This window comes from Capra hircus, chromosome 21 (genome assembly GCF_001704415.2).
Source record: "Capra hircus breed San Clemente chromosome 21, ASM170441v1, whole genome shotgun sequence".
Lineage (NCBI taxonomy): Eukaryota > Metazoa > Chordata > Mammalia > Artiodactyla > Bovidae > Capra > Capra hircus.
In genome coordinates this window covers 44,259,747-44,328,490 of record NC_030828.1, presented here as the reverse complement: position 1 = coordinate 44,328,490, position 68,744 = coordinate 44,259,747, and the positions used below count along the sequence as shown (strand labels likewise).

At 41.5% G+C, this 68,744-nt stretch overlaps 1 protein-coding gene across 1 annotated transcript; it reads left to right on the top strand.

The window, feature by feature from the left end:
- SPTSSA (serine palmitoyltransferase small subunit A) lies at positions 8,526 to 28,021 on the top strand. The gene is made up of 2 exons (XM_018066501.1): positions 8,526 to 8,745; positions 26,885 to 28,021. Exons 1-2 carry the CDS (start codon positions 8,529 to 8,531, stop codon positions 26,986 to 26,988), a joined length of 321 nt encoding a protein of 106 aa, XP_017921990.1. The 5' UTR covers positions 8,526 to 8,528; the 3' UTR covers positions 26,989 to 28,021.

Below are 68,744 nucleotides of genomic sequence, written 5' to 3'. Positions count from 1 at the left end.
GAATAAGCCCCTTGCTTCCTGCTGCTCATTTCCTAGGAAACCACAGATGCGCTGGCATCTGGACTTCCTGTTGGTTGATGCCTGGGTTCCTGATCTACTAAGGCCACTGCATCCTCTCCTTGGCATTCCTAGTGCCAAGAAAGATGGGAGTGTTAGAAATCAGTCTTTGATGCCTAGTGCATAGGAAGAATTCCATAAGGATTTGCTAAACGTATGTATGAATGAAAAAATGTCATGGTTAAATCAGCTTTCTTGTAGTTTCTTTCTGTTGGATCAAATTACTTGCCATATTTAAACCAATCAGTAAAGCGTATTTGCCTTTACATATAACATTGCTGAAACTGAAAGTTGCTCAGTTGTGTCTGACTCTTTGCAACCCCATGGACTGTACAGTCCATGGAATTCTCCCTGGCCAGACTACTGGAGTGGGTAGCTGTTCCCTTCTCCAGGGGATCTTTCTGACCCAGGGATTGAACCCAGGTCTACTGCTTTGCAGGCAGATTCTTTACCACTGAGCCACCAGGTCCTGGGGGAAACCCCAAAGTGGATCCTACCCCATTTGGAAGCAAATGCATTTGCTAAACTCTGTTCTTATTCCATGGAAACAATCCATTTGAAGAAATTGTGTATGAAGTGTTGATAGTCATTCTATTATGAATGTGAACTTTCTGCTTTGTGCTGCTCTGTATTTGCTGCAGTGAAAACGCACAGGAATTGTACCAAGCCCTTGCTGTGCCTTGAAACATTGTGTAACATGTTTGGAGGGTTTTCCTTAGTTTATACTCACTCATTGACTAGCCTTGCTCGACCCCTTTCCTCTCCGCACCAAGCCACCAGACCAGCACTTTCTCTACCCTCAGAACCAGCTCTCACCTTTACTGACCCCAGAGCCTCTGCTTCTCATCCTCTCATTTTCTTTCTCCTTCATGCACAGATGATAACCTCATTGCTCCTGGCACAGCTCAGCCACTAGAGGCTCTGCTCAGCCCTTGAGGAGGGGCTTGGGTCCAGAACATGGAGGTTACTATGGCTACTGGTCCAGAAATATGGTGAAAACCTAGCGGGCAGGATGAATCCCACATTTCCTTGCCCTGTGTGGCTCTAGGTGACCTGCCCTGCCACGCCTACAGCCCCTACTGCAGTTTTAAACGAAATTGTAACATTCTTTCCATGGGACACAGGGGCATGTTTCTCACTAGATGATAAACTTTAAGGGCAGAGGTCACATTGCATCAGTCTTTCTGTAACCCAGCATTGGCACAGCTGCCATATTATGGATGGTCAGTGAATGGATTGGTGAACTACTGAGTCATTTCAACTGAAAAGATGATTTAAATGAAAACTTTCAGGATGCAAACAACTTTCTTGAAAATTCTCTTCTCTTCTCTTGCCATTCTGTTCTCATAGGCTGCAAGTATTTTCAGAATGAAAAGTTTTCAAGCAGAAGTAGGCAATGGTAGTTGATAAGGAAAGTTTGGATGGCCAGCTCATCATCATGATAAGAGTGAGACTGTGTGCAGATCCTACCAAAGGAGGCAAATCGAAGATACCTGAGACTGAGACAGGGACTTTGCTGGTGGTCCGGCGGGGAGTCCTCCAAGCTTCCACTGCAGAGGGCAGGAAATCACTCCTTGATCGGGGAACTAGCATCCTGCATGCTGCACAGCTCCACCCCCACCCCTCCAAGAAAAGAGAAAAAATGATGCTTGGTAGAATGATTCCATATTACTCTTAGGGAGAGAAGGTGGGGGTGGGGTGGGGAGAAGACAAGGGTATTAAAACTGGTACATAGTTTCTGGCCTGGAGATCAAAGTACCTCAATACCACTTAGTCCTGCTGTGTCCACACTGATGTTTCTGGAAGCCAGATATGGAGGTTAGCTTGGCCCATGTTGCTGTTAGTACTACCTCCCTAGGGTACCAATTCCCACCTTCCCATTCTGCTCTGACATTTCTTTCTTCCAGACTCATTCCTGCACCGAGCCCTCCTTGCCAACCCTCTCTTGGGCCAGGTTCTCCTTTCCCATATAAACAAAGTCTACTGTTGACCTCATCGTGAGCACTCCACCTCTCTTCTGCCCTCTGTGGAAGAGCCCATCTCCCCTCTACTGGAAGCAGAGCAGGTTGGCCTTCTTGGCCTTCTTACTGCTTCCTAAGAGAGACCACATGCCACTGGGCTTTGCTCCCTCCATTCCACTTCTCTCTGGAGCTTTCTCTGCACTCCCTGAAGCTTTCTCTGCACTCCCTGAAGTCTCTGGTGCTTGGTCTCCAGTTCTTTCCTTTCTGCCCTTAGTCCTGCCACCATCCTGGACTTCATGCGTCCACTTCAACTTTCATGTGCCCAGTCCTGCTGACTCCATTGGTAATGACAGTCCCTTCCTTCCCCTCCACCCTACTCTGGCTGCCTGTCCCACGGTTATAGCTCATGCCTGTCCTTGCTTTGTCTGGCCCGTCTCTATGATCTCAAGCTTTGGCAGGATATTCGGCAGGATGTCTCCTCCGGGACAGAAGCTCTCCCACCGTGTACTCCTATAGTTCCCAAGCTTGCACAGCTCTTGACAATTGCATTTTTACTATTCTGCATTTACTTCCATCTCTGATCCAATTCTCACAGCCCTTACGCCAATGATTCTCTTCCCACCAACCTTCTTGATTCCTTGTCTCTCCCTTGTACTCAGTCAGCCAGACTCCACCCTGGAGCAAGACTCCCAATTCATCCTCTCTGGTTCCATCCATGGGTCCTGTGGCTTGATGCTGAAACTGATGTGCTTTTTCTGTCCGATGATTCCTCCGCAGCTTTAGGAAATTTCTCCCATTCCCCCTTTTCCTTTTCCAACTGTTTACCTCAATGTCTTGCTCACTGTCTACAGAAGCCTTACTTTAAGGCTTTAAGAAGTCCTTTCTGCCTGATTGAGACTGAGGTTGTCAAGTAGAGAGTTCCTTAACTTACTCTTCCATGTTCATGTCCATCTGGTTCCCTTTTTCCCCTCTTAGGAAGTTCAGTTCAGTCCAGTCACTCAGTCGTGTCCAACTCTTTGCCACCCCACGAATCGCAGCACACCAGGCCTCACTGTCCATCACCAACTCCCGGAGTTCACTCAGACTCACGTCCATCAAGTCAGTGATGCCATCCAGCCATCTCATCCTCTGTCGTCCCCTTCTCCTCCTGCCCCCAATCCCTCCCAGCATCAGTCTTTTCCAATGAGTCAACTCTTTGCATGAGGTGGCCAAAGTACTGGAGTTTCAGCTTTAGCATCATTCTTTCCAAAGAAATCCCAGGGCTGATCTCCTTCAGAATGGACTGGTTGGATCTCCTTGCAGTCCAAGGGACTCTCAAGAGTCTTCTCCAACACCACAGTTCAAAAGCATCAATTCTTCGGTGCTCAGCTTTCTTCACAGTCCAACTCTCACATCCATACATGACCACTGGAAAAACCATAGCCTTGACTAGATGGACCTTTGTTGACAAAGTAATGTCTCTGCTTTTCAATATGCTATCTAGGTTGGTCATCAATTTTCTTCCAAGGAATAAGCATCTTTTAATTTCATGGCTGCAGTCACCATCTGCAGTGATTTTGGACCCCCAAAAAATAAAATCTGCCACTGTTTCCACTGTTTCCCCATCTATTTGCCATGAAGTGATGGGACCAGATGCCATGATCTTCGTTTTCTGAAAGTTGAGCTTTAAGCCAACTTTTTCACTCTCCACTTTCACTTTCATCAAGAGGCTTTTTAGTTCCTCTTCACTTTCTGCCATAAGGGTGGTGTCATCTGCATATCTGAGGTTATTGATATTTCTCCCGGCAGTCTTGATTCCAGCTTGTGTTTCTTCCAGTCCAGCGTTTCGCATGATGTACTCTGCATATAAGTTAAATAAGCAGGGTGACAATATACAGCCTTGACGTACTCCTTTTCCTATTTGGAATCAGTCTGTTGTTCCATGTCCAGTTCTAACTGTTGCTTCCTGACATACATATAGGTTTCTCAAGAGGCAGGTCAGGTGGTCTGGTATTCCCAGCTCTCTCATAATTTTCCACAGTTTATTGTGATCCACACAGTCAAAGGCTTTGGCATAGTCAATGAAGCAGAAATAGATATTTTTCTGGAACTCTCTTGCTTTTTCCATGATCCAGCAGATGTTGGCAATTTGATCTCTGGTTCCTCTGCCTTTTCTAAAACCAGCTTGAACATCAGGAAGTTCATGGTTCAGGTATTGCTGAAGCCTGGCTTGGAGAAATTTGAGCCTTACTTTACTAGTATGTGAGATGAGTGCAATTGTGCGGTAGTTTGAGCATTCTTTGGCATTGCCTTTCTTTGGGATTAGAATGAAAACTGACCTTTCCAGTCCTGTGGCCACTGCTGAGTTTTCCAAATTTGCTGGCATATTGAGTGCAGCACTTTCAAAGCATCATCTTTCAGGATTTGAAATAGCTCCACTGGAATTCCATCACCTCCACTAGCTTTGTTCATAGTGATGCTTTCTAAGGCCCACATGACTTCATATTCCAGGATGTCTGGGTCTAGGTGAGTGATCACACCATCATGATTATCTTGGTCATGAAGATCTTTTTTGTACAGTTCTTCTGTGTATTCTTGCCACCTCTTCTTAATATATTCTGCTTCTGTTAGGTCCGTACCATTTCTGTCCTTTATCGAGCCCATCTTTGCATGAAATGTTCCCTTGGTATCTCTAATTTTCTTGAAGAGATCTCTAGTCTTTCCCATTCTGTTGTTTTCCTCTATTTCTTTGCATTGATCGCTGGGGAAGGCTTTCTTATCTCTCCTTGCTATTCTTTGGAACTCTGCACTCAGATGCTTATATCTTTCCTTTTCTTTTGCTTTTTGCTTCTCTTTCTTTTCGCAGCTATTTGTAAGGCCTCCCCAGACAACCATTTTGCTTTTTTGCATTTCTTTTCCATGGGGATGGTCTTGATCCCTGTCTCCTGTACAGTGTCACGAACCTCAGTGCATAGTTCATCAGGCACTCTACCTATCAGATCTAGTCCTTTAAATCTATTTCTCACTTCCACTGTATAATCATAAGGGATTTGATTTAGGTCATACCTGAATGGTCTAGTGGCTTTCCTTACTTTCTTCAATTTACGTCTGAATTTGGCAATAAGGAGTTCATGATCTGAGCCACAGTCAGCTCCTGGTCTTGTTTTTGTTGACTGAATAGAGCTTCTCCATCTTTGGCTGCAAAGAATATAATCAGTCTGATTTCGGTGTTGACCATCTGGTGATGTCCATGTGTAGACTCTTCTCTTGTGTTGTTGGAAGACGGTATATGCTATGACCAGTGCATTTTTTTTGGCAAAACTCTTTTGGTCTTTGCCCTGCTTCATTCCTCATTCCAAGGCCAAATTTGCCGGTTACTCCAGGTGTTTCTTGACTTCCTACTTTTGCATTCCAGTCCCCTATAATGAAAAGGACATCTTTTTTGGGTGTTAGCTCTGAAAGGTCTTGCAGGTCTTCATAGAACTGTTCAACTTCAGCTTCTTTAGCATTACTGCTTGGGGCATAGACTTGGATTACTGTGATATTGAATGGTTTGCTTTGGAAATGAACAGAGATTACTCTGTTGTTTTTGAGATTGCATCCAAATACTGCATTTCAGACTCTTTTGTTGACTGTGATGTCTACTCCATTTCTTCTAAGGGATTCCTGCCCGCAGTAGTAGATATAATGGTCATCTGAGTTAAATTCACCCATTCCAGTCCATTTTAGTTCACTGATTCCTAGAATGTCAATGTTCATTCTTGCCATCTCATGTCTGACCACTTCTAATTTGCCTTGATTCATGGACCTGACATTCCAGGTTCCTATGCAATATTGCTCTTTACAGCATCAGACCTTGCTTTTATCTTTTTCCTCCTAGGAAAAGAGCTACCAATTCCTGTTTACTAAGGCTTTAGATTTGTGCCCCCCTCCCTGCCCCCACCATTCCACCATTTTCACTTGTATCTTTACTCTAAGCTCATAAACTTGCTCACACTTTCCCATCTGAAAATCAAACTAAACTAAAAACCCTCATCATCCTCTCTGTCCTTCCTGCAAAGATAAGTCTGATCGGATCTCTTCTTTTGTTGCCTCTCATTCCCTCTCTAATCTGGTTTCTGCCCTTATCACTCCACAATGAATGACTCATCAGTTGAGCCCCATGTGGGCAAAACAAATTGGCAAGTCCCTTCCTCTTTTTCTTGTCCTCCCTGAACTATTTGATCTGCTCGTTGTCCCTTCCTCCTTTGGCTTTGCCTATTTGTCTAGTCCTCTTTGCGTCAAATCTGTTAGCTCCTTCTGAGTTCCCTTTATTGGCTCCCTTTGGACTTTCATCTCCTAAATGCAGAGTTGCTGCAGTCTGCTCTTCCCACTCTGATTGCTTTCCCTGGCTGCCCCATCTGCAGTTATGGCTTCAATTACCAGCACGTACTGAAAATCCACATGCCTCTATCTTCTGTTTAGGCTTCTCTACTGAGTTCTGGACCCATGTGCCCAACTGCCCCCTGTATACCTCCCTTTAAGTGTCTCTCAGGTACCTCAGATTCAGCCTCTTCCTAACAGCATTCATATCTTTTCAGCCAGACTTTTCCTCTTGGACTCTTTGTGAATATTGTCATCCAGGATCCCAGCCTCTTTTCACCACTTCTAGTCAGTTGTCAACTGTACAGAGATGGGGTGGAGGAGGGGGAGTTATGTTCACTGGAATCCTGGGGAAGCTGGGGCTGCTCTCCTGAAGAGATGCAGTGGACTGGGGAGCTACATAAAGTGGGGAGGACCACATGGTAGGAATGGCACTTAGAGACCTGGCATTGGGAAGGGTAGCTATGAGTGATGATGCTTCCAACTTTGTGTAAACTTAACCAAGCATCACCAAGGGCTGAGATATTTGGAGTTCTTAAAGAGAAAGGAACAGAGTTTGCCTGCCCAAACAGATCTGAAGGGATAGCTCAGGATGAGAGAGAGAGAAGCCCAACACAGGAAGATTCAGAAGTGGGAGAGACAAGAGTACGCAGATCTCTCAAGGATAAGGAGGCCCCAAATGAGTGTGGTTTATAGTATATTTTTGCAGTTTCGACCTCTTAAGGTCTCCAACTGGATCTTCTTTTCCTCCAGTCTACTGCTAATACCCATGTCTTATCCCCAAAGCAAATCTTACTAAGCTACTGGTTCTTTTAACTTTTGGAAAGCAAGTTAAAAATTCTTTAGCTCCTCAGACAAGGTCTTTAAGGTTATAGTCCCTGGTTACTATCTACCTCTTGCTGCTATCTACACTATTTTCCTTTTCTTTTCAGCCTTTCTTTTCCTTCTTTCCAGGGAAGTTCTCCCAGCTCTTTAAAAGCACCAGGCATTCATATAGGGGATCCATAGTCCAGTGTCTGTAATATCCACTCCACCCCATTCATCCTCCCATTTCTACTTTTCCTTTAATACTCAACTCAAGCACCATTTCCCCAAAGGCTTTTACAATCCCAGTGTGATTTTTCCTGGGCTATCATAGCATCCTACACAAAACATAAAAATACCCTTTACCACATCTCACTGTAATCAATCAACCTGCTTCTCTTCCCTGGTAGTTACTGGGTACTTCATGAAGGCAGATCTCAGTCTATCTGGCTTTCTATATCCACTATTTAGCTCTTGAACAGTGCTTGAGATTTCTAAATAAATAATTGTCAACGATCAAAGCTTTAAAGTGTAGCAGAAAGCTACTTAACCTATTAATATAAACCTTTTAACATTTAAATAGCAGACCATTTAATAGTATCATTTCACATGTTAATTGTGCATCTTCGTTCCTGAAGGTGTGTGTGACGTCGGGGCCCATTTGTCAGTGGGGAAATCTGAACATTTAAGAGCGCATCTCCAGGAAATATCTGCCCCACCGACGGATCTCAAGCAATCTGACATCTGCAGAACCAACAAGATCAGAGTCCTTCTCCTGGCCCTGACCTACAGGGCACCTACAGCTACTAAGAGAGGTGGACAGACACTTCTTCACAGATGCCTTTCATGACTTCCTTGAGTGGAGGATGTTCGCCTCCACACTCTTTCGGAGCGTCTTATTTTCTCCCTCTGCACGGATCACAGCTTTAATTGCATTGGTGTGATGAATGCCTGTCTCCCTCTCTAGACAGTAAACTGCGCGAGTTAAGCACCCTAATAAGTTCCTATTCAACTTGTAATGCCCGAGCCCATTAGGACGCCTAAGGCGTCACTGCTATGCCACAGTTACTTCTGCGACCGGCGTTTCTGGGCCCTAGTGGGGGCGCCCGCCCCGGCGCTCAAGCCGGCGGGCAGTACGGTCCCGCCCACCAACGGCCGCAGGGCGAGGCCGGGCGGGCCGCTCTCGCGGGGACAGTTCCCGGGCTCGCATGGGCGCGGCCCCGGGAAGGGGAAGCGCGGAGGGCGGGGAGCCGCGCGAGGCCGGGCCTGGCCAATGAGCGCGGCCGGGCGGGGCTCGCCGCCGGCGGCCCGGGAGCGCGCGGGGCTGGGCGTGCCCACGGGTGACGCTCCGGGCCTGGCCGGCCAATGGGCGCGGGATGGCGGGCGGGCGGGCCTGGCGGCCGGGGGCTCGAGGACGCTAGCGGGAGGCCGGCCGGCCAGACTGACGTTTGGCTGCAACGCGGGAGGCGCGTGGCGGGGATGGCGCTGGCGCGGGCCTGGAAGCAGATGTCCTGGTTCTACTACCAGTACCTGCTGGTCACGGCGCTCTACATGCTGGAGCCCTGGGAGCGGACTGTGTTCAGTATCCTGCCCGGGCCGCGGTGCCGGTGGGGGCGCGGAGGGCCGGGGCGGCATCCTTTCGGGCTCCGGGCCTGGCAGGCGGAAGGGCGGAGGGCCGGCCCCGCGGGAGCTGCGCGCCGACTAGCCTCTGCGCGGCGGACTCGCGGGCTGAGGTGTGGGGGCCGCGCGGGTGGCGTTCCTGCGGTTGGGAGCGGGCCGGGGAGGGCGAGAACTCTTGAGATCAGCGGTCGCGGGTGAGTCTCCAGACCCGAGATAGAGGCGTCTTTATTACTGGAGGAGATCCCCTAGGGAGACGTCTACCGGGTGTGCCCTCGCCGGCTCTTCGGCAGCGCCAGCCGTCGGTTCGGTCTCCTGTTCCTGTGGGAGGCGGGGACCGGGTAGTGGAGCAGACCGCTGCCGGCTTGGGCCCTTTTGACCTTTAGCTGTCCCTGATTTAGCTGGCTTCGATCCTAATGAGAATGCTAACCAGTTTATCAGCCTTCAAGTGAGGTTGTGAATTTGTGTTGATGGCATCCCAGTTCAGTTTTTGAAAGCAGCTCTGTTAATTGTACCTTTTTTGATCTTCAAGGTGGTTAGTTTTAAAAGTGTGTTTTACTCATTAATTTTCTGTTTGCACAGTCCGGAACAGTAGAGCCTGAAAAGGAATTTTTGTTTATTTGCGGATAGTGTTTGTGTTTTCGTAGATAGCTAGTAACTACTTGTTAATGACTACTGAGCGTTTACTACCAGCCAAACTGGGCTAAGCACTTTTCCTGTATCTTAACTCATCTTAGCTTTAATAACCACAATGAATAACTCATGGTTGTGAAGAAAGGCTTCCTGAATCTATGTTGACGTTCCTTGATATTATTCTTGCAGAATAAATATTAATAATGAGATAGAACTTTTTAAAAAAGAACTTGAGGACCAATATGAGACATACTTTACAAAGCATGCATGCTTCATGAAGGGCTGCTCTTCTTCAATGAGGTTTAGTTGAAGTAGCTTCAGAACAACTTTTCGAATACATTGTTGCATTGTGGTAGAGTGAGATAATTTCATTCCAAGCCTTAAAAGTGTTTATTTGTATTGAACTAGCATAAGATTGTACTCAAAGCTGTCTTCTGTTCCAGCACTTTTGAGGCATCTTAGCTGCTTTACAAGGACATTTAGTTTTATTATTGTTGGCATTTCTTTCCAAACCTGGAATTTAAGAATCAGAATGCATATTTTGGATGTAAAATCTGAATGTAAAGCATGCTCTAGTTTCCTGAACCATTTACTTGTAGCTGTAGTTTAGTTAGGATTTTTTTTTTTGAAGTTTAATTTCACGCTAAGTGTAGGTTGGAGTGCATGAGGTCATCCTTATAAAGTTTATAGTGAAATAGAGACCGTCTCTTGACAGTTAAAATTACTAAAAAGTGAATTTAAACAGTGTTGTGGTAAATTTAAATTCTTTAAGAAATCAGAAGTTGAATGTAACGCCCCACTATCAGAGTCTACACTCTTGATTTTAGTCTTGAAGGCTTTTTTTGGCCTACAGATAAATGCTACAGTGTCAGTGGTGTTAAGGCTTTTTTGTACTATGTTGCAGTAGTAACAATGTCCTGTAAATAGCTCCCTGATGGCTTTGGGGGCCTGATGTGGAGAAATAAATTATGAAATTGTCTGTAGTACCTCTGTGGATTTTTGCCTTTGAAGCATTTGACTTCTCATTGGTTTATGTAACCACATGATTTTAACTAAAAATCAAAAAATAATGAGATCTGCAACAACCAGAAAGAGATCTGCTGGGAACTTTTGATTTCCACCTCTTGAGGGGAAGCTTTAACATGTTTCAGAAATCCCTTTTCCCTCCTGGAAGTCATCAGGAGGAAAAGACCAGGTTTTGTAACCAAGACTGGTTTTGTAACCAGTGAGACACTCCCTGTAGTGTGGCTCACAGAGTAACTTTGTAACCATGCTGTTGAGGGGAGATGGAAAAATAATAGATACTTTGTTAATGTAATTTAGAAGCATACACAAAAGTTATTTTAGCCTTGTTTTTTAATAAAAAAAAACTAAATAAACTTGTATTTTGTTATCACTGGATTATATTTGCCACCTTTCTATGACTTCTTATGTTTCCATGGCATTTTATACTTTATTTTAAGCAAAATGTGGGCAGTTTTTTGGTGTATGTTTGAAATTAGATTCCCCCTGAGAGACCATGATTTCTTCAAGGAAAGAGTTCTTTTTGTTGTTGTTCAGCAACACATTACTGCACATAAATAATGCTTGACAAATACTTCCTTATGTGTTGCAGAAGTGCTGATTTTAAGCCATTTTTAGAGTAGCTTTGGAACTGGACTGTACATTCAGTTCTTATATTCAAACTTGAAGAAGTAGAAAAAGCTGTCAGTTGAAAGAATACCTTTTATTTTGGAGAAGTTTACAAAATTTGCATTGTCCCCTCATTTGTAAAATATGTACATTTGTTAAATTCTTTGTTCCACAAGTATTATATACTTTCTAATGGCAGATACTATGTGCCACCTGGGAAGCCCATTCTAGAGAGTAGGGATTTACCTACAAATAAAATACAAAAGTATTCTAATGCCACTAGATAAATAAATAAAAATATAGATTATTAGGTTCTTATAGATGTTATGGAGGTAAAAAAACAACAGAGATGAGGATAGGAACTAAAGAAGAGGTCATGGTCTTTGGTTTTAACTAGAGTGGTCAGGAAGGAGACATTTAGAAAGATTTAAGCAGGAAGATGGGGGAGCCTGGTAGGCTGCCGTCTATGGGGTCGCAGAATCAGACACGACTGAAGTGACTTAGCAGCAGCAGCAAGCAGGGAGAAAATCCCAGGGGATTGAGCATTTCAGGTAGCAGGAATGGTAACCATGCCCTGAAGCACCAGCATGTCTGGCGTGTTTCGTGTTTCAAGGATAGCTGTGCGATTGGAGTGGGGAAAGTGGGGTGAGTGGAAGGAGAGGTCAGATCCAATCCGGTAGGGCCTCCTAGGCATGGAGTGTGAGTTCTGGAGGTGAAGGGAGGTGCTCATACCTTTTGAGTAGAGTCACTCAGATCCAGTAACAGTTTTCTCACTGACATTTTTTCTCCCTGACATTTAAATATTGGATAAAGTAGGAAAAGAAAACATAGGAATATACATTTTTCCCTTTCCTCTTGAGACTTAAAGCTCTTTTCATTCTGAGTGGAAGCCATGCACACACATACACACACCCTAGGAATGGGATTTTTGAAACTTATTTTAATTAAAATTTTTTTCAATGTACTGAATTCTTCTGAGTTTCCAAGAATATGAACTTCAGTTTTTCCTTCGGGGAAATTAAATCCAAGTTCAGGAAAAACTAGAATTTACACATATTCTCAGATTGCCCTGCCCCCTCACCCCATTCAGCTGAAAGAGCCGGGCAGTGAGTGCTTTGGGACCCAGGGCAGGAAGAGCGATTAGAGAAATTGCAGAGGGAGGTATCTGAGGGTTTGGCTGCATTTTCCCCACATCAGAGGAAGGTGTAGACTGGGTGTAGAGATGTGTTAGGGTGGTGAGTGAGTATGCCAGGCTGGCTGGCTGGAACACTGATTTTTTAAGGCAGTGTAGGTGGGAAGTACAATTGAAAAAGCAGGTTGAGGCTGTTCATTAATTGGACGCTTCTGTGTGTATACTTTGTGCCAGATGCTGGCTCTAGGTGCTTTTTCTGATGTGTCAGTGAGCAAACGAGACAGAGATTCTTGTCTTTGGGAACTTTTACAATAAGTGAACTATGTGGGAATTCTGTGGCAGTCCAGTGGTTAGGACTCTGCACTTGTGAAATATATAGTGTGTTAGGTGGTAAGCATTATGGAAAACAAAAGTAGGTTTAAGGGGATAAGAAATGTGTGGATAGGATGGAGTTACTATTTTTAAAGACGATATCAGGAGAGGCTTCATTGTGAAAGCATACTTGAGAGTGAAAACATGAAGGAGCTGAGGGAGTTAGCAGGGTAACTCTCATCTGACAGAAGAGAGAATTGGCAGAAGGGATAGCAGTTGCAGAGTCCCTGAGTCCGTAGCTGCCTGGCGTGGATGAAGGCCATCACTGAGGCAGGTATGGCTGGAGCAGAGTGAGCGCTGGGGAAAGTAGTAGTCGGTGAGGTCAGACTCATTGGGAGTCCTGGAGGTCTTTGTAAGGACTTTGGTTTTTAGTTTTGGTAAAAAGGGGTGCTTTTGGAAGATCTGATAGAAGAGTGATCCAATCTGACTTTAAGAAAAATTATTTATTTGGCTGCTCCAGGTCTTAGTTGCAGCATGCAGGATCTTCAGTCTTCGATCTTCACTGCAGCATACAAACACTTATTTGGGGCATGTAGGATCTTGTTCCCCAACCAGGGCTCGAACCCAGGCCCCCGGCATTGGGAGCACAGAATCTTAGCCACTGTACCCCCAGGGAAGTCTCCAATCTGACTTTATAAGTTTGAGAAAGTTTACTTTGGTTGCAGGATTTGGAATAAATTAGAGTGGCTAGAGGAAGGAACGGAGAAGGCAATGGCACCCCACTCCAGTACTCTTGCCTGGAAAATCCCATGGACGGAGGAGCCTGGTGGGCTGCAGTCCATGGGGTCGCTAACAGTTGGACACAACTGAGCGACTTCACTTTCACTTTTTACTTTCATGCATTGGAGAAGGAAATGGCAACCCACTCCAGTGTTCTTGCCTGGAGGATCCCAGGGACGGGGGAGTCTGGTGGGCTGCTGTCTGTGGGGTCGCACAGAGTCGGACGCGACTGAAGCAACTTAGTAGTAGTAGTAGTAGAGGAAGGAAGGGTGGAAGCAGAGGTAGATGTTTTGGATTGAGGTAGGCTTTGAATGATCATGAAAAAAAGAATTACTTAAAATTTTTTTTTCAAATTAAAAAATTAAAAGTTGTATTAAAAATTTTTTTTTATACGACTTTAAAGGTTGCTTTCCATTGACAGTTATTACAATATATTGGCTGTGTTCCCCACATGGTACAGTACAGCCTTGGGCCTGCCTGACACCCCATAGTTTGTATCTCTGACTCCCCCACCATTGTTTCCCCTCCTCCCTCCCAGCATTTTGTTATTCATTTATTGATTTGATTGCACTGAGTTGTAGCATGTGAAATCTTAGTTTAATTGTAGCATGTGGAATCTAGTTTCCCGACCAGGGATCTAGCCTGGACCCTCTGACTGGAAGCATAGAGTTTTAGCCACTGGCCCACGAGGGAAGCTCCAGCATTACCTTTTCTAAGCTGTATGTTCTTTTCAGTGGTGGCTCAGATGGTGAAGAATCTGCTTGTAATACAGGCGACCTAGGTTCGATCTCTGGGTTGGAAAGATCCCTTGGTGAAGGGAATGGCTACTAACTTCAGTATTCCCTGGGGATTTCCATGGACAGAGGAGCCTGGCAGGAACCATGGGGTTGCAAAGAGTCAGATACAACTGAACTACTAACACTTTCACTTTCACATGTTCTTTTCAGCAGTGACTAAAGTATTTTCTTAGATTTTTGCTGTATCCTCAAATGTCTAAAGCTGGACCTGAGAAAGATTTTTCTTTACATCTGAATATACTTGAATAATTAGTGTGTTTGAGAGTTTAGAAAATACACCTTCTTGAATTATAAATTAAAAATAGTTTATACATCCTCATGGATCAAAACTCAAAAGGTGCAAAAGTGTAGATGGTGAAAATCTTCCTTCCACCCCTGCCCCAGCCACCTTGAGGCAACCATTGTTGTCAGTTGCCTGTGCATCTTCATCCTATGAACACCTGGAAGGTAATAGGTGTTGTTTTGGTGTGTGTAGTTTGGTGAAATCAAAGCTTTTATAAGCCAATAGAGAATTGTTTGAGGAATATATTTTGCTATGCCCTTTTGGAGGTACTAATAATGATTGATATGGTTCCCTACAATTAAGTGTCTCTGTTTTTTGTATATTTTCTATATAAGTATATTTTGTAAATAAACACAGCACACAAAACAACATTGACAAAGAAAACCCCTATATATAGGCCAGTGGGTACCATTGTCTCTCTCTTTGGTAGAGCGTTCTCTGAGCTAGTCAGTAAAGTATTAAAACCCTAATTCACCAAGTGTCTTCTTCTAGAATTTGTTTTTTCTTAGTGAGCTCCTTTTTTGAAGAAAATGTTTGTAAATATAGAACCATCTGACTATTTAAATAGGTTTCCAGTAAAAATCCGTATGTGATTAGGCAAAATTCTTAATATCAGAAAGTTACTTTTAGAAAAAAAGTATTAGTAAATAAGCTTAATGCCTTTTAGAAAGATTTTATGAAGGTACTTTCAAGTCAAATATGATTTCCAAATAACCTCGAAATAACCTGAACATTCTGCACTACCTTCCAGCTTAGGTAGGGAAAGAATTTCTTCCCAACAATCTTCAGTCTTTCTTTTGTATTTTATGCCATTTCCGTTTTGTCTTCCTTTTGTAGGAATGAAGGCAGTTTTCCACTGTCAGGGAGGGGGCTCAATGAGGAAAGAGGTCGGAAAAACTGTAACTGAAATTAATACTTCCAATTCTCCAGCCCAGTGGTGTTCAGACATTTTGTTTGTGTATCCCATAGAAGAACACAAAGCACATACTATGTATCCTCTCACTCATTTAAGTTGACATTGGAAATCTTTCATAGTAAATTTAGACAATAACAGGAGGGATTTTTTTGCTATTAAAAAAATACTGTGTATTTTTGCTAAAACCTTAAAACTATGATTTTTTTCCCATATGCAATTAATGGGAAATGTTCATCACATGATCTGATTTAGCAGAGCTGGTCCTCACTCTGAAGCCAGGTAGGTGAACTCAGTCTTAAATTTCTGTCAGAAAAGCTTCAACATCTGACTTCCCTGGTGGTCCAGTGGTTAAGATGCCACACTCCCCATGCAGGGGCATGGGTTCAGTCCCTAGTCTGGGAACTAAGATCCTGCATGTCCTATGGTGCAGCCAAAAAAAAAAAAAAAAAAAAAAATTCAGTGTCATTTTCCTGTCCAAATGAGTTTACGTAAACACCTTTACTCCTGTCTCACATTGTTATTGTTGCTGTTTTATTTGTTTTATATTTAAAAATTTTTGTTGTTGCTTTTTTATTTATTTTATCTGATAGCTAATGGTTCGTTCTCATCTACACTAACTGTAGGTTTGTGCAAGTGGTGACAGGTACATAGGTAACTGATGTATAGAGCTTCTTTGGTGAATTTTTAGCTTCATTACATTTTCTGGACACCCACACCACCACACGTGAATACAGTGTGGGACATTCTTTATCCCTTTGGCCAAGCTTTATTAAAACCAGCATCACTGCTCACATCTGGACTTCCTGTTTCCTTCATGTCAGATTTCTGGATCTCTTTCATGCCTGAGGGTCATGCTTCTTGAAGCCGACTCCATGGGTGTACTTGTGAATGTTGGCAGTGGATTCCCTGGCCACTGCCTCAGTGATGGCAGAATGGCACTTCTCTGTATCCTGTTTGCTGGGGCATTTTGTGGGGTCTAGATTGGAAAGATGTCTCATTTCCAAATTCATGTAATTACACAGATAGCTGAGGCTTGGAGCTGTGCCAGAAATTTGTAACTTGAATGAAATAAAATACAGAGAAAGTTAGTTACCATTCCTTTGTTTGCTGTCCCAGATGTTATTTTATAGCCTGGGGAAATGTGTGATTGTAAGATTCTGGAAGTAAAGTGGGAGAAGTGAATTGTAAGTGGGGAGGGGGTGATGAGAAGAAGAGTTCTCAGATCAGCTGGAGGAGAGAAAACAGTGGAAGCTGAAGATTTATAAACTGATTCCCCTAACTGATCCAAACCCTTTGAAAAGTTGCTCCAGGGCTCCAGTGCTTTTGTTTGAAAATCACTGCTCTCCTGTTTCATACTGCCTGGATATTTGGCTGGCTACAGGAGAATGTTAGACTATCGATTATCTGTACTCCTTAGGATAGTATTTTCCCTTAGTGGGGGAAAAAAACAACAACACAACTCTTCTTTTGAGAAAGGTGTACTATAAAAGCAAAACAAGAACAACAAAAAGACCAAAACAAAAGACCAGAACTGTGCTACACAAAAAGTAGGTCTCCTATACCAGGATGTCAGGGAAAGTCATGGGAAGTTGATGGTTGAGGGGACGAAGCACATGTAAGCTACAGTGTTTCAGTGTGTGATACAAGTGATTTTTCTAGAGGTGAATGTGAATCCTCTCTCTACTGCTTCATATTCTTAAGGACCTTGTGACCTCATCCCTCAACCCCAGCTCAGAGTTTGGGTGTTGTTAACGTTTGTGATGCTTAGGGGTAAGGATAAGATAAATTCTTTAGATAAAAAAAAAGCCCAATGCTCAAATTTAATGATTAAAGCTACATGTTCCAGAAGATCTACTTGATGGAGGATGTATACTTTTCATGAGTTGCAGTGCTTAAAAAAATAGCAATTATGGAATGAGAGGAAGTATTTATGATCAAAAGTTATGAAAAGAACTATTATTGATACAGGAATTTTGGCGTCACATGATGTTGTTTGCTTGCAAAGTTGTATCTGACTCTTGACCCTGTGGATTGTAGTCCACCAGGCTCCTCTGTCTATGGGATTTCCCAGGGAAGAATACTAGAGTGGGTTGCCATGCCCTTCTCCAGGGGATCTTCCTGACCCAGGGACCGAATCCGTGTCTCCTGCATTGGCAGACGGATACTTTACTGCTGAGCCACCGGTGAACCCCATTACGTGTTGTATGTGTTCCTGAAAAATTTCTCAAATAAGATAGTTTATGGGAAAATACCATTGGCGCAGACTCCTCAAAACTGGTGCAACTCCTAATGAGAACAATGATTAGCATTTGGGGGGATAACTTGGATAGCCAGGGCAAGCAGGCTGGAGGCTGCCCCAGGGGGCATTAAAAACTGATGGACAGAGTTGACTGGAAATGCTGGGGTGTGACAGAGATGGTGTGGGCTGCCTTGGAGGAGGAGGAGCAGGCAGACAGTGCAACCTTGTCATTAGTGGAGAGTTTTTCCAGCTGGGAGGTGTACCTTTTTGGAGAGAGAGAACTGGTACAGATGCTAATTTTTAATTTTCTTAAAATAGAGCTATAAGGACTTGCAGCCACTGAGCTGAGGGATGTTTCTGGCTGAACATTAGTATTCTTTTCTCACTAATCTGGCTCCCCTAATTTATGAAAAAAATCCCATATGAAACAAATCCTAGTTATGTATGAGCTGATTGACATTTCAGAAATGTGTTATAGCAGAACAGATTATATTTTAGAGCCAACAGGTGATTCATCCCCCCACCCCTTGACTCCAGGACTTCAGATCTTCATTAGATTAACAGAGGCTCTAATTAAAAATGGATATAGCCATACATAGCTTCAGTGTCTCTGGCTCAGATCTGCAAACCATTTCTAGGATTTCAGTTCAGAGTTGAACAGTGTTGTTGCTTGTTTTAGCAGCAGACTTTTTTGTTTGTTTAGTTTTTAAAGAGTTCATCATCAAGTTGTTCTAAAATCAATTTCCATACTTAGGTATGACGAACACTACAGAAAGCTCAGAGAATGGGTTTTGCATGCTAACGTTAACCTCTGATGCTGATGTAATGTTCCTCGTTGTTGTTTAGTCGTTAAGTTGTGTCTGGCTCTGCAGTTCCATGGACTGTAGCCTGCCAGGCTTCTCTGTCCATGGAATTTTCCAGACAAGAATACTGGGGTGGATTGCCATTTCCTTCTCCAGGGGATCTCCCCAATCAATGGTTTGAACCCACGTCTCCTGCATTGGCAGGTGGATTCTTTACCAGTCAGCTACCAGGGAAGCCCATGATATCCTTTACTGTGGCCCAAGAATATCAAATTGGCTGACATACACTGGACTGTATCTTCTACTTGCTTTCATATATGGCAACCAGAGTATCAAAAGTAACATATTTGGGAAAAAAACCTTTTTTTTTTTTTTTAACATTTGGTGGCGTTCTGAGGCTGCAGGGTTTTAGTTCCCTGACCAGGAAGTGAAAACCTGCCCTCAGCATTGAAAGCATGGAGTCCTAACCACTGGGCTGCCAGGGAATTCCCCAAATAAGCTTCCCTTCCGTAGCATTGTTTAACAGCCGACACCTGCTTTCCCTTAGAACTTTGATTGCTTTTCACCAAACAGCCTGTGGTTATACTTTGTCAGATGCTTTGTTTTCTTTCAGATGGTTCCTTAAAATAAATTAGATTTATCAAAACTTTTGAATATATCTAAGGATAAAAGTCGGAGAAGGCAATGGCACCCCACTCCAGTACTCTTGCCTGGAAAATCCCATGGACGGAGGAGCCTGGAAGGCTGCAGTCCATGGGGTCGCTAAGAGTCCGACACGACTGAGTGACTTCACTTTCACTATTCACTTTCATACATTGGAGAAGGAAATGGCAACCCACTCCAGTGTTCTTGCCTGGAGAAGCCCAGGGACGGGAGAGCCTGGTGGGCTGCAGTCTATGGGGGTCACACAGAGTCGGACACGACTGAAGCGACTTAGCAGCAGCAGCAAGGATAAAAGTAGCATTTAAAGAATTCATTTTACAAGAAGAATTTGAGTAATAGAAGATTGGGTTGACTAATAGAAGATTGAAAAAGGACATTTTAGCTGTTTTTCGATGTGACCAGGGCCATCAGAGACTGAAAACACTGAAACTGTTCAGTGAGGAGGAATAAATCGTACCCACCGGAACAAAACCTCTGCTCTTTTCCCAGTGAGGAACTAGTTTTGGTTTCTCCAGAGTCTTGCAAACAGATTGCTAACGTCGGTGGTGATAGTGTGAGATTACTGGTTAGGGCGGGAATGTTAGTTTCTGCAATCTTCTGATGTACTGTATTTTAAAGCATTTCCTGTTTTTTTTTTTTTTTTTTTTTTTTTAGTTTGCTGGGAAAAGGCCTAGGGTGGCCAATTCCTTGTATGAACAAAACGTCCTTATTTATTTTTCCTATCTAGCTGGGAACTTACCAGCTCGTGATTAACTGGGGATTCCTGTTAAAACAGAAAACAGTACACAGATAAATGGTTTCACATCCATTTGCTTTTTAATCCATTGAGCCCATAAAATATTTAAGTTATGTCCAGGTTTATAAATAACCTCTAGTTTTTCACTCAGCCCTTGAACAAACATTTATTGGCAGTTCTTGTACAATCTTGGCACATTATATGCTCAGTTCTTTTTTTTTATTTTTAATTTTTATTGGAGTATGGTTACTTTACAGTGTTGTGTCTCTGCTATGTAGCAGAGTGAATCAGCTATATGCTTACTTATATCCTGTCTTTTCTTGATTTCCTTTCCATTTAGGTCACCGCAGAGCATTGAGTAGAGTTCCTCGTGGCTATACTGTAGGTTCTCATTAGTTATCTATTTTATACATCATCTGCTCAGTTCTTGATGATTGATAAAGTCCCAGCATTGTCTAACAATGCACCACAGCTAGAAGCAAAGAGCGGCTGAGGCCCTCCCTCTTAAGCACTCAAAAATCAGTGGTAGAGGCAGTTACATACACACAAACCAGAAAAGACTTTTTTTAGTTCTTGAGGTTTTTGGTTTGTTAGTCTAGATTTTACTAGCTTAGTTCTGTATTGCTTGAATCATGGAGCCTGCTTTAAAGCATGAACCTGGTCAGTCTTGTACAGCTAACTGATGCTTGTGGAAACAGCAGTAAGGGCTTGGTAAATGGAGAGTTGGTTGTGGTCTAGTCGCTCAGTCCTGTCCAAGTCTCTTTTGACCCCTTGGACTGTGGCCCACCAGGCTCCTCTGTCCATGGGATTTTCCAGGCAAGGATACTGGAATGGGTTGCCATTTCCTCCTCCAGGGAATCTTCCCAACCCAGGAATTGAATGCAAGTCTCCTGCATTGGAAGGCAGATTCTTTGCCACTGAGCCACCTGGGAAGCCCAAATGGAAAGATTACTCTATCACCTTGTGTATTATATAACATTATGTATAGATTATGTCACCTTCTAATATATGTGTATTATGTAACACTGATTATTTACATTTTCTGTGTATTTGTGTGTGTGTGTGTATGTCAGTGTCTCAAACAGAGGATTACATTAGGTGATTGAGAAATGGTGCCTAAATGCCTTCTCCAGGCAAGTGGAATCTGAACATGTTGATGCAGGAAGGGATTTCATTTTATGGAGAAGAAACTTAGGTTCAGAGAGGTTGTGATGCCCTAGTCATGTCCGACTGTTTGCGACCCCATGGACTGTAGCATCCGTCCATGGCTCCTCTGTCCATGGCTCCTCCGTCCATGGGATTTTCAAGGCAAGAGTTCTGGAGTGGGTTGCCATTTCCTTCTCCAGGGGATCCTCCCAACCCAGGGATCGAACCCCGGTTTCCTGCATTGTAGGCAGATGCTCTTACTGTCTGAGCCACCAGGGAAGTCCATATTATAAATTAACAACAAGTTAATAGCAGAGTGACCTTGGGTAATTTCCAAACAGAGGTCTGAGCCATAGTGTTAAGTGCCCAAGCCTTAAAACAGTAATTTCAATAAAGATTATGTTACCTTTTGTTGAAGAATAGATTTATATCAACCCTGAAATGTAAGTTATGTATATCCTCATATTATAGATAAAGAGACTAGTAATCAGATAGTTTTTGGGCACAATCAGGGATTGGCAGAATTGCAGCTCAGACTCTCTTCTAATGCTGTGGTGATTCCAGTATCCATTTCTTGAACTTTACAGTGTATCAAGGACACTTTAAAATTTGAGAGGTGTGTTAAAAGAATGCAATGGATTGAGAAATCTACTCAAGGACTCAGATAGCAAATAATAGCTGTTGTATTCTAGATAGTATACTTTTAGCTTTGTTTGGGAGAACATTTCTAAGGAGATGAAGGTCACATGTTCCCCAACCTTGCAAATGTCACAATAAAACCAAGGCCTAAGTATGTCGATAGATTGCCAAGCATAATCTCAGGGAATATTTAACTCAGTATTTTGGAGCTATTTCAACTACATGGCTGAAATTGCTTAAATTGCATTTGTAGAAAGCTTTAATAAAAGGCATTTCTTCTTTTTTTGCATGTTTTGCAAGGTGATTATTAAGGCCAGTAGAAATTCCTCATGGTCCCATTATTTTATTTGTTCACTTACTATGAGTTTCATTGTATAGTTAAGTCAGTTTTAAATAGTCTCTTATTTAGTGGAGGGATAAATTAGGAATTTGGGTTTAATAGATACTACTATATATAAACTAGTTAAGCAGAGATCTACTGTATAGCACAGGGAGCTATATTCAGTACCTTGTAATAACCTATAATGGAAAAGAATCTACAAAAGAATCTATCTGTATATCTGAATCACTTAGCTGTATACCTGAAATGTTGTAAATCAACTGTACTTCAATTAGAAAAATATTCTCTTCCAGTTGAGCTTTAGGATAAATTTTGGAAATAATTTTGAAATTTAATTGTATAGCAAACTTACTTTTAGAGAGTTAGTTATTATTATGATGCTGAAGATACTTAAGAGAACTGGGGTCAGAATATAGAAACTTTTTTGAGGGAAATAGAATAAAAGTTTAATAAGTGGCTCTGGGTAAAAATTTAGGGTTATTGTTATTTCAAGCAGCTAATAAATTGGCATTTGCATCTTGGTTCAAGTGACTTTTGGTAATTTTGTTTATTTTGGTCAGAATTGAGAGTTATTTATTCTGTTTCTAAGAGCTAAGACTTTCTATTTATTTCCTAATAACAAATTAGATCCAATGATGCCTAACCCAAACTTTTCAAGGAAGAAGATCCTTCAAATAAAATAGCTTTTAGTCTAGTGTGATATACAGTTAAATTTTCCTTTGCAATTTTTGCTTATTAAAAAAAGTTACTGACTATTCCAGAATGCAGAAAACCCTGTAAAGGATAATATAATGAGAGTGTGCCCATACCAACTAGTTGAAGGAAAACACTACTAATACATTTGAAGCCTCTTTACACCCCTTCTTGTGGGTCTCTCTTCTTCCTCTTCCCATTTCACCCCATTAAGTATCTACTACCTGAATTTAGCTTATATAATTGCCATTAATTCTTTTAAAAGAAATTTGTTTTTTAACTGAAGGATAATTGCTTTACAGAATTTTGTTGTTTTCTGCCAAACATCAGCATGAATCAGCCACAGGTATGGATATATCCTCTTATTCCATATGTATTCATCATAACAGAATGCTATAGAATGTCATGAACTCTAGTGTCTAATATCTTAACCAGGCAAAAAAAAAAAATCTTTTCAAGTTTCAATATGTTCTTGTTTCATTAAGAAAAACATCCTGATTTTATATGCAAAGAAAATTTTAAAGATTTGAGAATTTAGTATTCACAAAATTGACCTTAAGTTTCAGATTCCTATCTTATGTGGAACAGTCTCTGTTAAGCTAAATTTATGCATGTTCCATAACTGATACATTCTCCATAATAAATTGAAGGATTATAGTGCCATAAAGAGTAGGTAATATAATCATTCAAATGGCTGTTTTTAATAATTACTTCTTACTGGAATTTGAGCCAATGACCTGAATTTTATTACTATGTCATTTCATTTGTTTGGTGTAGACACTCATAAATCTTATGTAAAAGCTATAAAAAAACAAAAAACATTTTGAAAATATAGATTAGAAAAGATTTTGTGTTTCTTCGCTGTAGTCACTGTAGAGTTTGTCAGTCACAGTACATATGTGGAATATGTAGAAAGCACTGCAGTGAATCCAGGGTCAAATAATGTTTCTTGAGCAGTTCCTTTATTCATCACACATTTATTAAGCATGTGTTATGTTAGATACTGGAGATACAAAAATGATTAGACATTGTTCCTGTGTTCAAGGAGTTGATAATCTGGATGAGATAAATAAATCTACGGATATAAGCACTGTGACATTTAATAAAGAGTTTGACAAACATCAGGGAGTAATTACTTCTGTCAGGACATTGGGGTAAGAATGGAAAAAAGTGAGTGCTTGGGAAAGCCTCATCTAAGAGGAGATGAGTCGCTGAGAGAATGATTAGGTTTTATTTGGAGGAACAGGACTTCTCATTCATAGGAAGGTATTATGGTAATGGTGAAGAACACATTTTGGAGGTTTGAGTGATTTGGTTTGGAATTGGCTCCATTGCTTACTCTGATTTTGGGATGTTACTTAAACTCACTGAAGGGCTTAACACAGTTCCAGGTGCATACTAGATATTCACAGAATGAAAGCTGCTACTGCTATTATCTTTGTTGTTCAGTTGCTAAGTCATGGACGACTCTGTGCAGTCCCCATGGATTGCAGCATACCAGACTTCCCTGACCTTCACTGTCTCCTGGAGTTTGCTCAGATTTATATCCATTGAATCGATGATGCCATCCAGCCATCTCATCCTCTGTTACCCTCTTCTCTTCCTGCCCTCAATCTTTCCTAGCATCAAGGTCTTTTCCAACGAGTGAGCTCTTTGTATCATGTGGTCAAAGTATTGGAGCTTCAGCAAGAGCCTTTCCAATGAATATTCAGGATTGATTTCTTTTAGGATTGGTGAGGTCTTAAACTTTGAACTGGTTGATCAGATTTGGGGGTGGGCATTGTTACAAAGAGAAGATCTTAATTGGGTCAGATCAGTCAGGGCTTGTCCCTGGAGATGGGATAGCGTAAGGCCCACTCAAGGAACGTGACAGCTATACTGGCAGAAAGAGTGGAGTGGATATTTGGGAGAAAAGCACGTTAACCATCTTACATCTCAGTGGCAGACAGGGGAAAAGAGCCAGTGAAATAGGAAAATGATGTGAGAGAAGGAAGGAGAACCCCCAGGGAAGTACCTCAACCCAGAGTCAAAGGAGTTTTGAAGAGGAAAGACGAAAATGGCATCAATTCAAATAACCATTGGGTTTGGTAGGAGGTCATCAGTGACCTGAGAGTGTCATATAGCCTGGAGGGATAGAAGGCATATGGTTGTGTGGATGATAAACAGTAATGTGGAAACAGCAAGTATATACACTTAAAAAAAAAAAGAAATTAAGTGGTAAGTACAGGCTGGTAGTTTAAGAAAGAACTGAATTAAGGGGGGGGGCTAAAAATTGAGTTAAGAAAATTGTCATGGATGGACATTACCTACCTGACATCTGCATCTCCACCAAGGCGGCCAGTTCCACCTCCCCCAGGGCAACCTCCTTCCTGCAAATACCCTTCCTTTTGTGAAGTTCTTCACAGGGACAGCAGCACTAACCCAGGCACCCCCAGCAGGGTCATTGGTGTCATTCCAGATGTGACACTGGCCTCCACTGCCGTCTTTAGTGACTCATTTCCAAAGGCCTGTCCATCTTCTTCATAAATCCCGCTTTAGGATATTCCTGTGTCCAGGTTGTCCGGGTCAACCATTCTGGGTACTGTGAGGGACAGTACCTCTGGGTACTTTGAAGGACTAAGAATGTCCACTGTGGCCCTCTCTTTGTCTTCCTCCTAACTCTATCACCACACTGCTCCTCCCACCCCACCAGAAAAATGTAAATCCCCAAATAATGATTGTTAATCATCAAGAACTTGCCTTCCCCATCCCAGGACCCACAGTTTGACCAACCTTCCCTTAAAAGCTAAGACTTCTGAATGTAGGCTGACCCCTCCCATGAAGACTGTGAGATCCCACTATAAAATCATGTGTTTTTTTTTTTTTTTTTTTCAGGCTGTACTGTGTGGCATGTGGGATCTTAGTTTCCTAACCAGGGATCGAACCTTTGCCCCCTGCATTCGGAGCGTGGAGTCTTAACCACTGAACCGTCAAGGAAAGTCCCCAGATCATTGTGATTTAATTGCATTTCAAAAAGCAATCACTGTGGGAGACTTTTCACCTATGTTTGCTGAATGAACTTAGGGTTTGAGTCAGGTTTGAGCTCCGACTCTAAAAGATAGCTTTTTGTGTGGCCTTGGACAAGTCCCGTCAGTGTTTTCTCAGTCTCTGATGAGTGGTAGTCAATAAACATTTCACAGGAAAGCTGAAAGCTGTAAAGGTCAAGTGAGATAATACATAAAAGATTTGTCAACTAAAAACTGTTATACAAATATTGGTTGGTAGTAAGCACATTGTTTATTTAAACCCTATCTTCTCATAGAGGAATGTAAGGTATGCTAGAACTACCAGTATGTAGAGCTGAGTGTATGGAAGACAAGAGGTAGGGGGAGGGGAAGCTGAGGATATGAATGGAGTGACTGAAACACAGTCCTAGTTCAGAAGCAGTTACTCCCCTTAGAAATCCTTAAGTTTTACATAATTTTTGTTAACAGTGTTTCATGTGGCCCAACAGGAGGACTCCCTGTTGATTTGTGTCTATACAGTTTAAATTCCTTTTGGAATGCAGAGAAAGGACCACAGTGCAGAATGTTTGTGGTTTAGGTTATCAAGATGATTTTGTTTGACATTGCAAAGTTTAGTGAGAATAATATGTGTTTAATATAGCAGGTGTTATCAGTTTATGTCACTAGTATATGATTGATCTTATCTTTGGCCCTAAAGTCAATATCTCACCACATTCTAGTCTAAATAATTCTAAAATTTTTGGATCAGACATTATTCACGTCAGAAGACCTTTTGCAGTCATTAAATACTGTCCAATTTTATTCCTGTACATTTCTGTTTCTTAGGTTAACAGTCACTTTCTCTGCTTCATTTTAAGCAGCCTGATGTTTTGAAATAAAACAGGGAGAATAACAGTATGCCCCATGTAAGGTGATGGTGAAGATAAAATGAGCTTAAACAATTTAGAATGGGGACTTCTCTGGTGGTCCAGTGGCTAAGACTCATCACTCCCAATGCAGGGGCCCCAGGTTCAATCCTTGGTCAGGGAACTAGATTCCACATGCTGCAACTAAGACATCTCATGCTGCAACTGAGTTTACATGTCACAAATACATGATCCCACATTCTGCAACTAAAACCTGAGGCAGCTAAATAAATAAATAAAGTTGTTAAAAGCAATTTTAGAATGGTGTCAGGCATAGGTCAGGCGAGCAGCTATAATTATAGTTATTTGTTCTCTATAAATAATTGATGGGGATGAGAAAGAATTAAGTGAATGGATACTTCCATATAAAACAGTTGCTGCAGAAATTGGGGAATTTAGTTTTAGATAAACTGAGAAAAACCAAATGAAGTTTCCTTAACTGTGACTCAGATTCCATGCTGGTTTCCATCGTGGGGATGGCACTGTACACAGGATACGTCTTCATGCCTCAGCACATCATGGCGATACTGCACTACTTTGAAATTGTACAGTGACCAACATGTGACCAAGTCAAGAAGCTCCTTAGGGAAGACCCATCGCCTGAATTTGGAAAGAGACTTCATCAGATGTCATAAGAAACTCTCCTAGATGTCAACATAACCAACCCTATGAATATAAGGACTAAAATTCATGAGTAGAACAGGAAAGCGATCCTGACTCATGTGTTGTGTTCTTTATTTTTAATTTTAAAAGAGGCTCTTGTATAGTAATTTTTGTCTATTTTAACATTGTAGTCATTTGTACTTTGATATCAGTATTTTCTTAACCTTTGTGACTGTTTCAATATTACCCAGTGAAAGCTTTTCTTAATGTAACTTTGAGTACATTTTAATTGCCTTCTATTTCTAAAACCTAAAGTCATTGGTTGGGCTTTACTGTTCTTGCTATTGTATGGCATACATATCTGCCTGGAAATATTTATACTCTTGACCAAAGTTTTGTAAGAAAAAAATTCAAGATTTGGGGCAAGGGGGCCGGGGAGGGAGGACATTTTATTGAGAACTATTTACAAAAGACTTATCTGTAAGTTTGAACTCAGGAGTACAGTTTTAGTTATCTGGACTCTTATCAGCTTTTGCTTTAAAACTATAAAGTGTTTCTTAATGAAAAAGGAAGATCTTGCTAAAGTTAAAATAAGGAACATTTCACCTTTTAAATATTTAATTCATGTGTGAACTTATTTCCAGAAAACTTTGATGATGGTTCTTGTGACAAATGGTGGTTAAGCAGCGTTATTATGGAAGGCTTATATACCATAGAGTTTTTAACAGAAGGTAATGAGCTTCTTCTGAGGGCAACTAGTAGCACTGTACTTCCTTAAAGTAATGGGTGCTGCAAATGCATTTGCACATTGCAATATGATGAGATGAATTGTTAAAAACTATAACAAAAAGAAATGTAAACTTGGTTAAAATCTGCTCACTCTTTGTATTGTTTTTTTTTAAAAAAAGATTTTTATTCCGTAAATGTAAGATGACTACCTAATTTTTTGATGTAAACTCATTAAATTCGAAGAGAGAAAAATCAGCTGATGTAGCCGTATTTTTTTTCCCCTTGATGGTTAAATATTGATCTAATATATTTCTGAATTGATTGCTGTGGGCCAATAAGCAGTAAGTATATTTTAACATGTCTCTCAACATAAAAGTATTGCTAATTTTAAAAATTAGACATTTTTTTAAGCATGCCTCCCAAAATGTTTTGCTATTTTTTTTTTTTTAGAAAAATTTAAATATTTTTGGCATCAGATTGTACAGATTAGACTTTTGAAGTGTTTTCTAGCCCAGAGGTACTAAGTAATATTTGAAAGCCTGGTACTTTTAAAGAATCAATTGATAAAATCACCATTAGATAGGAAGAGTGAGGGTAATACATAATTTGAATTTGAAGTGGTTAAAAGTAGATTATCTCAAGTGAAATAATGAATATGAGGATGTAAGTCTGAATTTATTCAATTAGTGCTCAAATTTGGCTTTCCCCATTGACATCCTCTCTCCCCTCTTAATCATTGACAAGTAGCTTCTAACATTGGGATCTCTGCTGAGTTGAAAACAAGAAAAGTCAAGAATCATTAGTGGACAGGGATATCCAGATAATCTGTCTTCACCCTCTATTCAGAAATCTTTAATTCATCCTCACTCTGCTGAAATCCATTAAATTGCTGTTGTATAGTCAATGGTTGTTATGAAACACTGACCTGAGAGATAGATGGAAGATAAGTTTAGCCTTACAGAGAATTAAAAAATAATTTTTTTTTTTTAACCTTACAGGGAATTTTGAGAAGAGTGAGAAAGAGAAATAGAAGCAGGTCCACTGAGAGGTAATCAGGGAAGCAAATTCTCACCCACTGATGCAAGGGTCTGGTCCATTTGTCAGTAAATAACGAATGGGGAGATCATTTCACTTTATCTGTTTGCAAGAAGGTATTTATTAGATAATTCTCTATAGGTTGCTTATGTTTTTGTGTCTTCTAAACAGAGATACTGACTGTCTTTTTCTGGAATATTTTTCAAGGATGTTTGTATGATAATATAAAGAAGAGATAATATCTCCATCTAGCACAAAGGGCAGGTGTGCTTAGAGCTTTGGAAGGTGAAGGTAAAGACTGTCTCCTTATGAAGCAATGGACATCATAAACAATCTGAGTTCCCTGTGCTCAGGATTCCTCTCCTGTAATGTGACCCTCTGCATGTACAGGTGTCACCTGGTCCTCTTTGCTTTGTCCTGTGGGGACTGGAGCTTGGGAACCAAACAAGAAAGTGATACTTGGGCTGTTTCTATGTGTAAAACTAAGTCTTTTGTGTCTGACCCTGGACCTCAGCCTTCTGCCAGCACCCACAAAGCTATGCCAAACTAACTTGTTAGCTTGCAGACCCTTCACAGTTCTTGACACTGTTTTGGTGGCGAGAATGCAATGAAGAAGAGATGTGGTGTCTGCTAGAAGAGGAAGAACCATGGCCCCGCAGGCCAGATTCAGAGATGAGACACACCCTGGTATCTAGTAGTAAATGCTCTTGCTCAAGTGTTGGGCGAGTTAGGGGAACCAGGGTCCCCTGCTATCCTACTTGTTAACTAATCCTTTGAAGCTGAGAAGCGAGAGACATGATTGTGCCAATCTGCTTACCTGGTGCCTTGGTGGTTGGTCATGTTCCTCTGGGGAGTTGGAAGAAGGAACCTCGTGATAAAGGGACAGCTCTAAAGACATTGTGTCTCATGTCTGTCATGCTAAGTCAAAGAACCTCCAAATGGAAATCAATGGTGACAACATCGTTGAATTGTTGAATAACATGAGGGCATATTATTCACATTTGGGTGGTCTGGAACATTCCATGTTTATTCAGGTGAACTGAATGCAAAGCCTTGCTTATTGGCTCAGAGCTGCTCTCTCCCTCTGTGCCCCTTCTCCCCCATCCTGGCTTCAGGTTCATTAAAGGTAAGACCCAGTGCACCCTACCTGGGTATGCTGGGGAGTTTCACAGAGGGTAGAGAGTCAAACTTGATGGCTCTGTAGGATATACCTACCCAAGTCATCCTACCCACTCCTGTGGGATAAGAGGCACCTGTGGAGTTTGGATATTTTTTGTAATGCAGAAGGAAAATTTCTGACCTTGTTAGGGCTGATTTAGCATACTTTTGTGGCTTCCTATGGTGAGTATGCAATTGATGTCGATGTCTGTGCTACGAACGCTTGTAAGTGCCAGAGATGATACCCTATTTGGCAAGAGAGGTATGTAGAGAAATACTAGTACCTTTGGATTTCCACAACTCTGATGACCCCTTTGAGCTACAGGTCTCTATGACTAATGATTTAGCCATTTAGAATCTGGCATAAAGAGACATCTTCCATCTAAGGTGCTCCTTCCATATTTGGCCTCCTGGGTCCTCTTGCCTCCTGATAATGGCTGTCTGTTTGAAAAACAGCCAGGAACTTACTACTGGGCTGTTCTCAGAACTGACTCACCAGTAAAGCACAGGGTAGCCCCAGCTCCTGCATCTTCCATGCAAAACATTGGTCAACACCTCTGGATTTCATTCATTCCCATAGGCATTCTCAGTCTCTAGGGGCTGAACAAATGCCACCTTCCTGGTGGCATGGACTGACAAGGCAGTTTGGACTGTTGGCCCTCAGGCAATCCCTCCAAAAATAAGGACTAGATTCAGTTATTTAAACTCAATGATGAGCCCTAGCTGAGGTATACTAGCTTGCCAGAAGGCCCCATTGGAGGAACTGTCAACCTATGCCCTTTGAACGATGGAGGTCTCACTTGAGGCCAACAGTTGTAACAACATTTTCTTTCCAGGGATACCTCAGGTGATTTCTGGACTTTATTTCTTTTCTGGAAGCAAGAAGTTAACTTGTGTCCTGAAAAAGACCCTTCAGGGCAATCATAAGAGACCTGCCTGCAAGTGTTTAGAAACACTTAACAGATCATGTGACCCTCAGATGACTGCAGAGAGCTCTCTAACAAGGTTCTCCAGAAAGGTAACTGATTTATTATTCACGTATATGTTATGGGCAGTGATCTCTGTACCAGGAGTCATCTGATTTGAAAAGGCAGTACAAAATTTCATGATTTTAGTTGAAGTGATCCATGACAGTGCCTTGGCTCTGGAGGGATTTCAGGCTGGTCTCAGCTCAAGGTTGTTATGGATGATAGAATTGCCCTAGACTTCCTTCTTAAAGGCCAAGATGGATTTTGTGCGATCTCAAGTACGTTTGGCTATGCCTGGATTAATAATGCCTTGGGCTGAGTGGAAAGGTCTTTATAGAAACATGGTCTAAATTAGACCTTGATAGTTTCAGGGATTTGTTAAGCTGGTGGGTTCTCAGACCCTATGGGCCATGGTTGAGATTGATATAGGATGGCTGCTTCCTGTCAGAATCCTATTTAACAGTTCAGTTCAGTTCAGTTCAGTTGCTCAGTAGTGTCTGACTCTGAGGCCCCATGGACTGCAGGACGCCAGGCTTCCCTGTCCATCACCAACTCCCAGAGATTACTCAAACTCATGTCCATCAAGTCAGTGATGCCATCCAACCATCTTATTTTCTGTCGTCCCCTTCTCTCCCACCTTCAATCTTTCCCAGCATCAGGTCTTTTCAAATGAGTCAGTTCTTTGCATCAGGTGGCCAAAGTATTGGAGTTTCAGCTTCAGCATCAGTCCTTCCAATGAATACCCAGGACTGATCTCCTTTAGGATAGACTGCTTGGATCTCCTTGCAGTCCAAGGGACTCTCAGGAGTCTTCTCCAACACCACAGTTCAAAAGCATCAATTCTTAGGGGCTCAGCTTTCTTTATAGTCCAACTCTCACATCCATACATGACTACTGGAAAAACCATAGCTTTGACTAGATGGACCTTTGTTGGCAAAGTAATATCTCTGCTTTTTAATATGCTATCTAGGTTGGTCATAGCTTTTCTTCCAAGGAGCAAGTGTCTTTTAATTTGATGGCTGCAGTCACCATCTGCAGTGATTTTGGAGCCCAAGAAAACAGTCTCTGTTTCCATTCTTTCCCCATCTATTTGCCATGAAGGGATGGGACTGGATGTTATGATCTTAGTTTTCTAAATGTTAAGTTTTAAGCCAACCTTTTCACTCTCCTCTCTCACTTTCATCAAGTAGCTCTTTGGTTCTTCTTTGCTTTCTGCCATAAGGGTGGTGTCATCTGCATATCTGAGGTTATTGATATTTCTCCAGGCAATCTTGATTCCAACTTGTGCTTCATCCAGCCCAGCATTTTGCATGATGTACTCTACATATAAATTACATAAGCATGGTGACAATATACAGCCTTGATGTACTCCTTTCCCAGTTTGGAACCAGTCTGTTGTTCCATGTCTGGTTCTAACTGTTGCTTCTTGACCTGCATACAGATTTCTCAGGAGGCAGGTCAGGTGGTCTGGTATTTCCCATCTCTTTAAGAATTTTCCATAGTTTGTTGTGATCCATACAGTCAAAATCTTTGTCATAGTCAATAAAGCAAGCAGAAGTAGAAATTTAATGCTGTGCTAGAGAAGTTGATTTGGTTCTCGCCTCTGTTGATTAGAATAGAGTGACTATTGGAGCAACATAATTATGTATAGAAACTAATGTATGTGTGGAATGGATATCGTTGGGATATAGTCCTCTGTGGGCCTCTCACATTTCTGCATGTCTTGCGAACAGTAGTTCTGACTAGTTTTGTTGTAGACCATCTTTCCAAGGATATTTGTTAAAGAAAAGGGCTTGGAAGGTGTAGTGTCTCCTTTTAGGGTAAATGGTAGGCTTGCTTGAAGCCTTGGATGGTAACAGTATTCACCTCTGGAGCAGATAGTAGAGACATGCTTGCTGTCCAGTATAAAAAGATTTGGGTTCTCGAAGCTCGGGGGTTCTCATCGGTAACGAAACCTGTTGTCTGTATATATGATGTCACCTAGGCGCTCTTTGTGTCTCTCTTAGAATTAGAGCTTGTTTTCTTTCAATAAGAAAATGCTATCCTTCAGTTACTGCTGTTGCTGAGGGCAATAAAGACCAAGCAGAATGAAATCTCAGTTTCTTTAAACTTCTTTACTGCGTTGACCTTGAGTGATGAAATAGTGCCACGGTTTAATTAAAGCATAGTATTTTTTCTTGGTATTTGCTTTCTTGATTTGTCAGCTTTCAGTCTTTGGAATATATACAAAGTCTCAATCTTGTTTTTATTTTATTTTACTTTTATTTTGTTGTTGCATGGAAACTCTAGTTTCTATGATTCTTAAAGATTCATTTGCCAAGGTTTTTTAAAAGCATATGTCAAATGTACTTATACAAACATTTTTACAGTACAAAGTTGAACTCTTTACTAAGCCTGGTTGGTTAAGCTATTCATGAGAATTGTCTGCTTCACACCCTCCTCAATGAAAGAAGGCTAGTTTAGTAGTCTAGGTGAGAAAAAGAGGGTAACTTGGACCAAGGTGGTGGCACTGAGGTAGAAAAAGGATATGGTGACTAATTAGGTACCGAGGGGGAGGGGGAGGATAGACTCCAGGTTTTTGTCTTGAATAACTTGGTAAGTGGTAACATTCACTAACATTTGGGGGAAATGATCAGATATAACGGCAATCATGCAGGAGTTAGTGAGTTGTAGATGATAAAGGACCTTGTAAGCCATTTTCAGGAGTATGGACTTAATCCCTAGAGCAGTGAGAGTCATTGGAGAGTTTTAAATGAAGGAGATAGCAGAGTTGCTTTTTTTTTCTTTCCGCCATGCACCATGTCTTGTGGGATCTTGGTTCCCTAACCAGGGATTGAACCTGGAACCTCCACAGTGAAAGCATGGAGTCAAACCGCTGGACCATCAGGAAATTCTCCAGATTTGCATTTTAGAATGGTCATTCTGGTTACAACATTAAACATGGATTGGAGGGTGTATTGCTGATCTTGCTCATAGTGCCAGTTGTCTCGCTGTTCACATTGTCTGCCATGTTCGCTGAACCCAGGGTAGGCAAGGCGCGAGCTAAGGGGCTGGAAGAAGACTCAAAGAGCCGTAGGAACTGCAGACATGTTTATTCTCTCCTGGCTGGTGCACCAGCTGGAGCAGCAGCCACAACATAACCATAATATAGCCATCACGGAACCGTAACATAACCTCATATAACATAATCATGATGTTGTGACAGTCTAGCCCAAATGCAGCAGCAGCAGCCAGGGCTTTCAGGGGGAAGCTCATTCAGGCATACCACACACAACCCGTGACTAAGCGAGTATCTCATGATGCGCATGTGCAGTACTATAAATGATCTCAGCAGCTACATAGTCATTATTTACAAAACAGGGTGAGAGAGCTTGAACATGCCCTCTTGGCTAATTTGCTCTCTTTCCCACAGAGGATACAAAAACTCTGGTAGAAAAACTATTCTAAGTGTCTGTTAGAGCAATTCAGGCAACACATGATGGCTAAACTAAGTTTGTCGCGATGGACATGAGAAGCTGATAAAATTGAGAGATGTCAAGGGTAGAGGAGATTTAGAAGTCATGGTTGCTGACCAGACTTTTGGCTGACTCAGTTGAGTGGTAGTGAATTTTTAATGAATTTTGATTCATTAAAAGTTAATACAAAGAGATAAATGGATTTAGCATAAGAGAAAATGATTTCAGTTTTTGATGTGTTGAGTTTGATGTTAGTGAAATGTTTGAGTGGAGATGTTTAGTAGTCTGATGAATATGGAGATGTAATCAGGAAGTGGATATGGGCTGAAGATTGAAGTTGAAGGAAAGGACGAAAGTTCCTGGGAAGAGCCTAGAAGGCAGAAGTTGTTAATCTGGTGTTTGATCTTCTAAAGCTCCTGAAACTATATGCAAAATTATCTCTACATTTTCTGGGGGAGCTCTCCCATGACTTTAATCAGATTTTCAAAGTCATCATTTGCTTGAGAGGGTTAAGAACCACTGTTAAAATCTATATGTGAAGTTTTTTTTTTTTGCATTAAACATGAGTTAGTAATTTAAAAAACCCTATGATAGTATAAGATAGATTGGACCATTGCAAAATGAGGAAAAACTGGCAATAGCCATGAAAATATGTTAACTTTCCTAATCTACAAAAACAATTCAGAAATCAATAAGGAGTTCCATAACCCCTTATCAAAGACACTTGGGGCTATCTTTCAAAATTCTGATTTTTGGGGGGGTTTTAGAAAGGTAATGGTATATATATCATTTAATATTCCTGGTCAGACCCAGGGCAATATGTAGTTTATCAAATATATTTTTAGCTCTGCATTGAACTATATGAATATTCACAGTAAACGAGGTCAACAAAACTATAAATGCCTTTCAGTCAGTCCAGAGAAGGTTTTGCTGACAAATGAGTTCAGGTCAAGCCAGATTATGCTGCCAAATGGTAGCACCCAGACTAACCTATGAAGGAACAGATCATATGATATCACTTCCACCTGAAACCCATCCATGGCTTTGTTTTCTTTTTTAAAAAAGAGCTAGTTTTCATTCTTAGAGTTTTCTTTTTGACTTTATCATTAACCCACATTTAAAAAATTTTTTTATTATTATTATTATTATTTTTTTAGTTTTTTATTTTTAAAATTTTAAAATCTTTAATTCTTACATGCGTTCCCAAACATGAACCCCCCTCCCACCTCCCTCCCCATAAATCTCTCTGGGTCATCCTCATGCACCAGCCCCAAGCATGCTGTATCCTGCGTCAGACATAGACTGGCGATTCGATTCTTACTTGATAGTATACATGTTAGAATGCCATTCTCCCAAATCATCCCACCCTCTCCCTCTCCCTCTGAGTCCAAAAGTCCGTTATACACATCTGTGTCTTTTTTGCTGTCTTGCATACAGGGTCGTCATTGCCATCTTTCTAAATTCCATATATATGTGTTAGTATACTGTACTGGTGTTTTTCTTTCTGGCTTACTTCACCCCACTTTTTTTAAAAAATATTTATTTTTACTTCTGTGCTTGCCGCATCAGGTCTTTGTTGTGGCATTTGGGATCTTCGATCGTTGTGGACTGTGGGATCTTTAGTTGTTGCCATGTGCACAACTGGTTCAACCTCTGCCCAGGGGTTGAACCTGGGCCCCTGCATTGGGAGTGCAGAGTCCCAGCCTCTCTACCACTAGCAAATTCCCCCCCTCATGGCTTTCTAATGCATTTGGGTTCAAGTCCCAAATCCTTAATATTTCTATAACGCCTGGATGATCTCCACTCTGTGCTTCACAAGCTTCTTATTGTTCCCAGCCAACTACCCCTCCCTCTCCTGTGCTTCTTTCCACCACAGGGTGTTTACTCAGGCTTTTTCATCTGCCTGGTGAGGGCTTCCCTACCCTTCTTCTAGATTTTGTCTTTTCTACCCAGCAGCACAGGCATCTCTTCCACAGGAAACCTCTTTGACCCTCTAGACCTGGTGAGGGGCCTTGTGACACAGTGTCACTTAGCACAGTTCCATTGATTTTTGTTATGAGTTGTTGCTTTCCTACTACTCTATGAAGACTTGGAGTGTAGATCTTGCATCTGTCTTGTTAATTTTGATTTCAATATCTGTAAATACACCTGGGATGAAAAAAAGTTATGTTGTGAAGAGATGGAAATTATTTCCTGTAGTTCCTCTTCCATGAAATTGACCCACACTTCCCCTCCTCTTTCAGATTTTAATAGCAGATTCTATAATGGATACTTAAAGCCTATGCTCTTGAAAAAGCAAGACCCATTAAAAATGAAAGTAGCTTTATTTTTTCCTCTAAGTATAACAAATATAAGCTTATGGTAAAAAATTTAAAAAAAAATTGGACGCCACTCATCATCTTGTTAAAGTCATCTTATTACTATCATAAGAATTTATTGTTGAGAATCTGTTATATACAAGTGCTTTACACATAGAAACCTTAAATCAGCCTGTGTGGTAGGCATCATCTCTGTCTTACAGATAAGGAAAGCAAGATTCATAATGACTTGCAAGTCAGATGCTAATAAAAAGTGATGGGCCTCTATGTGTGTGTGTGTTTGTAGATTTATGCCTTGGGCTACTAGGCTGAACCTCTGTGGGCCTCCCTCTCTTAAGTGATTCTTAACCAGGAGGATCATCCATGGTATGTCTGATTCAGGAGATCTGCAGTGGAGCCTGGAAATCCCTGCTAGTCCGATATGCCGTTCTGTAATTATAGTTCTACAATACCAGACAGTCTCCTTTTCTTAACTTAGAGACAAGTACAATCAGGTCTGAATTAATTGCTGATTAATTCGCATGGGTGCCAAGTTATTTGTGCCCATTTATTGACTCCTGCCAGCAAATAAGCAGTAAACATAGGCGCCCTCTTGTAGAGCTCTACTTGCTAATACTCTGGGTACGTCCTTCTATGGTTAACATCTGAGTTTGTCTCCAGCCCACTTTTTGGTCCTGGGGCATCTTGCTTCTGGGATTCTCAGGCTTTGAAGAGCAAGGAAAGAGAGATCAGAACTAAGCTAAGCAATTCTGGGAGAGAGAAGGAAGAGGAAAGGGAAGAAGGAAAGAGAAGAGGAGAAAGAGAGAGAAGAACTTGACAAATAAAGGAGTATTTTAGCATTTTGTGATTATAGAGTAATAGGACTCATTTTTCTTATGTGGCTGATAATTCATCTCTGAAGACAGTTTTATTACAGGAGTCCCAAACATATATTCTAAACATTTAAAAATGTCATATAAAATGAAGCAGGACTGTAATGCCATTAGAGGAGAAAGTTTGGAATTGTGCCAAGATGGAAGATTTTTTTGTTTTGTTTTTCATTCTGTGGAATCAAGGTCGTCTTTGGCTTTGAGGCCTTTGCTTTTGGCCACCACTCAAGTCAAAGCGTCACAGAATGAACAGCCCTGAGGCGAACTATCAGATGCTAATGTTCAGTCAGAGTGAAGGTTGGTGTATGTACTTTCAAGGAAAGGCCATTTCAAATATTATCTAGCTGCAGGGTTAAATTGCTGGTGCAAGGCAATGGTAACCCAAGAACACAAGTGTCCCATCTTTTTCAGAGGCACTAGAAAGACCAACAAGCTGATGGTTAGTGCCTGCTGCTGCTGCTGCTGCTGCTGCTAATTCACTTCAGTCATGTCCAACTCTGTGCGACCCCATCAACGGCAGCCCACCAGGCTCCGCTATCCCTGGGATTCTCCAGGCAAGAACACTGGAGTGGGTTGCCATTTCCTTCTCCAATGCATGAAAATGAAAAGTGAAAGTGAACTCACTGAGTTGTGTCCAACTCTCAGCGACCTCGTGGACTGCAGCCCACCAGGCTCCTTCGTCCATGGGATTCTCCAGGCAAGAGTACTGGAGTGGGGTGCCATTGCCTTCTCCGGTTAGTGCCTAACTTACAAAGTATTCCATTTGGTACAAGTTCTCCTTTTACACGGTTAGTGCCTACACGTGTAAAAGGAGAACTTGTACTGAATGGAATACTTTGTAAGTTCTTGAAGTAGTCTGCATAGAAGTTAAATAAGCAGGGTGACAATATACAGCCTTGATGTACTCCTTTTCCTATTTGGAACCAGTCTGTTGTTCCATGTCCAATTCTAACTGTTGCTTCCTGACCTGCATACAGGTTTCTCAAGAGGCAGGTCAGGTGGTCTGGTATTCCCATCTCTCTCAGAATTTTCCACAGTTTATTGTGATCCACACAAAGGCTTTGGATGAAGCCTTTGGTATGACCTAAATCAAATGGTATGACCCTAACTCTTCAAATATCTTCTTACACATACCTGTCAAAATGTCCTAAAATTGATAAAACCTAGTGTTATTAAGTATGTGGACAAATGGGAGTTTTCACTCCTTGTTATTGGAGTGAGAATTCATACAAGCATTTGGAAGGTAATTTAGTACTATTCAATGTTTTAATGTTTGTAGCATTTGATCTGAGAGGGCAATGGCAACCCATTCCAGTATGCTTGCCTGGAAAATCCCATGGAGGTGCCTGGCATGCTGCAGTCCATGGGGTTGCACAGAGTCAGCCGCGACTGAAGCGATTTAGCAGCAGTAGCAGCAGCAGCATTTGATCTGGTAGTTATACATCTATAAATTTATCCTTCAGGAAGACTTGCTCATGTTTATAACAATGAGTTATAAGAATGTATATTCAGTATTTTTAAAAACCTTAAAAAAAATGAAACAGAACTTAACTGTTAAAAGAAAGCTCATTAAAAAAAAGGGGGGGGGGGCTTGCCTGGTGGTCCAATAGTTAAGGTTTCATGTTACCACTGCAGGAGGCATGGGTCTGATCCCTGGTGGGGGAACTTAGACCACCCCACCTCTTTTGTATGGTTTAATGAATAATTATGAAGCAAACACTTATATAACCCATACTCATGTCGAAAAAGATAATAATGACAGTTCCCCAGAAGCCCAGGTGTCTTTCCCGATTACAGTCCTGCTTCTTTCCTATAGAGATAGCTTCTTTCCTGACTCATATCTGTTAGAACTGATTTGTCTAATATGGTAGCCACCAGCCACACATGGTTGATAAGCACTTGAAACGTAGGTGGAATTCAGATGTGCTTTAAGTATAAAATTCACACTGGATTATGAAGACTTAGTATAAAAAAGTGTAAAGTACTTCATTAGTAATTTTTAATATTGATTACATATAGAAATGACAATATTTTGAATGTATTGGGTTAAATAAAAATATGTTAATTTCACCTTTTTTCCCCTTTGTTTAATGTGACTCCTAGAAAATTTAACATTGCATTTATGGCTTATTTTCATGGCTCACGTTATATTTTCATTGGACAGTACAGCTGTGTAAGTAATCACTATCTTGACTTTTAGATAATGATTGTTTTCCTTTTCTTTAAAATTTTACCACCTGTGTATGCATCTGTAATGTAATATAGTTTCAGTTCAGTTCAGTTCAGTCGCTCAGTCGTGTCCGACTCTGTGACCCCATGAATTGCAGCACCCCAGGCCTCCCTGTCCATCACCAACTCCTGGAGTCTACTCAGACTCATGTCCATCAAGTTGGTGATGCCATCCAGCCGTCTCATCCTCTGTTGTACCCTTCTTCTCCTGCCCCCAATCCCTCCCAGCATCAGGGTCTTTTCCAATGAGTCAACTCTGCACATGAGGTGGCCAAAATATTGGAGTTTCAGCTTCAGCATCAGTCCTTCTGATGAACACCCAGGACTGATCTCCTTTAGGATGGACTGGTTGGATCTCCTTGCAGTCCAAGGGACTCTCAAGAGTCTTCTCCAACACCACAGTTCAAAAGCATCAATTCTTCGGTGCTCAGCTTTCTTCACAGTCCAACTCTCACATCCATACATGACCACTGGAAAAACCATAGCCTTGACTAGATGGACCTTTGTTGACAAAGTAATGTCTCTGCTTTTTAATATGCTATCTAGGTTGGTCATAACTTTCCTTCCAAGGAGTAAGTGTCTTTTAATTTCATGACTGCAATCGCCATCTGCAGTGATTTTGGAGCCCCCCAAAATAAAGTCTGACTTTGTTTCCACTGTTTCCCCATCTATTTGCCATGAAGTAATGGGACCAGATGCCATGATCTTCGTTTTCTGAATGTTGAGCTTTAAGCCAACCTTTTCACTCTCTTTCACTTTCATCAAGAGGCTTTTTAGTTCCCCTTCACTTTCTGCCATAAGGGTGGTGTCATCTGCATATCTGAGGTTATTGATATTTCTCCTGGCAGTTTTGGCAAATTTGAAATTTATATAAATGGAAAATGCTTTATGCATTCTTTCATATCTTGCTTCTTTTGCTTATATTTGCATAATTATTCCTGCTTCTACATATAATTGTGATTCATTTATTTTCACTATATTATTCCAGTTTATGAATATATGCTACAATTAGTTTATCCATGCTGCTGTGCTAATTTATACCCCTACTAGCAGTGTTTGTGAATTATAGCATAGTTTTTAATATTAAAAAATTAGAAATGTTATCAGTAGGGATTGATAGATAAATTATAGTACATCTATGCAGCAAAAGGCCACACAGTTATTGAAAAGAATGAGCTAACTCTCTGAAATGACTTGGCAAAATGTCCAGAATACATTGTAAGTTAAAAAAAAAACATATCACAAAGTTGCAAGATAGATCTACAGCATCATCCCATCTGGGCACAAGTACAAAAGTCTAGAAGTGCAAAAGAAGTTTTTTCAGCAAAACAATAGATGGGAGAGCCTTGGACTGTGGGAGAAGAGGGATGAAGAGACGTGGTTGGAGGAGTGTCATCAGAAGCTTTGACCTGGTGATGGGGTGCCATGTTAGGTCAGTGGAGAGGAGCACTGAGGATGGAAGGACTCTGGGAGAAGAGCTCCTCTCAGGCTGTGCATTCATGGGCAGTTTGGGGCATTGCTACTCAGCATGGAGTGTACTCAGCAGGGAGCAGCAGGGGGAGACTTTGGATTTGAGTCCTTAGATGGGAAATTATCCTCTTTAATGTCATTATTTCTATTGGAAGGTCAGATTTAACTTAAGGCAAAACTTTTATGTAATAACCTGCTATAGGTATAAGTTTTTTTAACTAATTAATTTTTGGCTCTGCTGGGTCTTTGTTGCTGTGCATGGGCTTTCTCTAGTTGTGGTTGAGTGGGGGCTACTCTCTAATTGCGGTTCTTGGCCTTCTCATCGTGATGGCTTCTGCTGCTGCAGAGCAGTCTCCAGGCGCTTGGGCTTCAGTAGTTGCAGCACAGAGGCTCAGCTGCGACTTTTGGGCTTAGTTGCCCCTTGGCACGTGGAATCTTCTCAGACGAGGGATCGAACCCATGTCCCCTGCGTTGGCAGGTGGATTCTTAACTACTGGACTACCAGGGAAGTCCAGAGATAAATATTACATTCATGATTATTTATCATAATCTACCTTCAAAGAATATCAGACTATTTCAGGAACAGTATAAGGACATCCAACAACACGATTCCATTGACCTCCTCTACCGTTTTTGTTCTCATCGCTTATATTTTACTACTATATATGCGCTAAGCTTCTCAACTTCTTAATTTTTGCTTTAGAAATTGATGGCCTTTTACAGAAATTTGAAAAGAAAATATATAAAATAAAGGAACTAAAACATTTAAAGCATTTACTCAGATAATTTATCATTTCTTTTGCTCATTTTTTCTTGCAGTACTAGAGTTCTGTCAGTTTTATTTCCTTTTAGCCTTACACCTTTTTCAAAGTAAAGATTGTGGAAATGTATTCTCTCAGCTTTCATCTTTCTAAGAATATCTTTATTTCATCTTCATTTTTGTAAGATATTTTCACCGAATTCAGTGTTCTAGGTTGACATTTATTTTTCTTTTATTACTTTAGAGAAATTTCTCCATTGTCTTCTGGCAAATTATTTCTGGGGAGAAATGGCCTTTATATGTATCCTTTCCTGCTTGTATATAATGTATTTCCCCCTTTTCTGCTCCTCTGGCTGCTCTTTTTAAGACGTACTTTTTATTTTTGACTTTTGGAAGTTTGATTTTGGTATGACTATCTCAGTTCTTTGTGGTTACTCTGCTTGGAATTCATTGAGAGTCTTAAATATTTGGATTGTTGTCTTTTATCAATTTGGGGAAGTTCCTGGCCAGCCTATCTTCAAATATCTCTTCTACTTCACTTTCTCCCTCCTCTGTTCTAGGACTCTGATTGCGTTAATGTTAGACCATTTCATATTTCCCCACAGATCAGTTCTGTTATTAATTTTTTCCCTCTCATTCTTTTTCCCCCTCTGCATTTCAGTTTGGATATTTATATTGATCTAAACTTGTCTTTGTGATACGCTCCTCTACTTTGATATGTGGTTACACCCACCTAATGAATTACTTACTTCAGATAGCATATTTTTCATTTCTAGCATTTCCATTAGATTCTTAAAAAAAAATTTCCATATTTCTGTTGAAATCTTCATCTTTTCAAACGTGTTTTCCTCTTTTCTACCAGGTACTTCAGCATTTTTACCATGCTCACTTTAAAATTCTAGTTTGACCATTTCAACATGTGGGTCAGGCTGGGGTCTTTTTCTGACTATTTTCTTTTATGATAGTGGGTCCACATTTTTTTGTTTTTCGGTGTACCTTGTGATTTTTTAAATTGCATTCTGGATGTTTAATGTGAAAGATTAGTAGAAAATATTGAACTAAATCTTTTAGTTTTTAAATACTAAATACTATTCACCTTCAGAAAGGTAAATACCAGGCTGCTAGAGTGGGTGAGTCAATCTGATCTCTCATTGAGCTGGGTGTGCACTTTTTTGGGCAACCAATGGATTAGTTCACCACTGGCCTCAGATGCTTTGAGTGTGGGATCTGGACTTTCTCTCTAGCAAGGCCTGTATGTATCTGAGTCCTGGTGAGATTCCAGGGATTTTCTGGGGCTTCACAGCTTGCCTATCAGCTTGTGGAGCTATTAGATACCTCTCGGTGCTTTACAGATAAGCTGCCCACCTTTGGGGTTGCTGGGAATTTGCCTTCAGCTCCTGCCATCCCTCATACTAATTTTTTGAAAAGACTCTTCCCTGAAACATCGGTCCTTTAGTTAGGAGCCTGGAAAGAAAAAGCTCACTTTATTATTATTTACCCGTTATGTTTTATCAAGCAGAAGAAACTACATTTCCAGGACAGTTTTCCTGTTTTCACTAAATCCTCAGCTTAATGTAAAAATGTGAGTAAATCTAGAAAGCTTTTATACCTTCCCTAAATCTTCTAAAATTTATTACAGTTAGCAGTGCAGCCAGGGTTTTATTTTTTTAATTCAACATAGTAGTGGAGGATCCCAGTATTTTAAAATACAAGATTCTTGTCAAAAATTATCCTTAAAACTGAAAAGATTACTAGAGCAAACATGAATTGTCACTGAGTAATTAGAACCATGTGTAGGCTAGTGAGGCTCTGAGATGTAGTAGTCAATAAATCTAGCATTTCCAGTGAATCACTTTAGGAGATAGTAGTATCCGACAATAGTGGGAGAAATCAGTGGGAAATTGCAAAGTAATAATGTGTAACGCTTGAAAGTTTTCATGCTCATGTGTTTCTGAAGCTTCCTGCTTTTACCTCTATATAAATCTATAGAAAAATTCATTTTTAATTTAAGCAAAATTTGATTTAGTGTCAAGGTTTGTTCAACTAGCTGAGAATCCAGAGACAACTTTGGATTTACATTTTTTTTTGTTCCTGTTTCTGAGCCTGGAGAATTTATCAGATTCATTCTCATTGTCTGTTGTTTTTTAAGAACAGTCTCTACCTTCTGACATTTCTAAACAAGATTCATTTTAAAAAATATCTGTCATTTCTCATGAACTCAATAAAACCTTTAATTTTTTTAGCTATGTAAAAGTTTAGAAAATGGATTCATTTTTTTTTTTTCTTGCTTGATTCAACCATGTTAAAAACTGTCATCAAAGAAGATGATAATTTTTGCCTTTGTGTCTTATTGTCTTTAAGACTTCCCTGGTGGCTCAGATGGTAAAGTGTCTGCCTACAGTGTAGGAGACCCAGGTTCAATCCCTGGGTCGGGAAGATCCGCTGGAGAAGGATATGGCAACCCACTCCAGTACTCTTGCCTGGAAAATCCCACGGACGGAGGAGCGTTGTAGGCTACAGTCCATGGGGTCCCAAAGAATTGGACACGACTGAGTGACTTCACTTTCTTATTGTCTTTAAGGTTTTTTAAATTTGCCAAAAAGGACCCAGGTAGATTCACTGATTGAATATTTGTTGTGATCAGTATGAAAACACGGATTTATCAGTATTTCTATTTGGTACAATTCTAGGTATAACAACTTCAATATACATTAAAGTGGAAACCACTTATTATGCCAGTAAAAAGGCAAGTAACTATAAGAAAAACAGAAATACAGGAGCACATAAAATTATTTTAATAATTAAATCACAGCCACTTTTACTTTAGTACCAACTATGACAAGATTTTTTCCCAGCTTTTAAGTTGGAATTTTTTGTCATTCAGAAATGTTGGATGAATGGGAGAAGTAATACCATGTACCTTTTACCTCAGTTTACTGACTGTTATTATTTTCTAACAGTTCTAAAAAGCTATATCTTTTATTTGGGCAGTTGAGAATTATATTTTGTTTCTGTTAATTTTGGGGGGTAGTTTTCCTCTTGGTGATTAATTATAGAGATAAAAAGACCTTGTAACCGAATTGTCTCCTTTCTTTGGTCAGTGCCAACCTCAAGGTATCTGCTGTTTGTGAGCCATTCATTTAGAGCATGGGTTCTCTTGGATTATAGCAGGAAGGGAAGAAGAGGGGAAATAAGAGGATATTCTCTCTATAAAGTGCCTACCTTCCTTCTTCCTCCTCTTTTTGATGAGTACTTGCTGGTCTGAAGAATTAACCATGTGCATCAAGGCAGGGTGAATTCAATTTTCTTTTCTTCTCATCAAGTGAAGAAAGGTCAATCTTTCTAGGTTTTTCTGGTATACTGTATTATCTATCAGAAAGTTCACTATGATTTTGGATTCTGTTATATTTCCCACAAACCTGTCTTCAGGGTTAATAGTATATAGCACTCTCGTTCAGATAAAAGGATTGGTGCTGAGGATTTATGATAGCTAACCTAATTTTCCATCACCATACCTTGACCTTGGCCTTATAAGTTGTAGCCCATACGAAGCAATCGATTGCTACCCGATAGAGGCAAATGACCCTCTTTAACTCTAGGGCAATAGCTAATAAGGTCTTGATAATTGTGATTTATCCACTGTCAGCAGTGATTGCGTGTGCCTCTCTGGAGCTGCCCTGAATTGATGGATGCAACTTGTGTGACAGGAAGCCAGTTCCAGAGGCTTTCTTCTTTTATCCTTAGCATCACCAGGGCTCCTAGAATGGGATTGATGAAGTCATTTTTCTTTCATTGTGGTTTTCTATGATGAAATATGGTAAAAATTCATCTTCTCTTGAGCATGCCATTTTTTCCTTGTCAGATCTACAGTCTTTCCTTAACTGAACCAATTTGTTATCTACAAAAACAGTGGCCTTGCACTTCCCTTTTGACTCAAGGAGCTTGAGCTGGCCAAGGGGAGTTTTCTTCTATAAATTTGGTAGCAGATCAGTTCTATCCTTAGCCAAAACACTTTATTTCCTTTCCTTTTTAAAGAATTAGAGAGAGAAAGAAATATCTGTTATTGGTGACCCTCTTGAATACCTCAAGTGATCGTCCTTCAAACATCCTTGAAGAAAATCCTAGGCAAACTGTGTTAGGAGAAACCAATACTAATTTTTCTGTTTGCCCAGGATTGAAGGATACCTTAATCATTAGCAGAAATGAGGATGTGATAATCTGGATATCCCTCATTTAAAAACGTTGTCATGTACGAGTTTGAGGAACCCTCAGAGTCAAGCTGTTTGTACTCTAGCTTGTCTGAAGTAAAAGCCTACTGGCATGTCCTTCAAAGTATTGAATTGTGGGTAATACTGGATTTACTATTAAAATGAGAAAACCAGGGCAAGAAGAGATCTTATAACTTGATGTCCAGCCCTGCCATGATCAAACATTTTATGTATTTTTTCCACTGGCTTTTGCTTGGTGGTACTTGATTTCAGTTCAGTTTACATCTGAACTCCTGTTTATTTTTATGTTTATCCAGATTTATTAAATGAAAGTATGTTAAGCATTTCTTGGGTATAGGAGATGAAGACTCCTTTAAGCTTTCTCAGGCCTTTTCCTCACTGCACTGCACCTTCCACATTATTATAATTGTCTGTTATCATACAGACACGAGTTCCCCTCAATATCCTTTTTCCTCTTTCTAACGTACAGATAGAATTTCTAATTTTTAGCTGAGTGTGTGGTTGTTTTGAGAATAAAGGCTGTATTTTCCTGCATTCTTTGCAGCTAGCTGTGGCCCTATGATTCTATTCTGGCCAGTTAGGATGTGAGAGAAAGTGATCTGTGTGGCTTCCAGAAAGAAGGGCGTACCCTTTCTTTTTCCCTTCTTTTACTGTGCCAAGTGGAACGTGGTCATCTTAGAGCTTGTGGACAGTGGCAACCCTCAAAGAATGGTGGTGCAACAAGATAGAAAGAGCCTTGGTCTCTGGACAACCTCATGGAATAAAGCAGTTCTGCAGCCCTCCACTTAAATCTGGGCTGTTGCATGAGGAGAAATAGACTTAAAATTTAACTCACTACAGATTGGGGTCTTGACTTCGTGCATCTGAACCTGTACTCTGTTTACAAACCTGTGGTCTGTCTTCCCAGTGGACTGAGGCTCCTTGAGGATGGGCACTGTATTCTAGTCACCATTTATGTCTGACTGGTTCAGAACTAGTTGGTTGGCTCTGGAGGTGGAACTGGAAAGATTAGTTTTTTTTTCTCCAAATGAAAATGCCTTTTTGATAAGACAGATGTACATAGGGTACAGGTACAACACAAGCAATCTTTTCTGTTGCCTCTTGCCTTGCTAGACTCACTGGGGAAGAAAGGAAGGGGACGGTCCCTAGGCAGAAAGGCAGGATATGAAATAACCAGGATTTGTCTAGTGTCCATGGTCCACTGGGATGTTGCCATCCTCCTTCTCTGCTGTTGGTATGGATGGAACCTTGCTCTATAAACCCTTGCCCTTTGGCTTAGGGACTCTCCTCTTTCTTCCCCACTAAGTTCAGGAAGGCAAGAGGCAACATAAAACCCAGGTGCGTGTCCTATTGACTTGGGCTGTTCCTGTGGGCTCTCCCTGAATGGGGCCAGCTGCAGGGTTCAGATTCCCGAAAGAATTTGTGCAGGTGGCCTAGGTGGCCTGATTATATCAAGGTAAACAAGTGTTTAGGGGTTGGGTTACACAATCACATGAAGGGCCAAACGCTCAGAAACTGGGACTACCCAGGCAAAAATGACTCATTGATCCCATAAGATATAGGGATCCAAGCCAATTCTATACTTACATTAAAAGCACCTTGGGACTTCCCTGGTGGTCCAGTGGTTAAGACTCTGTGCTTCCAATGCAGAGGGCATGGGTTCAATTCTTGGTCAGGGAACTCAGATCCCACATGCTGTGCACTGTGGCAAAACAACTAAACAAGAAAAACAAAACAAACAACCCCAACTTGTACCATCATTGTCCAGTTGAGTCATAAGCCATACCAACTGTTGGCCAAAGAACTTGATATATAGACTATTAACTAGATATAAAGTTAATTAAGTAATCAAAAAGGCAAGAAAAGACACCAAGGCTTCACAGAGATAGCAATTACAGGAAGCAATGACCACTCACAGGGTTTGGGGAGCAAAGACTGGGATTACTGAAATATAGACACTTGGAGGAAGGACCTGTGGAGTGGAACTCAGACCTGAGAAAGGGGCACAGCTCTGCTGGGACTAGCATCTCTGAGCTCAGAGAAGAAACCTTGTGGATTTGGGAACTGGATCACTAGGAAGGAGATAGAGCTGGGATGAGGCTAGTACTGTATATGCTGGGAAAACCGCAAACTGCATTTAAATGTGGAAAGTCATATTGAGTAGACAAAAAAAATAGGCAACCAGAGAGATATCTCTACTGCTATGATCACCTCCACGACAGCCACCACCACTGTTTATTGGACAGCTACAGTGTTCTATATACAGAGCAGGTCCTTTATGTATATAGCCCCTCTCAGAACATTATACATGACACTCACCATTTTGTGGACGAAAGGAAGCTGATGCTTAGAAAATTTAACACTTGCTCAAAGTCATGGAGCTAATCTGTCTGAGTTCAGGCCCATGCACTTTGTACTTTGCCTCCTGGGTGGGGAGTCTTCTCTTTTGACATTGCATGTTAATTAAGGCTCACAGATGTCCCAATGAAGGAGCAACCGGAAGAGTGCATGACTTTTTAAATTGACCTTTGGTCACATTGGCTGACTTAATGTTTTTATAATATTGAAGTTGCATTTTTATGATCCAGTCAGTGGAATGAGATTAATGAACCAGAACGTTCCTCGTATGGGCTGAATGTGACTGCTGAGGTGAAATGAGGAAGGCTGATTTATTTAACTGGAAGAGGGCTGCGTGAGCTCATGCCAGGGAGACCAAAATCCACCTTCAGATATTTTCAATTCAGTGTGGCCAAGCATCTGTAAAATCAGAAACCTACAAAACATTTTTGCATCCATTCTTTTACTTTGTATTGTTAAAGTTAAAAAATCATTTACAATGGGCTTGCCACTAGCTATTAAAGACATTAAGTGTATGGATAAGCAGTAATCAAAAGCATTGAAACAATTTACCCATTAAAAAGAAATTGTTTAACTGTTCCGCAGCACACAGGATCTTCGATTTTTGCTGAGACATGTAGGATCTTTTTTAGTTGTGGCATGTGGGATCTAGTTCCTAGACCAAGGGTCAAATCCACCTACAAATGCAGGAGACATGAGTTCTATCTCTCATTCAGGAAGAAACCCTGGAGAAGGAAATGGCAATCCATTTCGGTATTCTTTTTTTTCTTTTTCACTTCAGTATTCTACCTGGAGAATCCCACGAACAGAGGAGCTGGGTGGTCTACAGTGTGTGGGATCACAAAGATTCAGATACAACTTAGTGACTAAAACAGCAATATTTAAAATGTCCCCTATCTCTTATAGAGTGCACGCATTTACACACAGACAAACACAATTAAAATGCTCTGTACTTAAAATGTGGCTCACCTATTCAGTGAGGAAACTTAGAGGCATTAATATGGAGCTTGGTTTCATCTCTTATTTTTTGAAATCAAGATTTGGAAGAACCTAATTCTCCACAAACATAGCTTCTCTACTCGTATATTCTCTTTGCCTTAAAAAAAATAATTATAGTTGATTTATACTGTTGTTTTAATTTCTGAGGTATAGCAAAATAAGTCAATTATACATATAAAAATATACCTGTATATTCCTTTTCATAATCTTCTCCATTATGGTTTATCATAGTATACTGAATATAGTTTCCTGTGCTATACAGTAAGACCTTGCCATTCATCTGTTTTTTGTTTTTTTTTTTTAATATATCTAGCCTGATTTAATCTTGATCTCAGTATACTTCACTAGGCTGGGGGTGGGGAGTGTTCAGTTCAGTCGCTCAATCATGTGTGACTCTCAACCCTATGAACCGCACCACGCCAGGCCTCCCTGTCCATCACCAACTCCTGGAGTCCACCCAAACCCATGTCCATTGAGTCGGTGATGCCATCCAACCATCTTATCCTCTGTTGTCCCCTTCTCTCACCTTCAATCTTTCCCAGCAACAGGGTCTTTTCAAATAAGTCAATTCTTCACATCAGGTGCCCAAAGTATTGGAGTTTCAGCTTCAACATCAGTTCTTCCAATGAACACCCAGGACTGATCTCCTTTAGGATGGACTGGTTGGATCTCCTTGCAGTCCAAGGGACTCTCAAGAGTCTTCAACACCACAGTTCAAAAGCATCAATTCTTCAGCGCTCAGCTTTCTTCACAGTCCAACTCTCACATCCATACATGACCGCTGGAAAAAACCATAGCCTTGACTAGACGGACCTTTGTTGGCAAAGTTATGTCTCTGCTTTTTAATACGCTGTCTAGGTTGGTCATAACTTTCCTTCCAAGGTACTCTCAAGGCACCTGAAAAATATTTATTTGACTTGAGTCTCCCCGTTATACTCCTTCAATCAGTGGCTGGCTGTCACAAAGGCCTTAGAGACTGTGGTGTTTATAGGTCAGTATTGGTGTTGTCCCCTTCAGTCTCCTGCTCAGGGTGGGAAGTCATATATTGTTCCACCCTCCTCATCAGGGTGAGCACCCAGACCAACATGGGTCAGGCTGCAGATTAATCAATGGTCTATTGTTGTTGTTCAGTTACTAAGTTGTGCCTGACTCTTTGTGACCCCGTGGAATAAGATGGCTCAATACCAAGGATCTTCCCAGACTGCCCTTACTGGCCTGATGGCAGTGACACTGCAGAAGGCCATTTCTTTGGCTTTAAGAGAAAGGATCAAGATGTAGAGAGAGTCAGTTGGTTGTGGGAGTAGGAGCTGAGAATACATCTAGAGGGCAGTCTGCCATGGGGCCTCAAAGCCACAAGTAAGCTAAAGTCAGAAGGCAGAGAAAAGGGATGTGGAGCGCCCGAACATGGGAACAGGTGTTCCTTGAGGTTTCCAGGCCAGAGCATTTGGGAAACACCACATCCATATCCTCCCTTGGAAAGTCACAGGGTACATTAGTACTTTAGATTCTGAAGATCCCACAGGAATAAACTTGTCTCAACACTCTTAACTTGTTGTAGCCCCACATTCCAGGAAACAAACTCACTCAGAAGGACAATGCAGATAAGTGGAGTGCAGTTTATTACACTGGCAGTCCCAAGGGAGAATCTCCTCTTAGCCAAGGACCCTGACCACTTTTGTGAAAACCTTATATACCCTAAGCATAGGTGCCCAAACCCACCTCCCCAAATTCCCTGAAACTAGTCTGAACAAAGGAGAAAGAAAGATACAATAAAAGTTAACCCGTGATTCATGTGCCTTAAGCCTAGGTAGTTAACAGTGGACAATTATCAATAACCTTGTGGTCATATCCAAATAAGCATAATAGAATGTATGATGCTATTCGGTTACACAGATAATTAGGGTATTCTTTTAGGTGATGGAGAGCCCTGGGGCTCTTCCTTCTGAGGGCCTGGTTTTCCAGTTGGTTTGTTGTTTCCATAGATACTGGGCATGTAGCTCAAAGTCCACAGTCTGGCCCAAGATGGAGTCCTGCTTTAAAGATAGAGCCTGTTCTGTTTCCTCCTTCAAACTCAGTGTTTCCGAGATGTGTTTGACAACAGAACCCCCACCTGTTCGCGACTTACTGTGTTCCAGGGAACAAGGTTGGGAGTGGGAGCTGGCGTGCGGGCGGAAGCCAAAGGAGAAACGGCGGCAGGAGCAGAGAGGCAGTTCAGACCTCCTGGTCATCAGGCCTGTTCCACACTCTGAACTGCACTCCAGTCACCATGCGCCGAGGTCCGCCCTTGGGATGCTGTGCTTTATTAAAGTCCCTTGTTTCCACCACTATTCTTATCCCAAACCTCCATTAATCAAGATGGATTGAGTGAGTCTTTTTACTTGTAACTATCAACCCTGGGATTTCTTTGGAAGGAATGATGCTAAAGCTGAAACTCCAGTACTTTGGCCACCTCATGCAAAGAGTTGACTCATTGGAAAAGACTCTGATGCTGGGAGGGATTGGGGGCAGGAGGAGAAGGGGACGACTGAGGATGAGATGGCTGGATGGCATCACGGACTCAATGGACGTGACTCTGAGTGAACTCCGGGAGATGGTGATGGACAGGGAGGCCTGGCGTGCTGCAATTCATGGGGTCGCAAAGAGTCGGACACGACTGAGTGACTGAACTGAACTGAACTGAAGAGACTGTGAAGAAAGCTGAGCGCCAAAGAATTGATGCTTTTGAACTATGGTGTTGGAGAAGACTCTTGAGAGTCCCTTGGATTGCAAGGAGATCCAACCAGTCCATTCTGAAGGAGATCACCCCTGGGTGTTCTTTGGAGGGAATGATGCTACAGCTGAAACTCCAGTACTTTGGCCACCTCACGCGAAGAGTTGACTCATTGGAAAAGACTGTGATGCTGGGAGGGATTGGGGGCAGGAGGAGAAGGGGATGACAAAGGATGAGATGGCTGGATGGCATCACCGACTCGATGGACATGAGTTTGAGTGAACTCCAGGAGTTGGTGATGGACAGGGAGGCTTGACGTGCTGCAATTCATGGGGTCGCAAAGAGTCGGACACGACTGAGCGACTGAACTGAACTGAACTGAAGAGGCTGACTGGAGAAGGCAGTGGCAACCCACTCCAGTACTCTTGCCTGGAAAATCCCATGGACGGAGGAGCCTGGTAGGCTGCAGTTCATGGGGTCGCACAGAGTTGGACACATCTGAAGTGACTTAGCAGCAGCAGCAGCAAGAGGCTGATGAATGTAACTAGATGTTAGCTGTCTCCCCAGATAGTACAACTGGTGACAAATGTTCCCATTAATTCTTCCTTGTGAGATGTTGGACCACCTATGTGGGACATGCTAAGAGACTGTGGCTCTGGTGTGGACAGTATTTGGCCTCATGTGCTCCAGGTGAGGGGGAAGAGGAGGGACAATGCCATCGGGGTGGACAGTGAGACTCCCGTGGAGAGATGGTTGTCAGTGTGTGTTCCTTGGGGATGGGGGAGAGAGCTCCCCGGGTAGTAAGCCAAATCTTGGGGCCATCAGAGTTTCAGCTGGAAGGACTGGTACCTGTTTCTCACAAAAGCAGGGAAGAACTTTTGTATTCTATTATAAATCAATCACTAAAGGAGTGTTACCTTTCAGATTAAATTATACACAATGGCCCATCTCTGGGAACCCTGCCTCCCAGGCAATGAGCTTTAAGCTAAAATACCTTTGTTTAACTCACCAGAGAGCCTGATCAGGCCTACCTGTGCACAACTGGGGACAGGAAGAAATAACACAGATTGGAAACAGGAAATGCTTGACTTTACCTCTGGCCCTTTTAGTATAAAAGAAGCCTGGAAAAAAAAAAAAAAAAAGAAGCCTGAATTCTAACTCAAGGCCAGACTGGTTCTTTGGGGGCAAAAGTTCACCATCGTCTTGGTCTGATGGCTGTCAGAACAAAGTGGCTGTTTCTTGCCCCAACAACTCTGTTCTGTGGCAAGCATTGGCCAGCTTGGACTGGGTAGTAGTACCATCTGTACTGGCAACTACATCAGGTCCTCAGCGAGGAGGAAGTTTCCCCTGTGAGGAGGAAGTGTTGGTAATTGTGCATCTGCTGTGCCAAGGTCTGCTTTCAGACTACAAGTCCAGCAGTGGAAGAAGACTTCACCGTCCCCACCTCTTTCCCCTCCCAGCTCTCTTGGCCCCCAGGGGATCCAGAGGCTGCAGAGGGCATGGCAGAGGAGGCACTGAAGGGAGTGGCCCATGCACCCCATTCTCAGCAGTTTGCCCATCAAAGGTAGGTCCCAACTGGAGGAAGAGAGAAGATTTAAGTGAAAGAGTTTGGAGATTGGCTTTTTGACCAGACTAGAATTTTTGTCTAAAATGACCAATGTCCTTTAATGTCTCTGGGCCTCAGGCTGCCATGGAGAATGTCTGCTGTTGGTCAGTCACTCAGTTGTGTCTGACTCTTTGAGATTCCATGGACTGCAGCATGCCAGGCTTCCCTGTTGTCTATCTCCTGGAGTTTGTTTAAACTCATGTCCATTGAGTCGGTGATGCCATCCAACCATCTCATCTGTCACCCGCTTCTCTTCCTGCCCTCAATCTTTCCCAGAGAAAGTCTACATGTGAGCTTTGCAGAGGTCATGCCTTTGGCTCATTCAATCATGCACTCTGCAGACCAGGAGTAGGACAAAGCTAAACATCAGTACAAAGGGTTTATAAGTATTTACACTGCTTCCTAAGTAACTATGCATGAGCCAATTCTAACAAAAGATTTTGGACACTTATATTGCACACCCAATTAACACAATCAATTCATATGTGTTCAATCACTGAACATTGTTAAACACCTTAGCTGAATACTGGGGCTGTGAGGATGAATAAAAATTGCTTCCTATTCTCAGAAGCATGCAGTCTAGTGTGAAAAGCCTTAGTCCTGCCTAAGGCTTTCCTCCTTGAGATTGCAGAAGAATCACAGTGCTGTTGGTTTAATTTTTATTTATTTATTTATGGATACTCTGGGTCTTCATTGCTGCACACAGGCTTTCTCTAGTTACAGTGCTGTTGGTTTAAATGCATTGTCATCCCTAAAGTCTGATTTGGTAGCTTGGAACCTAGGAATCTGCATTTTAACAAGCACTTTGTTCTAAAGCCACTGATCGAGAAATAATCTAGCCTTTTCATCAATACCACATACCAAGGCAGAGTTTACTGCATTAGAACATGCATTATTGAAAGCCACAGGGTTTATCCCAGAGTCAGGACAGTATTACCTACTTGGATAGAACAAAGTTTCTGCCTTTTCTTTACTACAACAAATGAATTCAGCTGGATAGATTCTCATCAAATTGGAGGAGCATGTTTGGACTTGTCTGACTTAAAAGACGGGGTAAAAGAAATGAACTTTGGGAATTCCTAAGGAGGAGGCCCTTAGCAGAGAGGCAGCCATTTTTAGAGCGGTATCAGGCACTGAATTCTGACAATGCTGCTTCTCCCAAGGGCTTAGGGTGGAAGCAACAGGAGTTTATTGATTTAATGGTGGTTAATGATTGATGTTAATAACCTTGGGGAGGCCAGGTACCTGACAACAGACTTTTCACCAAAAAAAGTATGCAGGAGAAAATGCCTGTGAACACAGAATTTTAATCCCCATTCAGCTATTTGTCATGGAAATTTGGCCAATGTTTCTTGTCTTCTCTCTTTTCCTGATTATATAATTAGGACAGTGCTGACTGTTTTTTGTAAGGTTTTTCTTAAGGAGTAATGAATCAAACACCATGTTAGCACTTGGAAACTTTATAAAGACGAGGTTTTTTTGTATGTTAAAAATGCAGAATAAGCAGATAAGTGAGATTTTACTGCAAGATCCTGGATTTGGTTTAATCTGATTTATAGTGTATTGCTCATTTCCTTTATAATCTGTTTTGATGACTCAGTTTACGAGAGTGATGCAGTTTTGAAATTACATGTGATTAGATTTAGAAAAAAATATCTAATGTGGGAACTAGGGCAATTAGAAAGCATAGGATAGGCAAAGTTTTTAGAAAGCCCAATAGGACTTTGAGAGATAAAGCAAACATGGAGAAGTATGCTAAGCAATTGACTATAGACTTATAAATAGAGGAGTCCATTCTCTTTTGGTTATTAATTTGCTAAGGGACCTTGAGCCATGAATATAGATGAAATCTATGAAAAATCGACACATTCAAATCGGGGCAATATATCATCACACCTAAGAGATGGTGCAATATGAAAGCCTTAAATATTTAGCATAATGCTATGCCATATAATTACATGTATGGCATTATCTTTAATAGGAGTTGATTAATGAGGCTGACATAAAGCAGGGATGAATATTAGCTATTCAGACACTGATGTTTAGAGAGCCACCTTCATAGTCATTTTCCCTCTAAGTCCTATTCCTTAAGGATTATAGAAATGTCCATTGTTTTTACAGAGTTTTCATTTCAAGAAGCAGTTATTCATAATCTCCAGAGAACCCTTCCCTCACAGACTACAATAAAACTTAGACTTGATGGTGGTGACAGTTTAAACCTAAAATACTGCCTTCACAGTTTAAGTAATTATTCTGCTATGTCTGTGCAAGGGACTTTCAAATTGTTCACTTCATTCCTGGCTTATCTCTCATCTCTACCACTTGACTAGTTTCTTGTCCCTTACAGTTGAAGGCAGGAGGCTGAATTTCTAATTTCCCCCTTAAAATTTTCCTGCTCATTTGTTAGTACTACTTCCATGGTTATTCATCGAAATTAGTTTTTAAGCAAATTCTTCTCAACGGTCATCTCTGGCTGTCCATTTCTTTTTTCATTTCGGCACTGAATAGCTGCTCGCCACTGGTCCATCCTGGGATTTGAATGTTCTCATCTGGGATTTGAATGTTCTCATCTGGGATTTGAATGTTCTCATCTCTTTCTCTGTTTCTGTACTTTCTCCCTCAAAGGTGATTCTCTTTTTCTCTCTCTGTGTATATATTTTTAAAGAGAATTTTTATGAGCAGTTTGAGGTTCACAGCAAAACTGAATGGAAGGTATAGAGTTTCCTCATATTCCCCCTGTTCCCACACACATACAGCCTACTCTGTTATCAGTATCTCCCAGTTGAGTGGTACATTTGGTACAACTGATGAAACTACCCTGACACATCATAATCACTCGGAGTCTGCCGCTTATGTTAACTCTTGGTTTTGTACATTGTTTGGGTTTGGATACATGTCTAAGGGCATATATCCATTGTATAGTATCATTCAGAGCACTTTCACCTCTCTAAAAATTAACTGGGCTCCACCAATTCATCCCTTCCACCCCTTGTCAGTTTTTAAAATCAATAATTGTTGAATGTCTGCCACCTCTAGGAATGGACTAGTTCCTTAAAAAAACAAACTAAAAATAAAGTTTCATGTTATTAAGAATCCTCCATCTGCGGGAAACCAATTACATAAACAAATAACCTAATGTAGTAAGCTAAATTGCTTTAAAATGGTTGTGTGTCAGTGTCAATGGGCCATAGGAGAAATGGAGCTCAGAAGTTGACCTGGGCAGCATTCTCACACACCTATCTTCTCCAGTAGGATTGTTTGCAGGCAGTGTGGAGGGCAGTTGGTCTGGGGAGTGGTCCAGTTTGCAGAGCGTGGCATCCGAGCTCAGAGGATGGCATGTGTAAATGCCCAGCAGCTGTGGAGGATAAGGGGTGCTCAGAGTGACCACAGGAGCATAGCATATTTGAGGAACTGACTGCAACCGTGGGCTGCTGAAGGAGATGAGCCTTGAATGAAGGTGGGAACACAGGTCATCAAAGATTTCAAATGTCATGCAAAAGAAGTTAATTAGATTTTCCTGGAGGCACTAAGGAACCAGTGAATAATTTTGAGCAGTGTACTGATAGTTTTTTAAAAATTGAAGTACAGTTGATTTACAATGTGTTAGTTTTAGGTGTACAGCAAAGAGATTCAGATATATATATATATATATATATATATATATATATATATATATTCTTTTTTAGATTCTTTTCCCATACAGGTTATTATGAAATATTGAATATAGTTCCCTGCATGTTAGAAAAATCTACAAATCTACTCTGATGGAAGGGTGGAAAATAGATGGCAGCAAGACTGAAGACAAGAAAGTCCAATGTGGATGCTTTAATTTGGGAGACAATAATGTTTAGTTTGGGAGACAAAGATAGCAAGAATAGTGTAGTGGGGAGGAGATGGAGAAGAGAGACTGATGAAGTACACAGGATTTGGTGTTGGGGAAAGAAAGAGGGAAATTTCTGGCTTGGTCAACTTGACATTACTAAGTTGACATGCTAAGATAGAGAAGATAGAAAAAGCAGCAGGAATTTTTTTGGGGCGGGGGAAGGCTGGCAGGCATTGAAAAGGGGAAAGATGTGTTTGGCTTTGAATAATGTGAGTGTGAGGAGCTGCTGGAACATTTAGGTGTGAATGTTGAGTATAAAGGGAGCTGCACAGTTCTGGAGCCAAGAAGAGAGTTCTAAGCTGGAGATACTGATCAGGGAGTTCTGCTTGTCCATAGGTGTGGTACATAAATGTGAGTAGAGCAGATAAGTATGAGTAGGGTTGAGTTAGAAGAGTCAGAAGACAAGAGGGATAAGGAGGGAGCTCCAGCCTATAGATACCAGGTGAGTTCAACTCTAAGTATTTCAACTTCTCTCAAGAGCAAGAAGATCTTCGTAGACAATGATGGTATTATGAGTTTTGTTTTGTTTTAATTTTTGTTAAAGTTGACTTAAATGTTGTGTTAGTTTCAGGTATACAGCAAAGTGAGTTAGTTACACATACACATATATCAGGGCTTCTTAGGTGGTGCTAGTGGTAAAGAACCTGCCTGCCAATGGAGGACACATTAAGAGACTTGAGTTTGATTCCTGAGTTGGGAAGATCCCTTGGAGGAGGGCAATCACTCCAGTATTCTTGCTTGAAGAACCCCATGGACAGAGGAACCTGGTGGGCTACAGTCCATGGGGTAGTACAGAGTTCAACACTACTGAAGATACTTAGCACATATGCATACATATATCAACTCTTTTTTTAGATTCTTTCTCCATATAGTTAATTACAGATTATTGAGTAGAACTTCCTATATTATACAGTAGGTCCTTCTTAGTTATCTATTTTATAAATAGCAATGTGCATGACACTGTTTTTACACTTCAATTTATTATTTCAATAACATTCAAAATCTTGTCTATACTCAAATTCCTAAAACTGTTCTTTTAAGAAGTTTTTAAAAATCTAGGCTCCACTCAAGTTTCATGCTTTGCACTTGACTGTTACCTTTCTGTTGCCTCAGGCTAGAAAGTCTCCCTTCTTCTCCCTCCACCTCCCTCTGATCTCAATGACATTGAGGGCTTTGAGGGTCCAGGCCAGTTGTTCTACAGGACACTACACATTCTGGACCATGGTGAGATTTAGGTCAGTTATGTCCACTAGCTCATCAGTAAGTGATGTTTTTACCTTCTACTACATCATGTCAGACAGGTTCTAATGTCAGGAACAGGCCCTTTATATGATTAGATTTTTAACTATCATTTTATGAGAAACTGCCTAAATTATTGGATCTGAGAAATATGCATATTTGGATCATATATATATATTCTAATCCCAAAGGAAGGTAATGCCAAAGAATATTCAAACTACTGCACAATTGCACTCATTCATATGCTAGCAAAGTAATGCTCAAAATTCTCCAAGCCAGGCTTCAACAGTATGTGAACCATGAACTTCCAGATGTTCAAGCTGCATTTAGAAAAGGCAGAGGAACCAGAGATTAAATTGCCAACATCTGCTGGATCATCGAAAAGGTGAGAGAATTCCAGAAAAACATCTACTTCTGTTTTATTGACTACACCAAAACCTTTGACTGTGTGGATCACAACAAACTGTGGAAAATTCTTCAAGAGATGAGAATACCAGACTACCTTACCTGCCTCCTGAGAAATCTGTATGCAGGTCAATAAGCAACAGTTAAAACTGGACATGGAAAAACAGACTGGTTCCAAATCGGGAAAGAAGTACATCAAGGCTGTATATTGTCACCCTGCTTATTTAACTTACGTGCAGAGTACATCATGTGAAATACTAGGCTGGATGAAGCACAAACTGGAATCAAGATTGCCAGGAGAAATATCAATACCCTCAGTTATGCAGATGACACCACCCTTACGGCAGAAAGTGAAGAACTGAAGAGCCTCTTGATGAAAGTGAAAGAGGAGAGTGAAAAAGTTGGCTCAAGACTCAACATTCAGAAAACTAAGATCATGGCATCTGGTCCCATCACTTCATGGCAAATAGATAGTGAAACAATGGAAACAGTGAGAGACTTTATTTTCTTGGGCTCCAAAATCACTGCAGATGGTGATTGCAGCCATGAAATTAAAAGATGCCTCCTCCTTGGAAGAAAAGTTCTGACCAACCTAGACAGCATATTAAAAAGCAGAGACATTACTTTGCCAACAAAGGTCCATCTAGTCAAGGCTATGGTTTTTCCAGTAGTCATGTATGAATGTGAGAGTTGGACTGTAAAGAAAGCTGAGCGCTGAACTGTGGTGTTGGAGAAGACTCTTGAGAGTCCCTTGGGCTTCAAGGAGATCCAACCAGTACATCCTAAAGGAAATCAGTCCTGAATATTCATTGGAGGGACTGATGCTGAAGCTAAAGCTCCAAATACTTTGGGCACCTGATGCGAAAAACTGACTCATTTGAAAAGACCCTGATGCTGGGAAAGATTGAAGGTGGGAGGAGAAGGGTATGACAGAGGATGAGATGGTTGGATGGCATCACTGTTGCATTGGACATGAGTTTGAGTAGGCTCCAGGAGCTGGTGATGGACAGGGAAGCCTGGTGTGCTGCAGTCCATGGGGTCGCAAAGAGTTGGACATGACTGAGCAACTGAACTGATACACACACACACACACACACACATCCTGGTCTTTTCTACAAAGTGATACATATTCTGCATCTCTCATCTTTAAAATACAGCCTAGTCTAAGTCAACTTTGCAGGCTCCCCTGGTGGCTCAGATGGTTAAAAAAAAAATCTGCCTCCAATGAAGGAAACCTGGTTTGAAGAACTCACCTGGTTTGAAGAACTTCCTCGGTTGGGAAGATCCCCTGAAGAAGAGAATAGCAACCTACTCCAGTATTTGTGCCTGGAGAATTCCATGGACAGAGGATCCTGGCAGGCTACAGTCCATGGGGTCACAAAGCGCTGGACACTACTGAGTGACTGATACTTTTCTTTTTTTTTTTTATAGTTTTTTTTTAATTTTAAAATCTTTAATTCTTACATGCGTTCCCAAACATGAACCCCTCTCCCACCTTCCTCCCCATGATACTTTTCTAAATCAACTTTGCAGCTGTTAATTTCATTTTTTTTCTTGATTCTATTTTCCCATAGAAACCTGTGTTGCAAATAGCTTGTTCTGAGTGAGGCCTGGTGGGGTTCAGTGAAATTCAAAGCCTTACTTGGGTCAATCTGGTTCACTGATATAGTTATGTTTCTGTCTCACCAACCATTGTCCCCTAGAATTGTGATAGATAAGGCCATATTTGAGGGATGGACACAGAGAGAGTTGCCTGCTGAGAAGACTGAAAGGAGTAGCCAGAGACTGGGGAGGTGAATTAGAGATAAGAGAATGTTTAGATTGGTTAGGACCCTTTTGGGGTGACAGGTGACAGAAGCCTAGTGCAAACTGGTGGGAGAAAATTGGAAATGTATTTTAAAGATATAAGGGAGTCAGGCATGTAGGTATGAGCATGTAATTGAAATGTGTTACCAAACATTGTGGGAGATCCAAGGAATTTTTTGTTTTCCCCCTCTAATGAAAAATTCTCAGGGAAATCACTGATAGGTACTGCTTCGTGAGGCCCGTCTCTGGGCTGATTGACCGCGGTGGGTAAGGTGCGGAGGTGGAAGCATGTAAGTACAAAAACATGGAGCTGGGGCCCAGGAGAGTGGTTTGAACATTTCCTAGGAAAGGAAAAATTGTTTATCAGACTCTCTGAAGGCTTTATTGCTGTGACATCAAGATATTTGAGGACGTTTTAGTCTACTGGGGATAGGTCACTGTGAGATACAGCAGGAAGTCAAATGAGAGAGAAAAGTGTATCCCCTGAGCGTGGCATTTGAAATGTCAGTGGTAACTTCAACAGGATTGGCCTTTCTTATGGCTCAGCAGTAAAGAATCCTCCTGCAATGCAGGAGACACAGAAGATGTGGATTCGATCCCCAGGTCAGGAAGATCCCCTGGAGCTGGAAATGGCAACTCCCTCCAGTATTCTTGTCTGGGAAATCCCATGGACAGAGGAGCCTGGCGGGCTTCAGTCCATTGGGTAGTAAAAGAGTGAGACACAACTGAGCGCTTAAACATACACACTACAGGATTAGTTTTGGTGGAGTGAGGGCAGTGGCTAGAGGAGGAAATAGGAGATAGGGAGCGGAGAGGTGTGTATGCTAGAAACTTGCTTGGAAAGGAAGGAGAGGTGTCCACGAGCAGCTAAGGTCTGAGATGGAAGAGACCTCCGTCTCTTCGGAACGACAGAAAGCAGGGCTTTCTTTCCTGGGCTCAGTGAGCCTAAGAATCTATCAGCCCCTTAGGAATGACATGCAGAACTTACCTGCTTCTCAAAGAAAGAGCCTTTTGAGCCACAAACTTTAGAATCATGGTGGTGAAACAAATGTGGCAATAGAAAGGGAAAGGTGGAAGAAATAGAGATGATAAATAACTGGCGCATGCCTTTGAAGAGGAGGGGAAGGTAGAAACCAGAGCTCAAAGGAAATTATTAGCCTTTGTGGGAAGAGGTTTATGTTTTTTTTTTCTGCAGAGACTGTAGGGAAGTTGTGAAATCCAGGGCAGGTGCACACACCTTTGTAGGTAGCATGGCAGGGAACTGTGCGCATTGCATCTCTCTCTCATTTCTTGGTCCATTTTGGTTTGGTATCAGGATAAAAACTCTTTCTATGGATAACTGCTTGAGAGATGGTTATAATCTGTTCTCTTTCTTGGGCTTGCCATTGGGCTTTCTGCCTCCATGATTGCTCCTGACCGATGTGCTCTGCTGCTTGTACCTGACATGTTAGAACCTGACCTGTGCTGGAGCTGTTCCCCTGCCCTGCCCCTAAGACCTTCTACAGGTCACTCAGTACTCTTTGTGGGTGAAACTGACAAGTGTGAGCAATTAATCATGCCTTTTCCCTTTCCTGAAGGTAAGCTTTATTCAGGGCTTTCCTCCAGTTTGGGGCTTCTTGTGTTGGAGTCTCCTGGCAAAGAATGAGTTAATAGGCATGCTTCAAGAGAGTAGGTGTTTATGTGGCTGAACAGTTATTGAAGTTTATTAAAATAATTTACAATGAGTGACCTCTGTTTCTTAAATGATCTCAAGCCAGAAGGCAGGAAAAGTATGGCCTCTGAGCCTGGAGTTCAGGATCTAGAATCTGAAGTTCTCTTCTCATGGGATGATTTCAGTTCAGCCTTTTAGATTTTCCAAGCCTTAACTTTACCATCTGCCAATGCAAATAATATTTTCCACTTATGTAATGGGGGACTGTGTCTTCATTTTCAGAGAGGTACCATGAAAGTAGCCTGTTGAACATGTTACTGTTAGAACTGGAAACCCTAATAGGCCGCTCCTGTGATCTGAAAGTTCTTCAGGTTGCAATTGTGGAAGAACCGGTTTCTGAAAGAAAAGCTTTGTAACATTCTTTGGAAAATCGTACTCATAGAAAATACTCATACACCAGACAGAGTGTGTTGATTTTTAGTTTAAGGGCATTTTTGATTATAGGAGCATGTATTTTCCTACTTTTGATTTTCACAAACCCTCACTACTGCTTAGCTTTCTGTGCTACTGAGAGTCTCTTTAAAAATAATAATACTTTGAGTCAGACAGAGAAAGACAAATACTATATGTATGTATGTGTGTGTGTGCTTAATTGAGTCCAACTTTTTGCGACCCCATGGACTGTAGCCCACCAGGGCTATATGGACCCCATGGAAAATTCATGGAATTTTCTAGGCAAGAATACTGGAGTGGGTTGCCATTTCCTCCCCCAGGGATCTTCCTGACCCAGGGACCAAACGCCAGTCTCTTGCATCTCTTGCATTGACAGAGGGATCCTTTACCACTGCGCCACCTGGGAAGCCCCAAATACTGTGTGCTATCATTTATACGTGGGATCTAAACAATTTGACAAACTAGTGACCATAGCAAAAAAGAAACAGAAACTAGTGAATATAACAAAAAAGACTCCGAGATATAGGGAACAATCTAGTGGATACCAGTGGGGAGAGGGAAGGAGGGAGGGACAATATAGGGATGGGGATTCAGAAATACAAACTATAATGTATAAAACAAGCCATTAGGATATATTGTACAACATGGGGAATCTAGCCAGTATTTTATATGTATAACCTTTAAAAATTGTGAATCATTATTGTATACCTGTAACTTTTATAATATTGTATAGCAATGATATTTCAGTTGAAAATTGAATAATACTAAATCAGTGATCATTAGACCACCTGAGGCTTAGGGGTATTTCCTTTTTTAAAAAAAAATGTGTTGCATTCAATTTATTTTTAAATTTTTTTCACTTTGAAAAATGGTGGCTGGGGTGGGGGGTGGGGAGGGAGAATCTGGGAGTTTGGGACTGACCTGCACGCACTGCTATGTTTAAGATGGATCATGAATGAGTACCTAATATATAGCAAACCAACAACAAATCCAAACAAACAAACAAACAAACCTTGGAACCAAAAAAAAAAAACTGTGGTAAAATATATATAATCCTCTTAGCCCTTTTTAAGTGTACAGGCCAGTGGCATCCTTACATGAGCATTCTTGTGCAACCATCAGCACCCTCCATCTCTAAAATTAGCTGTACTACTACACTATCAGTTTACTGGCTTTGGTAATTCCTTCTGCCAGGGATCTGTAGTCAGGAGGCAGACTGAGTGACTCCTTGCTCCTAGGAAGCCTCTTTTTTTTTTCTCCTAAGGAATGATTCTGAAATGAAATGAGAAGGTCCTAGAAGAGGCCCCCCTACCCCCACCATTGGAGACAGACCTTATCAGGGTCCACAGTAGTGCGTTACAGCCCAGCCTCCAGATCCTTACAGGTGTGGTTTGGCTGACAGACAAAGCGGGTTTTGTTTGGAGGGCAGAGGAGAGTTCCCAGATTTCTGTAACAGCTGGAACTGCAGAGCTGGGGGATGTTTGGTGCTGAGTGACGTGGTGGCAGCCGTGTTGATGGCCTGAGTCGGCTGCTGAAGCTGCCTGTGTGATGCCGCTCAGAAGTGGTAAGAGGGATTAGGGAGGGGACTGGGAGGGGACGGGGTGGCACAGGACCTGTCCACAGGGAGTAAGAGGGGCACTGACCCGACGTGCTGACTGGAGGCAAGACAGCACATCCAGACGGTTGAAGTCAGCTTCATATTCGGTTGTAAACTTCCCCTTTCTTCCCGTGCAAGCTGAGAGATGTCCTCAGCAGGACAGGAGAGCAGGGTGGAGAGTAGTTTAGAAATTTCAAGCATAGAACTCCGATGGGCTTCAGCTCTTTCCTGATGATTCAGTCTTCCTCTGGAATCACATGAATGGAAAATACCATCTCCACAATGGTTTGCTCAATACTCGTTCCCTAAAGATGGCCTTGTTCCAAAAGCGATCTCGTTCGTACTCACCTTTGTTTTATCGAAGTGTGCTATGACGTGTTATAAAGCTCACAATTTACAGCCAGTACTGAAGGTCAACACAACGAAGAGAGGACACTGGTGTCCTCCTAACTGAGTTAAATATCTTTGGAGGACTGGGTTGTTTCGCCCTTTAAAAAAAAAAAAGTGATTTTTTGTTGCACTGGGTCTTCTTTGGCGCATTTGGGCTTTCTCTAGTTGCGGTGAGCAGGCGCTGCTCTTTGTTGCGGTGCACAGGCTTCTCATTGCTGTGGTTTCTCTTGTTGTGGAGACAGGCTCTAACGTGTGCATGCTTCCGTAGTTGCGGCCTGCTGGCTCTAGATCACCGACTCAGGAGTTGTGGCGCATGGGCTTAGTTGCTTCGCGGCATGTGAAATCTTCTGAGATTCGAAGGGATCGAACCCATGTCCCCTCATTGGCAGGTGGATTTTTATCTGCAGCACCACCGTGGAAGTTTTGTTTTTCCCTTTGATGTGAGGATAAAAGTTTGCCCTTTGTATTTGTGGAGAAAATTTCCTGTGGCATTGCCTAGGAGCTCTGCCAGGGAGGGAAATGGATGTCCTTCTCATTGAGTTAAAGGGTCCAGGCAAGTGAGTTCAAGGTCATGGATTCAATACCCCCTGGACTAGTCTCCTTAAGGAATATCTCAGAGAGGGCCAGGACAGCCTGCTTCTGCTCCAGTGAATAGCCAGTCACTCACTGCTTCTGTAGTGTCATGATGGATGTGTGTACCAAGTCCATTGCTCAGCTCCCCTTCTGTGTCCTGGGAAGCCTGGTTGTTGGATGGAGAATGTGACTTCCTTATTTGTCTATGTTGAATTATGAGAAACCAGTAAGGAAACATTATGTTAAGTCCATACCACTAAAGGGAAATTTAGACTGAATGAAAGAGACTTGGTCAGGGGTTGATTGGCATGTCAGACTGTGCCTCTGTCCACCTCTTTCTTCCTTTCTCCCTCATGTCTCTGTCTTTGTCTCTCCGTCTCTCTTTCCGTCTCTTTACCTGGCTGTAACTCTCTGTCCTGTGTTTTTCTGTGTATGTCTCAGTATGCTTTCTCTATCTTGTTTCTCTGAGCAGATGTTGAACTCCATTTGTGTGCCAAGTGCTATGCTAGATTCTGAGAGTCTAAAGGCAAATAAGACCCTGTGAATAATAACAGTAACAGTAGCAACTGGCATTGTTGTTAGTTACTTAACATGGATCAGACTCTGTATTAAGAACTTTATATCCGTTATTGCATTTAATCCTCTCAATAGCAGTATGTGATGGTTACAACATTACCCATTTCACAGGTAAGGAATCTGAGGTTCAAATAGGTTTGTAACTTGCCCTAGGTTGTGTAGCTTGTAGGGGTTTAAGTCTGCCTCATGAGTTCTCATCATTTACTGCTACCCTCATTTGCCCTTTCGTGGTTAACTTGAGTTCCTGGGGACTCCAGGCTTCCCGTGGGACTGTTTTATGATATCGAATCAATTCCAGGTTACTGGTCTGTTCGAGATCTAGGAAGTGTTGTGCCACTCTGAAAGGGGCTGGGGGAGAGGAGAAGGAGTGAGGCGGGGCGAGAGTAACACACTCACACAGACAGAGAGACGAAGATAGTGATAGACTGAAAGGTGAAAAGAGGAGCTAGGTGGAAAGAGAGACATATTAAGATACACAAAGAATGAGGGAGAGAGAGAAGAGAAGAAAGAGACACAGATGTACAGACTGACAGACATACCAAGCCATTGATCAAATCTCTTGCCTTCTGTCTCTTTCTCTCATTTTTCTTTTATTAGCGGGACTTCAGTATAATGTTACCTTACATGTTAATTACAAATCAAGATGAGTGATAAGCAGTTGTGTGCTGTGGGGAATATAAAAGATTGGTGACAATGTGGTAGCTCTGAAACCCAAAAAAAGCCTTTTTTTGTTCCTAGTGATCAGAACACAACAGAACTGTTACTTGCTGTATCTTACGGTATTGAACATACATGATTAGACATAGACTTTGGACTAAAGAAATTTACATCCCAGCTCCTCCACTTCCTAGTTGTGTGATTTTGAGTAAGTTACTGAACTTCTCTGAGCTTCAGTTTTCTGATCTGTAAAACTGGCATAACTGTGGTACCTCTTTTATGGAGTTCTTGGGAGTTTTTCAAGAGATGGTGTCCAACAGTGTTGGGCGTAAATAATTTCAGCCATTTTTATTTTACGAACAATGTTGGTAAAGTTAGTTTAATTTAAAACACTGAATAAACTCATCTGCTGTTAGGATATAGCAACTGCATTGTGCTACTTTTAGGACTCAGTGACCTAGTTTCCAGGAGTGCTCCTCTCAGTCCAGGAGCTGTGGTGACTTGGAATCTCCTACATAAGTTCCTTATCAAGCAGCTGGTACTCATCTGCCCCCACCTACACACACTGGTCACTTTTACCTGCCGGTACATTTGATGACATGATTTTCTCTGCCCAATACACACTTCCCTTCACTCTCCCAACATTTCCAGTGGTAAAAAGCCCAGGAACTGCTTTGAGTAACTTTGCCCACCGTAGAGATGGAATGTATGGTACCCTCTGGGCAGACGCACACCACTGTGAAGCGTCCCTGCTGTGGCCGTGATCATGGTCTGTTAATTAAAAGCAGGGTGTCACTCATCTGTAGATTACGAGTTCTTTGCAGACTGGTATTATCTTATCTACCTTTGTGTTCTCAGCAGGTGGGCAGAACCCCTGAAGAGTCTAGGAGAACAGGCTGAGAGAGCCTTTGGCCATTTGTCATGTTCCAGAATTTTCTTTCCTTTGATAAATAGTTACCAGGAGAGCCCAACCAACATGTTAGGCATTTCCATCCCATGAAAGACTAGACAGGATGTGGTTGAGATTAGTTTTATATTCTGAGACTTTGCTGTAAAGCCCTTTCGTTTGATGTCTCAGGGTTCAGAACCTCTTTCAACTTAATTTATAACAAGAATCTGCCTATCATTTGGGGAGGCTTCTGGGGGAGGGAAGACTGCCATGATATTTGGACACAACTGTCTCTAAGGCACTGGGATAATGGATGTCACACAGCACAGAGCAAGTGGTTGGCAAATGCTTTCTGAACAGCAGGAATTTACATTGCTTATAAATATTTCTTAAAACAGATGCCAATGTCCATCATCTCAATAGGACATGAGCAAAGCAATGATGTAAGCTGAGGAACTAGTTTTGCATGGCCTGGAGTTGAACTTTAGATTTCACTGTTTCATCATTCCATGACTTTATGTATCTGAATCACAGGCTGATTCAGATCTTGGGTTCAGTTCAGTTCAGTTCAGTCTCTCAGTCGTGTCCAACTCTTTCGCAGCACGCCAGGCCTCGCTGTCCATCACCAACTCCCGGAGTTCACTCAGACTCACGTCCATCGAGTCAGTGATGCCATCCAGCCATCTCATCCTCTG

What these genes read in the sequence shown, in the direction of transcription:
- SPTSSA (XM_018066501.1), top strand. Translation starts at nt 8,529, where the DNA reads ATGGGCGCGGGATGGCGGGCGGGCGGGCCTGGCGGCCGGGGGCTCGAG. An exon ending in CTGGGAGCGGACTGTGTTCA is followed by an intron (nt 8,746 to 26,884) that starts GTATCCTGCCCG and finishes ACTGTGACTCAG; the next exon opens with ATTCCATGCTGGTTTCCATC.